General features: G+C 33.2%; 1 protein-coding gene across 1 annotated transcript; it reads left to right on the top strand.

Moving 5' to 3' along the window:
* The first annotated feature begins 27383 nt into the window (after positions 1-27383).
* On the top strand, positions 27384-60716 carry LOC143228084 (uncharacterized). Its single transcript, XM_076459414.1, has 4 exons — positions 27384-27594; positions 52608-53425; positions 57864-58184; positions 59226-60716. The coding sequence occupies exons 1-4, from the start codon at positions 27562-27564 to the stop codon at positions 60262-60264; spliced, it is 2211 nt and encodes a 736-aa protein (XP_076315529.1). The 5' UTR covers positions 27384-27561; the 3' UTR covers positions 60265-60716.
* Positions 60717-60948: the final 232 nt, after the last annotated feature.

The following is a 60948-nucleotide window of genomic DNA, read 5'->3' on the forward strand; positions in this document are numbered from 1 at the left end:
ACAGAGTATCAGCTTCAAAAATCATTCAATTTGGGTTTGGCAGTTTTTAAATTTCGGAATTAAAGAAGTTTTTATTGTCATAGTTTTAATACCAATCGTATAATCCGTGCAAATAAAAAAGTCTGTATTTAAAAAGCATCCATATCGGTACGTTATTTGAGATCTAATAGTTGTTTTCAATAGTATAAGCCTTAACACGCAGTATATTATATTTGTAAACATGAGATACGCCTTTTAAAAACTGGTTTCAGCAGGAATACGCCAATTCTGGTGTATTATAATCTGACGTAACCTGAAACAACAGAACTGCAGTAAGTTGAGGGCATGTTTATTGGGTGGATTCAGGTTACTTGTTCCAGCCAAGTCTTCCCTACTTGTACAAGCAATTTATACCTCCAAATGACAATACTTAAACATTTTCTACATGTATAAAATATTCCCTTTTATTACTTTTATAGTCTGAACATGTCACTGAAGAAGGCGGTTATTACCGGAGTAACGTTTAGCTCTTGATTTTTAAACGTTTTCTCAACCCAATTTTTAAATCGGTATATTATTTGGTTTTGACACAGTTATATTTATTCTGTGCTAATCAAGAGTATCAAAATGATTTACTGACTTGCTGGTTAACTAGCAGTATATTTTAAAGCATCCATTACATGCTAAAACCAAAATGAACAATCGTATGGTTCAGATTAAAAACAAAATAACATCCTGAATTAAATAAATAGAGGTAAAATATCTAGATGTAAGGAAAAAAATTAAAAATATGGTGTAAAATTCAGTGAATCTTTAGGTCACATGAAAAAGTAATGTCTTTATAAGGTAATTTGACGAGTGTTTATTTACAGGAAAATAAGCACAACATTAAAACATTATCTTTAGTGCTAACTTCCATTTAACTCAGTTTCTCAAAACAGTTTTCAGATATTTAAAGCAATTCATTTTTTTTTACAGTTCACTTGTAGGATCCATGCCATTTTAAAATAGGTAGCACGAGTCCTTTAATACACTCTTTATCTAAAACGCTTATTATAAGTAACTTTTATCTTCACATTTTCGATACATTCACAATTTTACATTCCTTTAATCTCTTGTGTGCTTATTTTTGATCTATCTGTATCTTAAAAAAATAATCTTTAGATGTTTGCTCCCAAATATTAGAAATGTGATTTTTCATCAAATTCTCCTGTTTTGAACGAGCATAAGTTATTACTGTCTTCTTTGGAACTACATTCACGAAAATATGTAGCAGATCCACACTGGTTTATGCGCTGTTAAAAGTGAGGAAACATTTACATTCAAATCATTTTACCTATTTCCGTGGTTAGGGTGCTCGACTCGTAATCTGAGGGTCACAGGTTCGAAAGTCCGTCACATCAAACATGCTCGCCCTTTCAGCTGTGGGGACATTATAATATGACGGTCAATCTCATTATTAAAATTATTAATATTTCCTGCAATGAGATGGTAGTTGTCTTTAATAAAACAGAAAAGTAAAAAAAAAATAAAATTAATAACTAAGATAAAGTTACAACCAGACCGTTTATATAATAATCACAGAATAACAAAACTTAATAAGTTTAGGTAAATAATAATAATTATTAGGAAAATAAAATCATCCTCATTTGAAAAAATACTAATAAATTGTGATCCCTGCCTGGTCAAAATGATGTTAGACAGTAAGTGCTTACTACGTTTGACTGATATTAACTACCCACATGCTGCATTGTTCGTATATGATAGTTAACATCATACGACACTAGAATAAAAGGATTATTTTCTTTAGGTGTTAGAGATGACTGTTATATACTTTACACACAAATATATATCATTTTCAATTAATACAAGTTATATATTTTAAATTTAAGCCTTAAGTTATAGATCTTAAACAGCTTTTACAATTTCACTTATATTTAATATATTTTAATGAAAACTGTTTGTTTTTAATTTCGCGCAAAAATGCACGAGAGCTATCTGCGCCAGCCGTCCCTAATTTAGCAGTGTAAGACTACAGGAAGGCAACTAGTCATCACCACCTATCGTCAACTCTTGGACTACTCTTTTATCAACGAATAGGGGGATTGACTGTCACATTATAACGCCCCCACTGCTGAAAGGGTATTTTTGGTGTGACTGGAATTCGAACCCAAGACCCTCAGATTACAAGTCAAGCGCCCTAACCAGCTGGCCATGCCGGGTCGTGAAAATTAAACTCTTTATACTGTGGGCCTTATAACTGTCAACCAAGTTTGTTTAGTTGTAATTTAGTACAAAGCTACACAATTGGCTATTTGTGCTCTGCTCACTACGGGTATCGAAACCCGGTTTCCAGCGCTATGAGTCCGCGTACATACTACTGGGCGGAGCGATTGTTAACTGAGGTAGTAATTTGTGTTTAAACGTTTTTATCTCTCAAAAGCCCATCAGTGTATAAACTATTTCAAAGAAGGCTCATCTATGTTAAAAAATTCAGAAGAAAATTAACTGTTTAGAAAGTTTGCTCTGAGCACTATCTGGTTCATAAAACACAAGTATATAAATTAACTGTTTAGAAAGTTTGCTCTGGGCACTATCTGGCTCATAAAACACAAGTATATAAATGTATTTTTCTGCTTTATTTACTTCAGATAAATGTTTCAACTAACTTACTTAAAATGTATCTCCGGTGAATCAGCGGTAAGTCAGTGGACTTATTATGCTCAAAATTAGGTTTCGATACCCACAATGGACAGAGAACAAACAACCCACTGTGTATCTTCGTGTTTTACAATAAAACAAACAAATTTTAAAACATTTAAAACTGTTATTATTCCTGTTTTTAACGAAACCTTCCACACTATTTTTTTTCAGAATTTATAACGAACCGTGTTTAAAATGTTATTTATATTTTCTTGTAAGACTGAAATTTTCCAAATTGTTAAGACCCTACCTAGAAGAAGCATTAATATTATGAGCCACTGCGACTCTCCCAAAGATGTCTTTCTAAAAGCAAATCATAAGTGATAAATGTATACAGAACAAGATACTGTTAAATTATTAAATCATAGCACTTTTCTAACACTTTTTGTTTTCTCTACTAATAGTAATGATGTCATTACAAATTGATTGTAATCAGTTTTTTATAGATATCAGGTATGAAAACTGAAAATATTTTACACACTAGAACTTGAATTATCACTGACAGTTGAGATTTTAAGATAGACAACATTACAGTAACATCCGTAATTTATTCTTTTCACTACATAGAAATGGAAGCAAAGAACGATCTTCCATCCTTGTCACAGACTAAGGTTGGCCCTGCAAGTTCGAAGGACAACACTAAGTTTGCGAATCCTGAGTTGTTATTCTAATGATTTATAGTAAAAACAAAACAAAAAAACAACAACCCAAAATCTGCGCAATGTACGGTGTGCAGGACTTTTGAACTTAGTATTATTGTCCAGCATCTAGAGTTTGTCAGGTCGCATGTTACTGTACGTTTTTTAACGTTTTTCACGCAGCTATAACTAAATATCTACAAAGCTCTGAACTTTTAGAAGCTGGCCTGTAGTTATGGTTCGATGAACCCAAACTGATTCTGTTTTGCAAACAAGTAACTTGGACTTGAATTCTTTAGTACCTTTCAAGTTGTTCCTGATAAACAAGTTAGCACATTGTTTCATACGAGAAGCCATTTAAACGAAATAATAAAAAAAGTTTCAAATCGCTTTCAAGCATGAAATGAAAAAGCGGCCGAAGGTCTTTTACTCATTTTATTTTTCTTTCTCTTTTTTGTGAAGTCGATTTAACGCAACAAACATAATCTTCAGTCTATTCCAGAAGACACTAATTCAAATATAAAAAATTATTTCCGAACGAAAAAACGTTTCAGTGACACTGATTGTATGACTAACAGTGATATAAGAAGTTGGTGGTTTTAATTATTGTGGCTATACTGCAAACTATATAATTTACTAAAGATTGTAAATTTGTTTATTTTTGAATTTTGTGCAAAGTTACACGAGAGCTATCTGCGCTAGCCGTTCCTAATTTAGCAGTGTAAGTATAGAGGGAAGGCAGCCAGTCATCACCATCTACCGCCAATTCTTGGACTACTCTTTTACCAACGAATAGTAGGATCGATCGAAGCATTAGAACGACCACATGGCTAAAAGGGCGAGCATGATTGGTGTGACAGGGATTCAAACCAGAGACCCACAGATTACGAGTCGAGCATCCTAGCTACCTGGCCATGCCGGGCCTATTTACTGAAGATGTTAACTACGAATGTAAAATTCAAATTATTTACAGATCTATCATCTGTAGCTGATTACGAGTCAAGCGCTTTAACCACCTGATCATGCCGGGCCGAAACGAAAAATAAGGGTGAGACATTTGAACCCTACCAATGAAAATATTAAGAGGTGGAAGTATGCTCCTTTTATTTTATGTCCTTTTAATGCTTATAAAAGGCATATCTGTAAAATAAAATATTTCACAGATTATTGTTCTGAACATCTTTTATGCTCTGATAATTTTAGAATGCCATGTGTAACACATTTAAATAAACAGAATCCAGTGGAGGTATGACGTAGGTGAAGCACACTTGAAGAGAATAGTTGTATATCTTTGTTCTTGTTATGTGTAATTTGCTTTTAATGTTTCCTGAACCACATAGCATGAGATAATATCAAACGTACTATAATTTATTTGTATTATTTTGTATTCGCATTAATAAAGGGAATATCTCGTTTTTATTTTAATTTCATAATACAGTATATCTAAAATGAAAACCCTTTACGAATCCGGAGCTAAAGCAGCCAGAAGTTAAAGTCAACGAAGATGAAAGTACTAATAATTTTATGAATCGACACGATACTTATTCATCGTCATAGCAAACAAAAATAAGAGTTCAGAATGTTTAAAGGGATATGTTACCTTTTTGGTGCAGTTGTCCGTTTTAAGCCAACCAGGAGCTTGGGGAATATGAGAATAATAAAAAAAAAACAGATTGAAAGCAAGAATGAATTCTTGACATTTAAAGAGGCTTATAGAAGCGTTACCCATGGTTCATCCAATGTCACAAGGGGAAAACACTTTATATTTTCTACTGCTGCTGAAGCAGTGGTGGAAATCTATCAACTCTGTATAAAAAATAAAAAAAGAATCCTAAAATGCATTCACAAAAAAGAGGCAAAGGTAAAAATACAAAACTTCGATTTGCAGAACAAGATGAAAGTGATTTTTACAGAGACACTAAAAAGAATAACGTGACAAAAATCCACTAATTGTCACGGTCCAAATGAACGCGCACATACAGAAAGAAACAGTTAACCATGACTAGCTGCCTTACCTCTAGTCTTACACTGCTAAATGAGGGACAGCTAGCACAGATAGCCCTCGTGTAGCTCTGCGTAAACTTACAAAACAAACAAACAAACATTGGAGTCATAGATTATCATCAGTCTCATAACAGAAGGTACACGATGAACACATGTGATGGTAGCGAGCTGAAAAGCTAATATCATTTTGAAGCCAAAAAAAAACGTAAGTATTTTTGTTCATTGATATCACTTTTCGGCCTTAATCTTATAAACAAAGAATGCAAATCGTTTTGTTTGCGTGTCTGCTGTGCGGTCAATTCCCGCTGTTGGCTAAGTTTTTAATTTTTGTAATGATCTATTTCTGCAGACAGTTGCGTGCTCCAAACTTTCATGGACTAATAAAGGCATTTAAAGCAGAGCAGCATTAACTGTGGCTGGCGCACTTGTGACAATCCGGATCGTCAATTTAACTCTCTTTTTTGATAAATATTTACACCGACTAAATACAGACTAGATCAACTTGACCAACTTCGTAAACACCGTACAAAATTAAAAATAGTCAAAATTACCAAAACATTAAGAAATAAAACTACTGCTTTGAAAAAAAAGTGATAATGTTAGATATTACTTTTAATAGTGTTTTGGTATAAAATTCTTCGAAACTTTGTTTCAACAAGTGCTATCTCTGATTTGTTTACTACTTTAAAGGCCATTAGTTTGCCAAAGGAATATGTACGTTTACTATGTGAAGAATTGGATAGAATCGAAATACAAGCTCATACTTTTTCGCATATAGTAGAATAATAGTTTTTAGTTAGATTTCTAGAGAACGAAAGCTAGCAAATTATGAGACTTCTGAAATGAAATTAGTTTATCTGGAACTCAGAAATGTCACATATAAAATTTTATACCAGTAGTTGACAAGTTACAAATGGGTTTGAAAACTGGCTTGATGCCTATAAAGTTGCAGAAATGAAGTTTGGTTTTCTATCTATTTTCAAAACTTCGAATGAGACTAAAATTCTTGCTGCTGCTAAAAGATTGAGAGACATATATCCTCCAGGTCTAGTCAGCTTTTTCTTTTCCAATGAAATGGTACAGTTTGTGAAATTTGTAATAATGAAACACTATCCACCCAATAAAGCATCTGAGCAATCAGGAAAACAAACTTGAATCTGTTTTTACTAATGTTGACGTGCCATTAAGAATATACTTATGTCTACCAGCCATGATTTGCAGTACAGAGAGAGCTTTTTATAAATGACTAGAGTAAAAAATGAAATGCATGCTTCGATGTTAAATGAACGTTTAAATGCCCTTTCTTTGCTCATGAATAGAAGGGACATTGCTTAAGCACATAGACTATTAAGATGTAATTATAGATTTTTGTTTGCATCAAAGCAAGGTATAAACGATTTCCGGGTAATGTTGCAATAACTATGTTGTTTTTTACGCACCTAATTCATTCTTAATTGTGATGTTGTACAAGTAAATAATTATTATAATAATCGTTAAATTTTAATACATCATCCTTAAAAGTTAGATACATAATATTTTAATAATTAGTTCATATTCTCTAATTAACTCAATATGTATTACTCATAATTCACTTCAAATTTGCTTCTACCCAGTTTAAGAGCCGTGAAAAAAGTGCACCAGGGCTTCAAACTACGATAATACGGGCTTGATTTACAGTACCACAAAATATGGTATGTTTACCTGATAGTTCGGCTCACCATACGTTCCGGTTTGAGGGGTCTGTCCCGCTGTCCTGTCCGATTTACTAATTTGTTCTGGTTGACACTGAATTGTCTCGGAATGTCCCGGTTTTTGATGAAAAGGCATAAACTCCAAAAAGGATAAACAGACAACAAATATTATTTAAGTTTTTATTTTATTAGTTGATGGGTAGAGGGAGCTATAATGCTGTATCATGCAAATTTTCAAAGGTATTGCATTAGATCAGGGGTTCTTAACCAGGGGTGCCCGCACCCCTAGGGGGTGCGAAGATGATTCCCAAGAAGTGTGAGGATGCCCATGAATAATTAAAGCAAATCTATATTTTTACATAAGAGTATGCTTTATATTTTTATATTTAAGTTTCCAGGGGGTGCGAGAAATGATTACTGATTTGAAAGGGGTGCAAACACTGAAAAAGGTTAAGAACCACTGCATTAGATGAAGTTCACAGACAGTTGATACGGTACTTGTACAAGTATAATGTTCATCGGTGGGCTGCTACTGGGGTTACGGGCGTAACGGCAGCATATCCAAAACTTTCTTTGAGCAAGTGTTTGTGCTTTGTGATTGGTTTATTTATTACAGTATTTATTATATTGGTCATATGGTACATGCTGAATTATTTTTTGTTCTTTTATTTTAGAAATTGATCCTAGTCATAATGCCCAAAGCTGGTAAGAGAAAGTGCACATTCAACAGTGAACTGCAAAAAGAATATCCATTCTTGAAAAAAATTTTTAGCAAGGAGGACAGAGTCAAATGTTTGCAGTGTTCATCTGAGTTCTCTGTTTCACATGGTGGCCGCTCAAACATAAAAGACCATTTAAAAAGTGTTAAACATGCAGCTAGTCTTTAAGTAGCTGCTCAAAGTTCAAGAGTTGATGTGTTCTTAAAAAAACTGTGCCTGAAGAGAGTGGCTTGTTAATAGCTGCCAAAGAAGCAGCCTTTGCTTATGACAGTGCTGTCCATAACATAAGCTTTAAAACAATTGATTGCTCTTCCAAACTGATAGCAAAGTTATTTGAACCAAAGTTCAGTTCTGCCACAAAGAAGAATAAGGTTATTATTTTGAATGCAATTGTTCCTTTAGCAGCAGAGGAATTGAAGAAAGACTTAATGGAGGTCCAATTCGTTTCACTTACAGCAGATGCTTCAAACCAAAAAGATACCAAAATTATACCTGTCATGGTGCGATATATTTTGCCAGAGGAACGAGTGAAAGTAAAACTTTTAGACTTTCATTCAGTTCCTGGAGTGACATCGGAAATTTTGACGAATTGCTTTGTGTCCACTTTAAAAAACACGACTTATCAAAAGAATTGTTGCTTATTGTGGTGACAAATGCAATACAAATTTTGGAGGTGTAAAGACAAAGGTAAAAAACAATGCATATAGTCGATTGAAGAAGGAACTTGGCAAAAATATTGTACATACCTGTACAAAATTTACAAGTATTTCTATATTTACACTGTGCATGTTACACACCTAAAAGAATACTGTGAGTTTGTAGAAATTGAGTACAAGAAGGTTCTCCAATATGGAAATATGTGATTTCTGTCTTTGTTACAAGCTATTAAGGGAATTCTCCAGATTTATGAAGGACTGAAGTCATACTTTTGTTCACAAGAACAGTGCCAATTGTTGATAAAAAGATCTTTTGAGAGTAAATGTGGAGAAATGTATCTATGTTTTTTTCATTGACAACTAAGCTTGTTCAACAAGGTGATTTTAACCATGGAGAAAGCAACTGCAAGTGATATTGTTGCAGAACTTAAGTTGAAAACCAACCTGAAAGAAAGACAAGATAATAACTTTATTCCCCTTGGTGCAAAAAACATTCTCAGTGTACTAGAGGAAGAGGGAGGATGCCAGGTAGACTTGATTAGGAAGGAATTTACCAGTTTTTATGATTGCTGCCTGTCTTATATTGGGCTGGGAAAACAGTTTTGGTGGTGGAGAATACTTTGTTTGGATAAGAAACAGTGTTTTCGTGTGGCCTGATATAAAAGCAGCTGCTGAAAAAATTAATGAGATGTTTGGAAATGTTGCAGTAGATTTTGATGATCTGTTTGATGAATTGTTCTTGCTAAATCCTTCTGATCATCAGAATGTGATGAGTGGAAAGCAAAAGAAATAGGTTGTGAAGAAAAATGGGTAGAACTTTTCAACCACTTCAAAGATCAAAGTATTTCTGTACCTAATCTCAGACAAGTTATGGGGTACATTTTTTGTTTACCTGGCATGTCTGCCCCCTGTTGGAAGAATATTTTCAGTGATGAATAGCATTTAGTCTCAAGAAAGAGGTCTAAAGAATGAATCAACAGTAAAAGGACTGTTGTATTATAAATTCAATATTGACTTGAGGTGCAGTGAATTCTTTGAAAAAATAAAAACTATTAAAGATTTTTTGAAGAAAGTTCATTCAAGTGAAAAATATGAAAGGTCACAAAAAAGTGTTCAGTGAAAAATTAAGAAATGTTGATGTTCCTTACCTTGCTGAATTTAAATAAATGTTAGAGATATAAACTACCAGTATTCATTTTCTTTTTGTGGCAGTATTAAAGCTTAAGGGGAGTTAGGTTATGAAAGCACTTTTTTGTTATACCAGTGCTAATAGCTAAAATAAAAATTGAAAACTGTCCCAGTTTGAGGCTTGGAAATTATGGTAAGCTTACAGATAGTTAAGTACAACAAAAATACATGTATTATTCTTTGTGTATGTGTGAGAATATATTACTACAAGTATAAAAGAAATGGAAATAAGAAACAAACAATTTTTTTCTAGAATATGTGATCTCAACTGCATCACACTTCAGTAAAAAATGAAGGAAAAATATCATCAGTAAATTTTGTGATTGACATTTAGATGAAAAATGTGAAATCTTCTTGTCTTTCTGTCCAGTCCTAAAGAGAGGTGTAGAAAATGTTATAGTAAGGCTTTAACTAACTCATAAAAGCCTCACAGCAATAGAGATATCCTTACTTGGAGGATCATATTGCATGATGTAAAGTCAGTAGGTAATTATTAAATTGTTTATACATTCTCAACAGTACATAAGTTATAATACTTTATAGCTATTTATAAATATAAGAACAATATTGGAAATCATGCATAATTAACATCCCACATACCTCTCAATTTATCCAGGTCATATGATGCAAAATCACTTGTATCGAATCTTTCCAAACAAAGCTACAAAATTTTGAAAGTTTTGCACCTCAAAACGATTTTCATTTGACAAACGAAATATGACAATATTATTCTTGCTTTACCTGTTAAATATCTTCAACTAAATTGTGTGGCTCATTAAGTGTAATTAATAATGATGTCCAAATTTTCTCTTCCCCCACAAGTGGCTCAGGAGTAAGTCTGAAGGTTTACTGTGCTGAAACACCTGGTTTAGAAATCCTGTGGTGGACATAGCATAGATGGCCCACTGTGAAGCTTTCTCCTTGACTTCAAGAGAAAAAACAAGCAAATTGAAACTAAAGTATGTAATTAATAGAATATGGTTTGTTTTGTATATTCTTTTAATACTGTTGTGCTAATTACAAAAAGTGAAAGTTTAAATTTAGCTGATATACCCAAACTGTTTGCTAACAGTGTATTATTTCATACACTACCACTTTTATTCCATTTTAAAAGGTAATGATTTAAATTTGTTTATTTTTTGAGGATGCCTGAATTTTCTAAGGATAATTAAATGTGAAGGGTTTCAACATGGTGTTCTCTTTTTATAATTCTTTAAAACTGTACAGTATTTCATTTATTGTGATTTTAATGTACAAAATTTTCATTATGATTAAATATTAACATAATAGCCACTGTGCTAGAACAAACTATTTCAGTGTGAATTCTGCACATGATCATTATTGAGTGGGACTACATATACATGTGTTACTGCTCTTTTGTTTTCATTTTGCTTGTAAAACTACTATTATATTGAATTGTTTAATGTAGGATATGTAGGTTTTTGCAAAATGCTTGAAATTTATTATACCTGTATATTCAGAGTTGCAAAAATACATTCAGATGAATAAAATGTAATGTTTCCAAATTTGTTCTGTAATTCAGAGGAGTTACTTATAATCAGCAGTTTGTTAATGTGAAAGTTGTATTATGAAAATAAGGATGCTCACAGAATTAATTAGCAGTTTGCAATTTCAATATGAATAAAGTATGTTGTGTATTAATTAGTTATTGTGTGAAAAGTTTTGGCTAATTCAACCACATAAGATTGAATTCATTATAGTAGTAAAGTTTTCCCCTGCATCTCTTTTGAACTTTTTTTTTTATATACTATCAAATTTGTGTTTTCCAAAAAAGTTAATTTGTGTTGTCATAAGAAAAGAAACTATTTAAAAATTAGTATTTTGTGATATGTTTGCTTTTGTTGGCTACAGAAATAGGCAGTGTTTGCACTTGCAACCAGATTACTTTTTTTTTATTAAAGTTTTCTGAAATACTTGTATGATTTTTTATTTATTTTTATTTTTTTCTGAAGGATTATGATCAAGCTCAGGCCAAGTTTTGTTGAAACTCCAGTTGAAGTTTGTGAGGAATGAGACTCTAAAGGCTTAAGAAATCTAGAAGAGTTAAAAGCTTCACGTTTTTCCAGTGCTATAATAGCCACATATCTACTTGTACAATGACATACTACTTCATCAGGTGCTAACCTAATGGTGGGTTGAACCATCTTTTGTCCATATTACAACCATGACACCACTTGTCATAGAATGCACAAGGTGTTGGAAGGTGTCCTGAGAATTTTCCCCATTCAGTTATTACTATTGTACACAGTTCATAGAGCAAGGTAGAATAGTGGTAGTAGATGTGCCTTTCGTTTTCAATTAGATTGTAATTCAGAGATTGTGATGGATGTGGGAAATGACTGAAACCTCAGTCATGTTCCTGAAACCATACGTGCACAATTTAGCCACAGCAGGTGAAAGTATTATTGCCTTGGAAGTAGCATTTCCTATCAGAGTACACCTGAAACATTACTAAATGATCTTGATTTAAAAAAAAAAAAAGCCCAGTTTGCTGTGACATTCATTATATCTTCTAAAGGGATTAAGAGTATGCCAGGAAAATAAGTCCCAAACTATGACTTCACCACTACTAGTCCTAGACAATTGTGAACAATCAAGAGACGTTTGTATGAAAGAATGCACAATTCATGACCTTTGAAAATTAAATTAGTGTTTTCTTATTTTGTCCAAATCTTAGGAAACAGTTGAATGGCTCAGTGTACCAGGATTTTTTTTTTTTTTTTAGGGGATGGGCAGTTGACCCCTGCTAATATACCTATGAGTATTGTAAGTGTTGATGTAAATAGTTTAACTAGTATTTAAAAGTAAGATCTGTGTAACAATATGTACAAAATAAACATCATGTATGTATAGTGTGTGTTTACATAATTCAAAACTGATTCAACTCATGAAAAATCAAGTCGACCTGTTTTGATAATCAAAACTGAGCATATAAGGTACATAAGACAGTGTTCAAATTGTCACAGTTATTTAAAAAACCATGCGAGAGAAATTATTGAATTCTTTATTTTATCAAACAGTTATGATATAGTTGATATATTGCTTCACATATGAGAATTTTCACTGTTTAAATGTTTAAAGTCAGTAAGTAATATGTAAATAAAGATAAGTTGTAGTTTTATTTATGACTATTTGAATAATTTGTAGGTAAATTATGGGTAGAAATCTAAAACTGTGAAACAGTTTATTGTTTTATAATAGTCATTTGTCATTAAACCATATTATTAAATTACAAGTGTTTATGATAGAAAAAGATATTTGAGTGTTGAGATCAAAATAAATTTACTGTTTTTATTATTAATGTTAATTGTTTATTTTTACTTATAACAAGCCTTTGACTATGATACTGTTCCAGTCTTCATGAGATGTACATAAAATTGCATTTATTAAGCAAGGATTGTTGTAATATTGGAAGTGTTTGCATAAATATTGTTAAATTTTGTTTTAAACTTATAATTGTGGATTACAAATGTGAAAATAACACTGATAATAGTATACTTACAAATAAACAAACCATCGTGTTTCTTCTCACCTATATGGGCTTCCTTGGTTTCATAAGGGTTAAGTTCAACTTTGTCTAAGGGTGTTTTATATATATTTCAATGTACCTCTCAGTTTCAGAATATAAGTCATACACACTGCCACCGTTGACATGCAACACACCATCCTTCATTAAGAATTATTTGTATTTAAAAAAAACAAACGATGTTCAGAAAAAAAAATTTTTTGTGAACTCCAGTGTAATATTTGTATTTACAAAAGTCATAACCTTTGAAGTTATCATGGAGGAATATGAAAATGAAATTTCCTTATGTCACACACACCTTTTTGGGACCTTTCTCTTGTATTTTTGTAAGAAAATTGCTTTCAATATGTCATACTTTGAATACTGCTGTTGGAACTTGGTACCTTAATGTTATTGCAGGGGTGGTAATGGGCTTTCCACTTTCATCCATTATATATCAAACTTGTAAGAAAATATTTTAAAAGGATGATCTAAAACTTGTTGAAGACACAGGACTTCAAATTTCCTTTCCTGGATATTTTCACAATCAAACATTAATCATGACAGAAAATTAAGTGGCTCACAGACAGCCACATGTTGCTGGTTTTCTTCATGTTAACTACACTCATTCAAATGTTGCAGCATTTAGTTGCACAAATTTTTTTTGTCCTAAACATTTTTAGGAATTTCTCTATTTGTTTAAAAATAATTTCTAAACATATTTACTGTTCTTCTCAGTTGTAGTACTTCTATTTCTGTATATTTTTAACTTTGAAAAGCACAGTATTTTGTTTGTTTTTAATCTATGTTCGCTTTGTGTGTGAAAGTCCAGGGTACATGATCAATCATTAAATGTTTTATTGTATTGCATGCTTCCATAGAAGAAAAAGAGAAACCATATGACTCCTCAGCTTTTGCACTAAGAAGGTAAATGGCATACAATCTCGATTAAGAAAGTCAGAGGTTTATGGATATACATGAAGTGGAAGATGTGCTGTAGACAATTTGGTGCAATTAATATAGGCTATCTACATGTAAAGGTAAGTAGGTACTAGATAACAGGCAGTGTGATATATGTGTAATGCTACATCTTTCTTCTGAACACCTGAGTAACTTTGTAACTTCTATTATCAATATCTTCACTACTTGATATGTCATGCATTATAATTTATTTCAGATCGGTCTCCAGTTTATTATATTGCATACATTAGATATTACTATTTCAAATAACTGAAAATATGAATTTTGATGTTAATTAAATGTCAATATGTATCAAGTGTATGGTATCTGCTAACAAGATTGAAACACAATTTTTAACACAAATATATTTTAATATATAAACAAAAATACGATTTTTAATATTGGTTGTTACTAATAGTTATTACAAGTGATTGTTTATACACAAGAGTATTACAAACTTACAAACAATACTAAGTCTTCAATCTGGTCTAGAATTTAATATTTTATCAATAATCCAGGTTCATGATGAGCATATTAATTGACTTAATTATTGTTACACCTTGCCTAAGCTAACAATGTCTTTTCTTGGATAGTCTTACACCAGGTACAAGCTAACTTCTTCCAGCAAAGATATTTAATGTCCTCATAGAAATAATATCTGAAGTAAATCACTAAAGTTGAACAGTTTGTAATAGTTGACATCTATAAACATTGCTGGTCCAAATCTGTAATTTTCCAATTGATAAGCATGAACCACAATATTATCTTTCAAGGACTATAACACACTCATACTGACTGTAGCTGTCCAATGATAATCTTCTCCATCTCTCGGATAGCTGCTTTTTATAGGAATCATGAGTCTCTCTAGAACATTCACCAAACATTGCTTGGAGCAATACTGTCAATCACTAGTATTACATACACACCTAGAATATTGTTGATCCTTATGCATAAAAACATTCTGCAAATTTTGAGACTTGTGCAATACACAGTCAAGAATATATGTCACATGCAAAAAACTATACAGAAACAAGCATAGGCAGCAAAATAAATGTACAATAGTAAATATGTTGCAGGTAATATATCATTTACTTGCAATACCTGACTATTATTTGAAAGTTGACATATTAAGTACAATAAAAGTTACTAGAACTCCACAAATTTTAAAAATAAAACTTCTTCATTTATATATTAAAGTAAAAGTACCAGCATGCAGTCAGTACAGGATTACTGCATAGGTCATACACCTTAAGCTGGTCACTCAAATAAAAAAAATTATGGTTTACAAAACTAGCAGAATAGAGGAAAAAGTGAATTATTATTATTATTATTTTTTTTTTTTTGTTATTATTATTCCTAAATACTACCTGGACCTAAGGTCTCAATAAACCTCAATCTGGCCCTGCCCACGGTAGTTTCTCAAATTCATAAGTATAAACATTCATATTTCATTTAAGTCTGGTTTTTTAATATTGGTAAAAGGTTTTCAGGGTTCTAGGTTTAGTCTTCTTTTGAGCAAGTAGAATACTATAAAAAATTTTGTCAATATGACGTTACTTAACACTGCTCGAGTTTAAGGTTTTTACCACCATCACTAAAGATATATTTGCAGAGCCTTCCAGTAGAAAATTCAACATAATATACTGTTGTTACATTTAAACTCATGAGAGCATGATATCATAACCTGACAGATTTCGCTGTATTAGTCTACATGTTGAGAAAAAAATTAAAATTAGGAATCTGTAATCCAAATTTAAGAATATAAAAAAGTGTTAAAGGAAAACAAGAAACATAAAATGGGATTTGTAAGCAACCTAAACTATATTAACACATTTCCAACCATATATTAGAACATCAAGTCTACTGAATAGACATTAAAAAAAAATTAAATTGGATATTGCAATCATGTTTTATGGTCACTTAACATAGCTATCATGGGGAGATATAAAAGTAACAATTATACTTACAGTATAACAGTAATCTTTGTATTAATATTACCAAATGAGAAATGTTCTGAAAATCATAAATATTAGTTGATTTTGAGATGTACAATTGTATGTAAAGTGAGAACAAAATAAAACTAAAAGCATGGTTTGTCAGCAATTATAGTTTAGAAGTATATGAAGTGAGATTGGTTTGAAAGTATAATTAGTTATTTTCTCCCTTAAATGTTTTATAAAAAAATTGACTGGATGTGATGAGTTTTGTTTTTATTCCAGCAGAACTTTAAGCCAAAGTTAAAGGAACAGGAGTACAGCCAGCATTGTTTATATTTATATTATGGGTCTGAAATAATTTTGCTTTTACTTCTGACCAAAAAACAACATGAAAAGCAACTGTTTTAGCAATTTTATTTGCTAAACTTTCAGCATTTCTGTAATAGTTTTGTGAAAAACTTTCATAAACAATTTTGCTGCTTGTAAATACTATATGAACTGTATTTAAACATAAACAAAGTACATGATATTCAATTTTGTATCTCAGAATGACTGGTATGGGTATTAACACTTTTATTGATAAGGAGAGAACAACGTTACAACCTTCCTAGGTTATCTTCAGGTTAAGAAGATGACCCAGATAGGTCATAACATTGTTCACTTCTTATCAATAAAAGTGTTAATACCCGTACCAGCTGTTCTGAAATACATTTTGACTTCAAGTTGGTTTCTTGTCATCAAGAATGTTCAGTTTTGGTTTTTTTCATGCACTAATTTATCTTTTTATGTTAGAGATGAGCATGGCCATTGGTTAGCACACCAGACTGAATATGAGGCTCATGTCCTATTAACACACACACAAAATTGGGGAAGTATGTTTTTATTAAAGGAATGATGGTCAAATTTCACTGTTTGGTCAGACAAGAATAGGTGAAGAATTGGCAGTTGATGGTGTTGGTTAGTTGCTTTCCTTTCAGTCTATCACTTCAAAATTATGGATGGCTACTGCAAATAATACATACCTAGTTTTGTTTGAAATTCAACAAAACAAACAAGTTTTTATTTTAATTGATCAATATTTATCTTTAACAAGTAAAGTTTTTCTTTTGTTTTTTCAAGTAATTTGTATTATTTTAACATATCAATTGTATGCTAAATGTTTTAACTATTGGGTTAATATAATCTTTGATTCTTAGAGCACTTTATACTGACATTTAACAGTTTATTTTACTTTTTATAACTAAGCTGACATTCTCAATACAAAATTAATAGGCTTGTTCTTATAGTGGTATAGTTCAAATGCTTTTAAAGTAACCTTTTTATCACACCTATTTTAAATAAAATACTTGAACTTCTTATCAGAGCATAATCTTTCATCACTATTCTTCAGATTTTAAATCCTGAATTATCTTGCTTGTAGTAAGATTTTAGCAGACCAAGTATCAGATTATGACACCAAACTTTTCTTCATACAGTCTTGTAGTAAATTTATCTTAAAATGTATTTAATGCAAAGTGTAAATAGGAAGAAACAATTATTTCCTATCAATATTTCTTCTTATATATTTAATTGCCTATAGTAGTTTCCAAATGAAGTTCATAATTGCACAACATCATTGACCATAATTGTGTTTAATATCATGTTTCATTCAACTGCTCTTCATCAGATTTAGCACCAAAGATGTTTCATTCTTGAATTTGTATTTAATTGTATCAGATTACAAATCTGGGTACTTGTTTTAAAGCAGTAATATACACAAGATAATAATTTAAGTGGTTATGTTGCTGTGTTTGTTTCAAGTAGCTTTCATTTGACTCTTGTGGCAGAAGGTAACAATATCATATTAACTAAGTTTTTAAGCTTTTCTTTTGCAGAGTATTACACATTGCCACTGACCTTTCAGGTAAGGCCTGGCATGTCCAGAGGGTTAAGGCACTCAGTTCATAATCTGAGGGTTGTGGGTTTGAAATCCTGTTGCACCAAACATGCTCGTCCTTTCAGCCATGGGGACATTATAATGTTACAGTCAACCCCACTATTCGTTGGGAAAATAGTAACCCAAGAATTGGTGGTGGGTGATGATGACTAGCTGCATTCCCTTTACTCTTACACTACTAAGTTAGGGATGGCTAGTGCAGGTAGTCCTTGTGTAGCTTTGCACAACTTAAAAAAACAAACAAACCTCTCAGGTAATTTTGGAAAAAAAAAATGTATATTAACTTTGTAAGCTGATAGTGTGATTGTTGAAAACAGTGGGGTAACCATATGTTAGCCAGCTTAGTTGCCATTGAATGTAAACAACTACAGTTATTGAAGGGGTAACTATAATAACTCCAAGAGTCAAATGGATGTTTTTTTGTTTTTTTTCTTGTTGTACATGCATATATGTTCAGGAAATGTCTTGCTTTGAGATACTATAACACTGTTTGGACAGGCATCTTTGTTGCAAATGTATGCCTGCTTATGAAGTTTCTTGTCTCTAGGTGCCATAATAACACCATCTAAACTGGATGTTTTCTTTGTTTTAAATGTATACATACTAAAAATGTTCTTGTAATAACACCACATAAGTTGGAAGGATATTATCTTTGCTGTACATAAGTTTGCATATTGAAAAAGTTTGTTTTATGTTTTTCTGTAAAAACATTGTATGTGTGTGCATGCTTAGGAAGCTTAGTGTTAAGCTGCTTTAATAACACAACACAAGTTAAATCAATTTCCATTTCTTTGAAATGTATGGTGTTTGTTCCTCTTCAGCTAACTTAGTATTGCCACAATTGTATAGTAGTTTTCTGTTCTATATGATGCATGTGGTTATTTTATTACTTTAGAGGCATTAATACACACATACAGAACTAAATGAATAACTAAAATGACATTTTTCATTCACAGAATTGAATTAAGGGTATTTATTGAAGCTAACTGTGTACAAGAGGCATTTTATTTAAAATATATATCTGTGTGTGTGTGTGTGTGTGTGTGTGTGTGTGTTTGGGTTATGAACTTAAAAGAATGTAAGGGTAGATGCTATGATAAATAACACAAAAATTCTAACTTGTGTAAAAGTAAAAATGTGTGATAGTTTATTTATAACATTATTACAGAATTTATTATAACCTTATTGAAAGTTTTGTAAAAGCATTAAGAATTACATATCTGTATTTTTAAAACATTGTGTGATGGTCAGATTGACATTATAGAAGGAGGTACTGGTCAAAGCAGTTAGTGGCAGGAGGGGTGTTTTCTCTTACCTACTTTCAACACCAAGCTCTTAATGCTCATGATTAATTAACACTATTTAATAAATGGTTCTTGGTTGTAAAAATATCTTACAAACCAAAGTTTAAACGTTACAGATCAAAGTAGGAAATTGGTTTAACTCAAAAAATGGCTCTTCATATCAGTCTTATGGTGGTTGTTGGAGTAGAAACCTACTTTGATTTGCACAATACCCCCTGTTACCATATGAAATATTCGTTTGTAGAGATTCAGGTTCTTAAAGTTACTGATTTATTCTTCAATTTTAACAGCAAAATTTGCTATAAAAATCCTTAAAATTCTATAATTATTTGCATTTCTGCCTGGAACATTGTAAATTGAAGCAAATAAGAATTTCTTTAAGGGAATAATGGTGGTTTTCTTATTTTCACATGGTGGAGAACAAATTTCTTCAGCTGTATGTGAAAATGTCTAAATAGTTATGTTTTAACATTAATGTGTTGTGTGTTCTTTGTACTAGTTTTTATTCAAGCAAGATATTACTATGCATGGATTTATGTCTTGTTATAATGGTAAATCTCACTGCTGTATTGGCTTAACAAGTGAGGCCTATTTTGATACTCTCTAATAATCACAGTGAAAATAAATGCAATCACAAGTTTACTATACATATATCACAATAAAAAGAATACCTTGAAAAATAAAAAATGAAATTTGATTTCTTGTTAGTGGAAATTATATGGGATTTGGTTACCAAGACTTATTATTTCACTACTTTATAAACATATGGACCCTACTTGCCCGATCCCACATGGCTTCCACTGTTGTGACTTCCCTTCTCCTTTGAAATTTGTATTGTTTGAGAGAGCTGGTTTCCTTCTAACTCAATTTTAACTCTCAGTCTGTATCACATCCACTTGGGAGTCTTTCTCAATTTGTATGTTGGGAAGGCTCAGCCTATTCCTTTATATTTTTGAAACACAGACTATCAGACACCAAGGCACTTGTCTCCCTAATTTTCTGCTTGAGGGGATCTGTCTCTTTTGAAGACACTTTCTTGAGTCACTTGTTATTTCTGCATGTGTCCACACCTTCAATGGATCCTAGCTAATCATTGCAAGCATATCCAGAGATTCACCTTTCACCTTTAAATATTGTGAAGACTTACGTGGTCTCAAATGACCCTTGACATCCTTCTCCCTCGTATGAACTTGTATCTCTTTGGAGTTTCCAGGGCTTTGGAATGAGTATGAGAGCTTATAATGCTCACAAATGAAGATTTTCATACATGTGGTGAGCATTGCATAAGTGACACATTATGTAGATTTGTGACTGATTATACCCACACCTACAAATAAAAATTGTTAACCAATACCTTATTTCACTTGGGTGCATTTCAGAACACTTGTTCCATTTATTGAGTTTTGTTCCCAGAGGAGTGGTTTCTCTACATTTACATCCTTTAGATGTTGACTGCTCAGCAGGCTTGCCATCATCTTCTAGTTAATCTGTTGGATCTTGTTATCACAATCTATTCAAACACCTCTTCCCCCCCCTCACACTCTTTGTGAAGCACTTGATTTTTTTTCCTGATTTTTTTTTTGTGTGCCCACGACTAGCATGTTCAGTTTTGTTCCATGTCTATGGACATGAAGACAAATCAACTATCTGGTATGTTCATTCTTTGGTATTTTTAGCAGATTGTCTCTCACTATGGATAACCCTTTAGCACCTAGTTTTATTCTTTTAGTTTTCACTTTCAGACTCTGAAGCTCACAAAGAGAAAGCTTGTGATGTGGACTGACCTCTTTTTATATGCTTCAGGCATATTTTCTTTTCCTCCTTGCTTCAAAAGCCATTACTCACTTTTTGGCTTGAATGGCCTCATGCACTATTCATCATATGAACATATTAATCTTCTATCTTATTGATCCTTTTTTCCCAGAATTACTTTCAGAGGGTGACTGGATGTTTTTATTCTCATCTTATCTTTTCCTTTCTCTTTTTTGCCCAGAATAGTAATTCAAGTTGGTCATCTCATTCATCTTGTACAAACAGCTTGTTGTCTTGCACATACTGAGTGGATACACCCCTCAATTGGAAGGAGGATTGACATATAACCTGGAAGTTGAGTACAGGTCATCTCACTATATTATGAACCAAACTGTATAATTCTTGTGTTCTCATATGGATGGAGGTCTGGGATATTTTTGTCCTGCAACTGTTTCTCTTGGTAAGTTTATTTTATCAGTGTTTTTGCAATAGGGGATGACATGACTTATTACTGTTTCTTAGACTATCATGCTATTTGGCCTTTGGGATTATGAAAATCCACCAGCAACTTCAATGTTGCATAATCTGTCAAAGTAAAAACTTTTGTCCATACAGATAATGATGGACTTATGACTTGAATAATACTCAGCAGAACATTACAAATTGTATAATACCTTCTTTCTGCAAAATTGATTGCTCTGCTGTAGCAGTAAATCACATGTTCTTCATGTTGTACTTACACTAATACTGCTATATAAATAGATCTTCAAGAGATAGGCAAGTTAGTATCGAATTAGTGATGTAAATCTTTTTAACTCGTCTTTTTACCGGATGACAAAAAAAGTTTCTGTTGTACCATGCTGTGGCCTGCTCTGCAACTTAAAATTAGATAACAAAATGGAGTTCTGTCCCTTTCAAATCCCTATTTAATTACTGTTAATGCACTGGTAGCATTTAAAAGAAATTTCTAATCGGCGACAAATGTTCACTATTTTACTAATTAGTCAGCAAAAGCACAAACGTACCGAATAACAGTACTCGATCAGTTTTCTCTTGATCAACAACTGCTCGATTTTTCTACTATTGAACACGTCACTGCATTCTCAGTCATCGAACTAATTATTACTCATCACTGGAATTTATAACTAATGTGCCAATATAAATATTAGTTTAGTTTCTCAATAATTAATTCATCATCACGATTGTCAGATCCCTCTAGCAAGCATTTAAAAGTTGAAAGTATAGGTTACGACGTAATGCTAATACGTAAACAGTGATAGAGGTATAATAATTAATGTCATACCTGATGTTTTGTCCACACACCAGTTTTCTAATTTTATTTTTCTGCTGTAAAATAACAATTAGATAAACTTACATTAATGCATTATCACGACAACGGTATCGATACCCGTGGTGGGCAGAACATATATAGCTCATTGTGTTGCTTTGTATTTAACTTTAAAAAAACAAAACAACGGAAAGGAATGTTGTACGCGGCAACATGAGTTTTACTCCAAGTCATTGTAAAACTTGCTGTTTTTTTGGAAATTATACAAACTTTAATTATTTTCTAAAGTATACATAAATAAATGGTTAATAATTGGTATTTCAAAACCTTTTAGGTATTGTTGCTGGGTTTTAAAATCCTAATTTAAATATACCTAAACTTTGATACCGGAACGTGCGATAATTGGCACGTCTTTATTTACTAAACTGGACAAATAAAAGTGTCTCTTATGGAATTACTACTTTACTTAATTGTTCATTGTGTTTACAAAGAAACTGGCGAATTTAAGGTTGTATGGGTCCAGGGGCTAATAATTTTTGTGAGTCATACATCCCATGTAATTTTAGATATAATAAAATTATCAATGGCTCGCATTAAGACCATGTGTCCTGGGGCTGAACTCCCTCTAGCTCCTACCTAAGTACGCTACTGCAAAGAAAACAAATTGGTCAACCGTATTACTCGCTAAGTTTATTTATTTATTTTTAAATTTCGCACAAAGCTACTCGAGGGCTATCTGTGCTAGCCGTCCCTAATTTAGCAGTGTAAGACTAGAGGGAAGGCAGCTAGTCATCACCACCCACCGCAAACTCTTGGGCTACTCTTTTACCAACTAATAGTGGGATTGATCGTAACATTATAACGCCCCCACGGCTGAAAGGGCGAGCATGTTTGGCGCTACGGGGATGCGAACCCGCGACCCTCACATTACGAGTCGCACGCCTTAACACGCTTAGCCAAGCCGGGCTTACTCGCTAAGAAACCGTCAAATTAACTTGCAGTTTCTTTACAGGGACGTGTTGTCATCATGGACAAGGTTGGCAGGGTAGGTGAAGTAGATCCGAGTTAAACTAAGCATGCAAAACGAAATACTTCAGAATTTTACTTTGTTTTTTTCTCGATGTAGTCACGCGAACAACAAGAACGAAGATTAAAGAGATTTGTCAAGGTAGAACAAACAGGAGGACCTGCTGTGTTTTCATTACACATCTCGTTTCATATCTGTTGATTGTACTTTCGCTTCCGGTATTGTAAACTTTTGTAGCTTACCTATCCTAATTTACGTAATTAAAATAAATGTTAACCACTTAGTACTAGGTGAGATGTAATAAACGAAAGCTAAAAAAAGAGAAATGGAAGATAGCTATTGCTAGTAGTGTTGTTTTATTTTTGAATAAACTTGCACAATACAAAATAGCTGGCTATGTATGCTATTTTCGTATTTGCATCAAATCTTAAAATCTATCGTTATAAGTAAGGCCCATCTCTTGTCGATGAGCCACGGGGGAACTCACTTGGTCAATGTATAATCATTTGTGGAGAAAGTGTATACGTAACTGTACACATACTGAAATCTGAAAAAAACATTTTGTCAAAACTACTATTTCTGGGTAAAAGATAATTATAAAATAATAATGTTAATGTCAGTTATTGGTTAACTGTGTATATGGTAGTATAAAAAGTTCTGGTAATGTAAAAAAAAAAAAAAAAAAGAGCCTGGCCATCAGTGCGATTAGAACAGAAAGATGTAATGGCAGTCCATATATATTACATATTATAAACGACTTTAATTCGACAACTGATGTATTTCATTCAGAGAAAATTTGTGTCCTTAATGAATCTGTTCTTCTATACAGTTTTCTTTTTTAGTTATTTATTTATTACTTCATTTTTTTATATTTTAGTTGAAATTTCTTAAGAATATTGTTAAATTATTTTTGATGAAATTGATACGATTCAATTTATTAAAAAAGTAAAATACACAAAAAAAATTCCGAAAATACAAAGGTTCAGTAATAATTTGTTAACCAAGTTTTATTATGATTACCTTGTTTGTCAAATTTTATTCATTACATTAGTTAAAATGATCACTAAAGTCGCAGGAAGAAATTTTTGTATGGCTTTATTTGTAACAAATCTTTACACAAAACGACACAAACACTATTTTTAACAGCTGCAGCGATGGACTAGAGAGAAGGTATCCATGCAGCAGTTCTCCTGCTACTTCTTGAGATTTGACCGTCACTCTTTTAACACATCCACGGCAATGGCTGCGAACCGTGAATTCTTAGATTCACAGTCCGAAACACTAACCACTACCCTACCCATTCCCCCCCCCCCCCCGACCTTCTGTATGGGCGTGAAACACTGTAGAGGGACAAAGAACCCGAGTAGAAAAGCGTTTATATGGGAAGATAACGCATCATCAAACAGACGAAAATGTATCAGTTAAGTAGTGATTTTGTTCAAAGAAATGCACGCTGTTATAAATACATGGGCTTAATCGATATCGTTGTGTGCCTTTTCTTTTTTGTCTTTTACGTCACATGATTAAGACGAATATGTAACTTACTAGCTAGAAGTTTTTGAAATTTGGGAATCGATTTGAATGATATAAAACGGGTGAGGTGTTTTTTAAGTGTATTTTATTAATCACAATAAATCAGTATTTACACAGCATTTATTTAATGTTGATGCTGCTAAGATGTTCTGATTTATTCAGGAAACATGCTATTAAGACAATAAAATATACATGTAGCCCATTTCATCGCTCATTAAACAGTTCTCAATCGAGTTGCCTTGGTTATGGGAAATTCTACCTCACTTCACTATCTTTCAACAGCATAAAAATATATAGAAGTTGATTAATTACTGAGTTAATTAGCTTGTTTGTCTATTACTTCAATTTCGCGAATATTGAGTTTGTTTTGACAAAGTAATAGAGAAACGATAAATATCGTAGTTAAGAAAAATTAGTAAGTGATTATTTAGTATCATACATTTTATTAAGCTTGTGTGATACCAATAGTAATTCTACATGTAATTCACTTTCAATACTGTAATTGTGATTTGGAAGAAAATAACAAAATAACAAACAGAGACCCTTACTAGCATTGAGCTCAACAAATCACTTATGAAAAATAGAATCTGTTTCTCCACAAATACTATAATTAGCACTCACTTTGCAATTTCCAACGAATCCGGGGTGTTAATTTGGGGCAATAGAGTATATGAAGTTAGGTTTATCTTTAATTTGTTAAATAGGTAATACAACTACAGTAAAGAAATATGTTGTCGTTATCATAATTTAGTGAACTGGATTTTGTATTACTTTTACCGGATAATAAAAAAAATTTCGTAAAATAACTTAATACGTTAGGTATTACTATTTCGAATAGCCGAAACTTTGAATTATAATTTAGAAGTTAATTGAATGTTAATATGTATCAAATTTATGATATTGGCCAACAAGATTGATACAATTTTCTTTCTGTACACAAGTATATTTTAGTATACAAACGAAAATACAGTTCATAATAGCGGTTAACAAAAATAATTCATTTACAAAAGTTTTACAAATTTACAAACAATGCTGAGCCATTTCTCTTGTCTGGAACAATATTTTATTAACAGTTTTACAATGAGAGAATTAATTATGTGTGGATACACTGTTACACTTTACAACGAAGAAAATATCTGATGTTTTTTTACAAATGGTAACGTCCGAAGTTAATTCACTGAACTTAAACGTTTTTTAATGTTCAAAATCTATAAAAGTTCCTGGCCAAATATCTAGTTTTCCGACTAATAAGCGTTTATTCAGAATTATAGCTTCCGAGGTTGCCTATCTGCAGCAAATCGACAATATTAAACTGTCACTTGGCGTATAACTTTATAAACTTTAGGTGAGGTTCTCGAAAGTTCAATTTGTCCAACAATACTGGTATTTCCTTACGTTTATACGTTACTGATTCTTACACTCGAGAATCTTCTACAGATTTAGAGAATGGACAGGAATTTCGCAACATATATTTAACATTATTAGCTACATGTATTTCTAAGTATATATTTAACTAAAATAAACATTAATATTAAAATATACATTAGTAAATCCGTTACAAACACTAACAAATATAATACATTAAACTGAAAAAAATGTCACCTCTCCAAAAATCGCGGAACTATCTTTTCTAAGTTTTTTTCTTTTACAATAACTAGTACAGCCATGATCTAAAATTAAAAATGTATTACCCAAACAATGTTTATATCTACTTATTATGCATAAATAAAGAAAACAACTAACGCTGCAATTTGTCAGGCAAGTCATCGAAAATTTTACAAACGTGGGGTCGAATCTTCGCCAATGTATTTCAAAGAAAATCAGTACAGATTTTCTAGGTATTTTATTACAAAGGATATACGCTGTATAAGTAATTATAACAAACAACTTGATGGTATCGCAGTCTTGAAATTAGTTTGTTTCCCTTGACATGAATCAGTTGCAGCTGGTCTTTGACTCTTTGGGAAGTTTTTTTTATGAATTTTAAATATATTACACTTTGAAGATGTCTTAGTAATAATCTTTCTTTCATTGAATCCCGTTTTAAACGTCACAGACAATGTTAGTTTCACACTACGATATCTCGTAGTTTACGAAAAGTTATTTTATTTGTTTGTAATTTAGCACAGAGCTGCACAATGGGTTATCTGTGCTCTACCTACCGCTAGTATCGAAACTCGTTTTTTAGCGTTATAATCCTTGCATTTATTGCTGTGCAACCATGGATGGAAGGTAAGATTGTCTGAGACAGGATGATAAGCAACCAATGTTTTCCCTATAGTGTTAAAAATATTATCTGAGAAAGCTGTCGTAGGCACAAAACTTTCCTGTTAACCAGAGCGAGGAGAAGGATAAGGTAACGTTCTTTCTCCAGGCAAATGGCTGGCATTGACCCTTACACTGGTACTTACTTCCCGGTCGATCACTATCACGATATCGTCGTGCATGTACGATTTTTTTAACGTTACGGCAGTCAGGTCACGGGTCATGTTACCAGTATATGTTTGTATTGTTTTTAACGGCGGTGGAGAGGAAACATTCACGACAGAACAGAATATTCATCAAAGTGACAGTCGTGGTTTGTGAGACGATCTGCGAGACCTTAGAATCTGTAGTATGATGATGTCATGACTAGAAACCAGACGCGTGTAATTTTTACGTCATTTCATTGTACCCTCTGAATTCGAGATAGTTTTGCGAACACTGTATTTAAAGAGAAAATGAAAGTTAATACAAAATGGACCTTAGTTAAGGTAAGTGTAAATTCCGATCAAAAGTAAATAACACTTACAGTGAATAACCTCATTTTCAATCCATAGTCAGAAGCATTTGCTATAAGTTTTACTTCCCAGCCATGTTATATACAGTAAGATTTATAAATGCGATAGTTCAGAATTTTATACCTTTCTTCTTGTGGATTAAATTTTTTTACAGAATGTGGAGAATTGTTTACAAGTGAAATTATTTTTACATGACGTCAGACAACATCACATGTTGCGAAGGGCATTTCGAACTTCGATATGATCGTGAAAACGTGAAATGCTAATTCTCCGGCTTTTTGAAAGTGCTACGTTGATACACTCTAAGTATAAACAAACGATTATGAACTCTAAATTTACGATTTCAAAAACTGCTGTATATACAGGTGCGAATGGACAAGTATATATTGATTATGCCATAATGGTACGTGCACCATTGATAAGTCACGTGTTATAAGGAAGTTTAAGGTTATTATATTTAACAAAAATATATATATTGTAAAAAGTAAACTTCAACATTTAGGTAGCCATTAGTGTCACATTTGAGTCATTTTAACTTCCACCAATTGGAGACGAAAAATAATCTGTCATTGTAGTGGTGTAGGTATGAGTTGGAAAGTAAGGATGCTTAGCTAGACATGCAGTTAATGTAAGAATAATATAATTTACAGTTGCTATAGAAATCAGATATGTGAATGTGAAGGTACACCAGCTGTCTAAGCACCTTCGGTTCTGACGCATCTGCATTGTACTGAGAATAATCGATAAATTTACCTTTCACTGATTTACTCCGATCAAAGTATTTTTCTGATTTGTTTGTGACATCTTTGGTATGAACCGTCTGTATCCTAACTGCTCCAACTTTCTTTTATGTTCTACCGTTTGCCATTATCTTGCATCCGCTTGTGTCTTTTTAACCTATCGGCAACTGTTGACTTCTATCACTGCTGAGTAAACGCCGCTAGAGTTATTTTATAAAACTCCTAAACGGCAGACATCTCATGGTTATGGTAACACGCAACAGCAGTTATTTACTGTAGCCAACTATCAATATATATATATTTTTCTGTTTCATGGAACCCGGCACGTCAGTTTTCGAATGAGTAATTAGCACATCGATATTATAGATTGCAATTAGACAATTCTGTGTTAATTAATGGAACATGTTGTGAGACAAAGAAATGAACTTTATTCCAATGTATAAGACGTCTTCCATAAAGGAAGATGTTTACTGCATTACAATTGTTTTGATCAAGAGTTTTATCATTTCACTTCCTTCACAGATTTGATGCATTTCATATTGCCTGTTACTTTTTTGTTTGTTTTAAAGATGGCCTTCTCTATAACTATACATGTTTATAGTATAATTTTGAAATGCATTCCCGATTTATCTTTAAAATATTTTTTAATAACAGAGTGGTATCACTTGTGTTATGTTCGAAATATACTTAGAACTAGTTACTTGGAGCAAATTTCCTTCACGATAATTTGAATAAGAAGAGAATTCGAATAATTCACTATTTTGTTTGTTTTGCTGAATTTCTGTGTCAAGCTCTCCAGGATTATCTGCATTCGCCATTCCATTTTTAACGCGACTTAGTAGAGGGAAGTCAGCTGCAACACTACAACAAAACTGGTGGGCTATTCTTTATCATCGAATAGTGGAATAGATCGCCACATTATGACGCTAAAATGCAAGGTTCTAGAAATTTCAGTTGGCCCAACAACTATGCTAGTGCTTTCGTAAAACATATAGAAGATTTTCGATTGTAAGAATTAATACTACAAATTTAGGGAATAGACAGGAATTTCGTAATACACATTTAACAATACAAGTTGCATGCAGTTCTAAATATATATGCGTATAGATATTTAACTAAAACAGACATCGATATTAAATATATAATAGTAAATCCATTACAGGTTGTGAAGTAATAAATTATTTCCGAAAATCGCATTTTAATTTAACATTTTAGAATAAAACGTGACACCTTTCAATAATGAAAAAAAAATATCGTTTCTAAGGTTTTGCCCCAAATGTCTGCGGAATTACAACGCTAGAAACAAGATTTCGATACTCGTGATGGGCAGAGGACAGAGAGCCCATTGTGTAGCTTTGTGCTAAACTTCAAACAAACACAAACTGTTTTTATTGACATTCGTACAAACATGTTAAGGATTTCACACTTGCTCAGATTTTCTTTAATTTTTTAGAAAATAAAGTTAAAAATTCTAGTTTTTTTACATCTCACCTCAGTAGGAGCAACAGTGTATTTGAATAAAATATATTTGACCTAACTCTTTTAGTGTACCCATGGCCCCAAAGTGCGAGGCATATTTTTTCGGCAACGGAACGCAAATAATGAACCATTAGAGTCATAGTTCAGACAAACTTACTGCTAGGCTGTGCCATTTTGTTTAAACGCAAAGCTGCATAATATGCCATGGTTCTTCAAACCAATAGTTACCCGGGGCTCCACGAGGAAATTTTAGAATGTTAACACTATAAAATTGAATCAGAATACGCTGTACAAAAGTAAAAAAAAAATGTCTTTAATGTAATACGTTTATCGCATATTGGACTTTTTAATATATTATTTTGTCTAACGCCAGACGATTTTATTTATCTTATGGGAAGTTCTTGCGGTAAAAATGTTAATACAATCTCAATTAGCTTCGACAGTGGCACAAAAGGTTGCTAGTAGATATGGCACCATCTCAAGATCGCATGCGTCATTGGAGATGCAAGATAGCCTAATAATTTTCGTATGAAACATCAGTCAACCCTGGCTAGTGATGCCAACTGTATTTTAAAAGCCAAATCTGGATTAGCTGCTAAATCTCGAACAAAATGAAACATGACGTCATAGCTGAAACTTGTCCAAATTTGAAACATTGTGATGCAATTAGATGCAGTATCAACTTTTTCAATTTCAGTGTATACTTATATAAAGTATAATTATATTTACGACAATTATAATTTGTAATTGATAGGTTACATTTGTTGTAGTTTAATTATACAAACTTGGTGCCAATGACATCTATGACGTCATGTTTCAATTTGTTTGAGATTTAGATGCACGTGAAACCTCGCTTAATATTTTATTTGGCTAAAAATTCCTGTTATAAAACAAAAAATGTAAAAATAATAAGTTTTCTTTTCCTTTAGAAAAAATACATTGTTCCAGCGGCATAGCCTTTCTTATATATATCTTCATATCTGACTTCGTTATGGTAACACTGATCTTAGTTAGGTCAGCATGTCATTGTATGACGATAAAACTCAAGTGCTTGAACGAGTTTTCATTAAGAAACTCTTCTATATCCGGGAAAATACTTTTGAAGTGTCAAAGATATAAGAATACGTTCTTAGACAAATTAATAATCACTTGTCACCCTTATAATGGATAAGTGGCTGAACAACAGTAACAAATCTGATACGAGTAAAAATCTTCCTAGGCCTAATACGAATTCATCGACTGTTATCGTCATGCACAAGCACTTCAACGCAGGATGATGTAAGAAGTACAGAAACAAGAAAGAAAAGAAAGTATGATGAAAGTTTTATTGACTATGGTTTTACATAAATAGGTAATGAAGATGGTTCTAATGGGTTGTGAGTTGAATGTGGAACAGTATTTAGTAACAGTAATGTTAAAACGGCATCTAGAAATCAAATACTCCCAATTAAAAATCCAACTTCCAAGTATTTCAGAAGAAAGTGTTTGCACTTAAATGCAAGGAAAGCTACATTTCGTTCGTTCGTACATCTGGACAACAAAAGTGCTCTTATTGCTTCATATCGTGTTAGTTACCGTACTGCAAAAACAGGTGAAACTCAGGTGAAGATTTGGTAGAGTGCACGACTGACGAGAAATTTCTTAAAAACATTAACTCTGTGCCCCTTTCTAACAACTCGGTTTCTCGAAGAATCAAGGATATGTCAACAAATTGCTTAGCGGAGTTAAAAAGGCGAGTGAAACCGGATCCAACTTTTTCGTTTTAAATTGATGAATCAACAGATGTCGCAGGTTATGCGATGTTGCTTGTGTTTGTCCGCTATATTCACGAAGCTAGTTTTGAAAAAGACACTGATTTGCAAACCTTTGCCTACTCAAACAACAGACGAAGAAATATTTAAAATAATCGATTTATTTGTGGAAGAAAATGAAATCCAATGGCAGCTTTACTCAAGTATTTGCACTGATGGGGCTGCAGCTATAATTGGAAAATTCTCAGGCGCTGTAGCACTCATAAAAAAGAAAAACCTGGACATCGAGAGTTTCCACTGCTGTCTTCATCGTCATGCACTTGCAATGAAATGAATGCCAGAATACTTAAAAGACGTGTTAGGTGATGTTATAAAAATAGTTAATTTTCATAAAATTAACACCACTCAAGATGAGGATCTTCAGTTTACTCTGAGAATATGGGAATTTTGCATAAAAAATTGTTGCTTCATATTGAAGTCCGATGGTTTTCTCGAGGAAAAGTGCTTGCTCGGTTTTATGAACTGCGTAAGGAGATATGTTTATTTTTATCTAAATGCCATTTTGAATTGGCATACAAACTAAGAGACTAATGCTGGATACAGAAAGTGGTTTACCTTTCGGACGTATTTTTGCCTATCTAAATGAAATGAATGCTACAATGCATGGTACCAGGGAAACGTACTTCAAAGGTCAGAGGTCAATGGAGTGCTTCGACATAAGCTAAAACTTTGGGGTGAATGTATATTTATTGAAGAACTTGATTGCTTCGAAAATCTCAGTATTTTTTTACTTGTGAATGAAATTTCCTCAAGTGAAGATGCAAAAGTTTCAATCTTGCAGTACATATCTGATTTGTGTATAACTACTGGGGAGTACTTCTCCTCTAATTAGAAAAATTACTGTAGATTCAAAATCTCTTTGTTGACTCTGCAAGCACCAAAGAGAAAGAACAGCTTATAGAAATTTCAATTGATTACACCTTAAAAACAAAATATCAGCAGGAAGAATTTACAGAATTTTGGATTCAAATGGCCGTAGAATACTCTGAAATAAGTAATGGAACTTTGAAAATTTTGATGCGTTTTCCAACAATATATGTTTGTGAGCAAACATTTTCACTGTATACAGCTACAAAGACCAAATTTAGAAACAGGATAAATGTTGAAGATGATTTGCGCTTACAGGTAACAACCATAACTCTAAATATTGAACTACTTTGTGAACAAAAACAAGTCCATCCGAGCCACTAATAAATAAATAAGTACACTGTACTTTTACTGATATAAATTTTGCAAGCAGAAATGTTTGAATAAGTAAGTAGAAGTAAAAATTTCTCATTAAATGTGTGTGTTTTTCTTATATCAAAGCCACATCGAGCTATCTGCTGAGCCCATCGAGGGGAATCGAACCCCTGATTTTAGCGTTGTAAATCCGTAGACATACCGCTGTACTAGCGGGGGGATGCTTTTATTACCTTCTGATATTTTAAATAAATTTATATTCTAAAAGCTTGAACTAAAGATTATCTGGTGCTAGTGACCGATTATTTCTATTTTTGGTGTATTTTTTTTATTAAGGCTCCGTGAAGATCTGCAGGTCTAAAAAGTGTTGGAACCCTGTAATAGGCTATCCGCGTTGTTGTTTCTATCTTAGGAATCAAATCTTAATTTTAGCGTTGTGTGATCGAAGATTACCGCTGAGCGTGGCCTCGTTGTAAGCATTGTAATGTTTCTTTACTTTACAGTTGAAATAAAGTGTGGTTGTAAGAGATATCCAGGTGAAGTAATTTTCTGATCTGTTGTTAGTATATCGACTGATAACTTATTAAACAAAAACTAAAAATTACGTTTCTATTTGTTACAGCTATACAAAACTAAAAAAGCTTACTATCTGTGTTTCTAAGACTAGAGGGAAGGCAGCTTTGTTTGACAGCTATACATCGAAACAAGAAGGAAAGTTCTGTCTTTATACCCATAAACTAGGCTTAAGTGCAGAGTTTACGTGTGTAATATTATAGAGGTCTGAATTTTAAAATGCCTCGTCTTTATTCTTATTAAGCTTGACAAGCCGGTACAGTTGCCTTTAAACATAATACTAAACCCTGACAAAGCCTCATGGAATTTATTCAAGAATACTTCAGACAAGCATATCAACTAAGATCGTTGTTCTGAAGTACATAAGATATTTAATTTAGATTCTTTCTTACTGAAGCGATAACGCTTCGTTTCTTGGCAGATTAAACAACAGCAACAAAAAATTGTTCTTTTTCTTTTTTATATACTTCGAGAGGTTGGTAAAATCCAACAACAAGATACTGCCTATTTTTAGAACATGTTCATCACCATCTCACAGAAGCAGTAGAAGTAGTGGCACCAATAATAAAAACAAAGATGTCGCGTTAATTTGATTTTAATAAAAATGCTTTTAACCCCAAAAGTTGATAATCGATGCATTTCGAGTAGTAAACGCGTAAAATATAACCTGAAAACTTCTTTCTATATCTTTACTTATTGTATAGGTTAAAGTATTAATTTTGAAATAGACACTTCTGTAACAAAAAATAAGGTGGAAAGTTTTATCTCTGTTCATTATAATTTATATAAAATATTTTTCTAGCATTTATTTATTTTTGTTAAAGTATCTCGAATTTTTTATTCATTTGCAGTTCATGCTAGGTTGAATTATTACGTATGGTTGTAAATATTTTTATTACCAGTAAGAGAATTAATTGAGATAAGGCTTAGATAAAAACAAATTTAACATAAAAATATCTTCCAAAAATACTCCCAAAATATTTTTTAACTAAAATTATTTTTAAATTTGTGTCTGAGTTTGACACGTTAATTAAGAGTAGCTGCTTAATACACTTAAACAATTCAGGTTATATTTGTAAAGTCAGTAAAGCACGCAATGAGATAGAAGCTCCAAATCTCCGGTTGGTGTCTTGAAAAATCAGAATAGAAATTTGATCGATATCAGACAGAAACTTCGAAAATTCTCGCGCCTATGGGCTCAAACTCCAGATCTCCTAAGCACCAGCGACGCCTCGGAATTAGGATACACGTAAAGAGAATGAACTGTAAGATAATATATGTAAACACACGTAGATACATTGCTTGGTACTACTTGACAAAATTTTAAGTAATTTATTCAGCAGTATCCATATCCGAGAATCAATAGGGACAGTACCCGTATGCGAAAATTAATAATGGTAAAACTGTAACCAATATAATGTAGTATAGTTGTTCTTTTGAATTAATTTATGAAACTAATTCAAAGTACAGTCCATATAAACTATAATGATTACTGCTTATAAAGTACAAGCGCAGTAATAAGCATAGATCCAAATACTTCACGAAAGCACATTGACGGTTTCAACTCTTAATCTTAAAAACGAAACAAGCTTCGGTACTACACTCGATTTATAACACAGCTTGGAATGTGTTCGAAAATTTTGATGTGAATTTAGAATTTTATAAGCATATATATCTTCTAGCTAACAAACACATTTAAAAAAAATCCTTACAACACTGCCCCACTCCTGGATTGTGAAGTCCCTTCAATAATTCTATTGCAAAAATAACAAAACCATACACTAAGTTGTCCATTTACAAAGTCCTATTTTTGTAGTAATATCTTTAGGCCTATGGTTTATAAATGGGATGATGTCTCACCTCTTGTTGTCACTGCCTTTAACTTCTGAGGAAGTTTTCCTAAGATGGCGGGTGAATTAACTGTTGTTTATAACATAATTTTCTTCAGTACAGAATACGGCTCCTCCCGGCACCTGCTTAACATAGGAATTTATCCTTTCTTGCAAGAGATATGCTAAATAATGTGTACCTTGTTTTTCCTTATTTTGACGATTTACACTGGTCAATATCCATTCTTAAGATACAGTTTTGAGAATAATATTGATTTAGATAGAGCATCCAAAGTAGGATCAATCCTCAGCAATAAGTTAGGCATCCTGCTTCTAAATTTCATTCTCCTTCTGGTAGTTTATGCAGAACCTTTCAGATCCACTCTCCTTTACAAATGTGATAAATGATACCCATACACTGTTACTTATTTCCACCATTCATTATTCTTTCATGACTTCTATTTATTTGAAAGCTTTAGTCTGCTTTCCAAGTGGGAGTTATTTGAGCAGATCTCGTCGAGTGTGTTCTAAACACACAGTTTTAAATATATTCCTGCCACGTAATAAAAGATATAATAAATCAACAACATTTTCGATGGTGGTTCACTGTTTGTTTTTTCCATCCATTGCATTCTTCTTCACAGATGACTATTTCTGGTGTTGTTTGTAATAGAAGCACAACCTGTGTGCCCCACATCTTCACCATACCTTTCATATTTGACTACAATGTTATGGTTTGGTATATTTATGACCGTAATGATAGCATTTTTATTCTTCAAGTCAACAAGAGTTCTACCAACTCTCAATCCATCATTACATTCTGGAGCATTTGGTTCCCAGAGTAATGGTAACTTCTACTTTTTCTCCTCTTGAAGTTCATGTTGTTCGTATTGTATCTTCTTCTTTCTTCAAATCTGGAGACAATTTTCCGTTTTTCATTACCATATCAGATCGAATGTTTATAGTTGTAGTATATGGCATTCCAAGCTGGAATTCCTGAGCCAGTGCAGAAAAAAGTATAGCTGATTTAATCTTCGTACTTAATAATTCTGTTACTGTTGCTTATTTTTTACCTCAATGATGATCTTTCCTTCTTTGTTGGTGTCTTTCTTCAACTCTGACTTCAGTTATTTAGCCATTACAACTTTGACATACTTCTCCAATCTTATTATTATAATCTCTGTGTAACTCCTCAAATAGTTCCATTGATCTTATCTTCAATTACATTAAATTTTTTCAACTCTTCTTTAAACATACGTTTTTTCCTTTTAATTCCTCTTTTAAATTCACGTCTCTTATCTCTTGATGTTTTATTATCTCTCTTTCTTCTTGATCTTCTTTAATTTGTTTGCCTCTACCCTCCTGATTTAATTTCCGTAGTTTCAACATCTCAAGTAACGATTCATTCCCATTCTTTAATTTCATGATCTCGTCTTCAACATTTTAAGTTCTCAAGTATAATCAAAGTTCAGTTCTATTTTCACCATAATAATATCTATCTTCTGGTACTAGTGTTTTATCATTGTTCTTTGGTTGGCAAATTATTTTGAATTATGTAGTGAAAATGGTGAAAGTAAATCGAAGTTTAATCTAAGCAAAATATTAAAAAAAATATATTTTATTTCCTCCTTTCATGTTCCGGTAAACTGGAACGCTTGCACATTGTCGTTAACTGTTGGTGACTTTAGTTACAAATTAGTGTAACGAACGTAAAAACAAATCAATTTTTACAAAGTGACTTAAAAACCACGACAACAAACACATATCCAAATACTTCACGAAAACATACTGACTAATTCAATTCTCTGTCTAAAAATTTAGAGAGTTCTTATGACTATTTCGTATTATTTGTAATCTAACTTTAAATGTACGAGAAATACTTGGCTTCAGAGTTCAAGATCCTCAATTGTTTTTTACTCAAAATAACTCTAACAAGAGAATATCCTCAATAGCTGTGGAATTTGAAATTATTTTAGGCAGTATCCAATGTGTGTGTGTGAGTTAATAACTCTTTTTTTTATTATTTATTGGGTTTCTATAAGTGAGAGAGAAGAAGCTAAAAATACCGAATAAACATGAAGCTAGACAAATAATGGATTTTGTTTCTAAAAATCATTCCATTATAAATTTTAATTTAGAGCTGTATTAATTAAAATTGTATTCCAAATTTGTCTTTTGTTTGGTGTAAATAACTGGTTTAAAAATGTTATTCTTTGTACCAAAACTTATCACTTTGTTTGCGCCTAGGCTAAGGCTCATGTTTGCAAAATACAAAATTTATTCTTTTTTTATAAAATGCAACAAAATATCACGTTAAACTACTGTTTTTTTACTATACTTTTAGTCAGCCCATTATCGGTTTTATGTTAGAATCTCGTAAAAACAAAAATTTCAACCAATATCTTGTTTGTCTCAAGTTACTTCTTAAAAGATTTTTCGCTGAATAGGAGAACTTTTCAACTGTGTATTTTCATCATATTTGTTGTCCTTTGTAGGTTTTATGCATCGACAGCTTAAATGGAATGACGCGAGAGCAAGAGACACAGTAACTCATTGAAATAAATAAATGAACAAACGATTTCACGTTTAAATCGTAATCGCTATTTTTTTTACTCAAAATAACTCTAACAAGAGAATATCCTCAATAGCTGTGGAATTTGAAATTATTTTAGGCAGGATGAGAATACGAGTAAGTTAATCTATAAGACCTTGGGCATAGGCAAATACATCAATCTAAAGGGTTTGACCTCTTGAGTTCAAAACTGTAATTATATCTCAAATTAGTCAAGACATGATATAGCTATAAACGAAAAGTTTGCACTTGAAAAACAAATTACAATAACAAACAAACTGGGAGCCATTCTATAGGCCATTATGTCATGGTTGAAAATAAAACAATTCTTCCTCGATCTTCTGAGTTCTTAAATTTAAATTAAGCCTTACCTGTTTAGTTTTGTCTTATATTGAAATTTACTTCAGTTTCCATGGCTTCTGTACTTCTTTATAGTAAATCTACACTTCCATTTCTTATAGTTATAGGCCTGGCATGGTCTAGTGATTAGAGTATGCTACTCGCAATCTGTGGGTCGCGGGCTCGAATACTCGTCACCGAACACGCTTATCCTTTCAGCTGTGGGGCGTTATAATGTTACTATCCACTCCAATATTCGTCGACAAGAGTAATCTAAGAGTTACTCTAGTCTACCGCTGCTAAATTAAGGCGGTTAGTGCAGATGGCTCTTTATAATTTTTCGAGAAATTTAAAATCAAACTTATAGTTACAAGTTTATATAATAAAATGATTATGTGCCCTGCAATATGGAACCATGTTGTGACTTCTAATTAGGTGGCTGAAATGGCTAAAGTTATAATTTACTGTATCAGCATATATATATTTAACATGTAAGCATGACAAAATAATATATCAACGTACAGTTAGTAAGTAAACTTGTCAATATAATAATTTGACGTCTAAATTTCCACGTTTCTGCTGTATATTGTTTTATTTGTTGACTGTGTGTAATTTATTAAATTGTGCCTCTTCGGCGCCCCTAATCTTCATTTAAACAAACCTCTCGAGGTGAATTCCTGTACGTGTTAAGAGGACCTCTCAGAGAAGGTTCTGTACTTTCAGTTTACCTCCTCTGGAATCTAAACATCTACCCACGTGCTTGCCGTGCGTGGCGACCTGTGAATGGGAATGAAAGGATCCTGGTGGTTGATGGGTCCAACTCCAACAAACCACTTTGACCTTCAATCCCTGCAGACAAAGGGCCTTGGGATGTACCCCATGGACAATCTGCTGGTCCACTTAGGCTAGGGTCATCGGAGTACCAATGTTGGACGTTCCCTGTAGTTGCTGCAGTTCCCTTGTTTGGCCTTGTAATTCATCTCCTCTCAGGCTACATGTTGGGTGGGGTCAGTGGGCACTGAAATGTAGCATCTTTATTATGGATACCCCATTTATGAAAAAATAAAATGAAAAAGTGAAAAAAATAGATTATCGGAAAACGACCACACATGGACGACTCTGTTGTACAGTCAGATTTTGTACCTTAATTTCTAACTATTCATTCCTTATCCAAGAAATCTTTATAGCAAGTGTCCATCTTTTTTATTCAAAAGAGACTAGAGGGACTTGCTTGCTTCCCTAAGTCAGTAAAGTCATCTCACATAAAAATAAAATATATTTTCAAATGGTACATATAATAGAGAAAACAGTCCAGTTTGCTCACCAGTTTAGATAAAAAGGATGAGCTTGAGTTTTGGATTAAGTTCATTCTTAGCTTAACTGTTGACACAGCAACTTCGAAATCTCCCTTTACGTAGAACTAGATAAAAATAAATATGATTACTATTACAGCAAAAAACGCTGACTTACACGAGTATGTTGATGTGAAAGGCAAAAGCACATCCACTGTTGGTTTTAGCAGGTCAGGATATTATTTGCGAATTAGCATCGAGAAGTTCCAAACAAGTTTTGACTTTAATTTTACCTATAAGCACTTGTTGAGCTGCCTTTGGTAGGCGAGAAATTATGCTGTCATTAAATGGATTCTGGATCCAATCGGGTTCTCCCCGTTGATTTTTGAAATTAATCTACAATTTGACACTGAAGGTTTTCGAGATGAATAGAAACAAATCTACGAATAAGACAACGATTTAACTAATTTTCTTCTCTTCCGCTGGTACAGCGGTAAGTCTACGGATTTATAACGCTAAAATCAGGGGTTCAATTTCCCTCGATCGATTCAGCAGATAGCTCGATGTGACCTTGCCATTAGAAAACACACACAGATATTTTTTTTCCAATAATTCATTCAGACAAGGAAACATTTCACAGTTTTCATTCTTAAACTGTTTATCTTTTCCACCTCACAAGAATTTTGCGAAAGGCAGGCACTTTGTCACTCAGTTGCAAAATATTGCTATATCGAGTATAATGTGACAAGTTAAGGTTGTCGAATTTATCGAAAATATCAGCCAAGTAGCACTGTACCAGAAGCCACTTTTAATCCATAAAAAGTCCTACAAGTGTTGTTTTGTAGTTCGTTTAGAGGTGTGTGTTATCCATCTATATGCATTGCAACAGTGTCATGTGATAAAAGGATAGATTTGAGATCCTCACCATGATAATTCCTTGCACGACTTGTCCCATTTGTGTGCCAGAAGGAAAAAACTAATGTGTTTTCTGTATTGTGTGGCTTTATATTTTTCCCAATGAAATAAGTTGTTCTATAGAATATTTTAAAGCTCTTGATGGACAAGTAATTTGGCCTTGTCAATTGTTTCACATGTCTCTTAAATGATGGTTTTATTCACTTGTACAGGGTGTTTTGTTTCTGAATGCTTTGAGTGTTTACTTGGCTTTATTCTCTCATTAGCTAAAATTTGCGAACAAATAACTCACTGTGGTTATTCTTTGGTAAGAACAACTCTGTAACTGAAACCAACTTTGAACTAGTCTTCCTGATACTTACATGCATATTTGTCCCCCTCTGGTACAGCGGTCAGTCTACGGATTTACAACGCTAAAATTAGGGGTTCGATTCCCCTCAGTGGGCTCAGCAGATGACCCGATATGGCTTTGCTCTAAGAAAGCAACAACAACACCCACACACACACATAGATTTGGGTTTGATATTCAGTTTATCCACACAAGCAGTAAAAACGGTTTATTTTTATTAAGCACAAACCTACAAAATGGGATATATATTCTCTGCCTACTACATGTATCGAAACCCAATTTTTAGTGTCGTAAGCCTGAAGATTCATCGCTGAAAATGATAACGTGCTTGGTGCACCCACCAATTTGTTGTTGTTCATCATCACCATCATTTAACGATTTCTTCTGTTGACATCTGAGCCGTCATTCAAAACACGTGACCGTTGCTTACCGATATGTGACATCCACTCAACCATGTTTTTGACAAATTAATTAATGTATTAAAACGTCCAGAACTTTAGCGAAAAGACAGGAAATAGTATACCTCTTTAGTTAACTTTTGTAGATTTTATTTTCAGAGAATAACAATATTCTTTGTAATTTATTATTAATGGGTAAGGTATTTTGAGTATATAATCGTTAATTTTGGATTAATTAGCTTAGTTTGTGTAGTTGTATATCATAGTGTTGATGCTAAGCTTAACTTGCGTTTGTTTGCATTGTTATTATAGAAATGAGCCTCCACCAGGCTGAGAATAGTGTCGGACTGCAGAGCTCATGTTAAGTGGTGCGCGTAAAAGAAATTGCACTTAACACTTTGGGCTGTGAATACGTTATAGTAGTAGCCCAATAGTTGGTGGTGGGTGATGTTTACTAGTTGCCTCCATTTATTCCATAACTTCAAAATTAGGGACAGCTAGTTCAAATTGCCATTGTGTTACTTGTGCAAAACCCAACAAAACGAACGATTTCTACTTTGTAACAAAGCCCAAGAGTTGGCGGTGGGTGGTGATGACTAGCTGCCTTCCCTCTAGTCTTACACTGCTAAATTAGGGACGGCTAACATAGATAGCCCTCGAGTAGCTTTGTGCGAAATTCCAAAACAAACAAACAAACAAACTTTGTAACACAAGCACAGTACCCTCTTATTTACAAAGGGAAATTATAAAAACTAAATAACAATAACAAAGAACATTATGATAATAATAACAGTTCATGTTAATAAACATCAAATAAACAACATATGTTGTTGTCAATCGGTTACTTTCCTATGGTCAGCAATTTGAAATTGAGAACGGCGCTATAGTACTTCTAGTACACAGAGCTGTGATAGTATTCCCTAACTCCCGAATTCATGGTTATTTAATAGCGCCACCATGCGAATAATTATCTAATTACATAATGGGCATAATATCTTGTTCCTCACATACTGTTAGTGATGGAACGAGAAGCAGACTTAAAATATTTAATTAAATGTATTGATAAAGTTATCACTTGATCTTATTATGCTACCATATGTATTATTTAAAAAGTTATAAGTGTAGAACTTAGAAACATTTCGTTGAAGAACACATTAAAAATAATTTTGTCCTGTACCTGTGGTTTTAACATGAGAATGTGGTTTGTTTGTTTTTAACATCGCGCAAAGCTACACGAGGGCTATCTGCGCTAGTCGTCCCTAATTTTGTTGTATAAGATTAGTGGGAAGGCAGCTAGTCATCATTACCCACCGCCAATTCTTGGCCTACTCTTTTACCAACGAATAGTGGGATTGACCGTAATTTTATAAAGCTTTCACGGCTAAAATAGCGAACACGTTTGGTGTGAGAGGGATTTGAACTAGCGACCTTCAGATTACGAGTCAAATGCCTTAACCACCTGGCCATGATTAGGATCTGGCTTACCATAATTAAAACGCGTAACTTTAGTTTTACATAACGTACTGAATAGATGATTATTCAATAAGGAAACATGAAGTGTTTATAATTCAGAACATATGTTTTAACAGGTTTTAATATGTTTTAATGAATTTTTACCTAAAAATTCATTGTGTAATAATAAAATTTGTGTATTTTTAAATTCAAAATTGGTTTCACATTTTTCTTTAAATTAGTTAATTCTATTGGTGTTTCTTTTTCCTTAAGGATATATATCTTAATACAATGATTTAAAATGTAAATACATGTACAGTGAAGAACGTTTTCCATTAAAATTGATTTTTTTTCAGAATTGATAAAAAATAAATGTATGTGTCAAAAGTGAAGAAATAACTAAAATATTCTTTACCGAAAAATTGACATTGAAATAGTTAATTTAATAATCGTAAACAGAGCAGTCAAATTTAAGTGTATCATTAAACGCAAAAATTGAAATAAAACATTATTCCAATGAAAAGCTGCAAAAATTGGAAAATAGTTGCTACTTTTCCCAGAAGATGGCAATAAATACATAATGAGAGAAAAAAACTAATCAACACATTTGTTTTTAAGAGATAGAAATCTTAGTATCTAATCATTTTGTGTTTTTGTTTTTGAATTTTTGGGCAAAGCTACACGAGGGCTATCTGCGCAAGCCGTCCCTAATTTAGCAGTGTAAGACTAGTGGGAAGGCAGCTAGTTATCATCACTCACCGCCATCTCTTGAGCTACTCTTTTACCAACAAATAGTGGGATTGATCGTGACTTTATAATGCCCCCACAGCTGAAAGGGCGAGCATGTTTGGTGTGACGGGGATTCGAACCGTTTTGTGTCTTAAATATGATCGATAGCATATCATCACAGTGATTACAATATTTTAAACCATACGTATACTGCAAAAACTGAATGAAAAATAGTAGCAATGATATCAAACTAATATGTAGAACAATGTAAGTTATAATCCTGCAAAGTATGATTTCCAAGATAACATGTTTACAGTCAAAGATCAAATATTTATGAGGGTAATAGGACATAGCAATGTATGAATTAGTTATAGCAGAATGTCGCAAATTACAGTACAGGTTGAATGTATATATTATTATACGTTAATGTACACATAGTACAGAAGTGAAATTAATAATAGAGTATCCAATACAAGCTGCTTATAGAGCAGAGGCATTATTTGATATCTTTTTCACCAATTTACTTCTGTTTAGTACATTACTCATCCCATGATAACAAGCTGTTGTCTGGTTTTATACTAGAAACGAATTGAAAATACCTGTACACGCGTACTTATTGTGGATGTGAGTAATGGAATCACGTTTCTTTCTTCTTTTAGTGAAAGTTGATATTTTTGGTAATGGGCCATACATTTTCTTCTTTGCAAAAACGGCTGTCAATACACACAACCACACACATACACAAATATAAAATACAATGATATGTGGAACTTCATAAGCGTTTTAAGTTTTATCGTATCTACGAACGATAGCTGTATGGAATAGCCGCAAGGCACCAATAAATTTAACATGCTGTTATTGTCTCATCTTTTTTTCATGCATCACCACTGCTTTACTTAACCACACTTGTATTCCGATATTTGAAGACCCTTCTCGTATCTTTTGTACTCGTGATAATCAGCTAAAAAAAAAGGTTGAAAAAATATTGTTAAAATTATATCTCGTGGAAAAATTCTTGTTGTAAAAGGTCCTTGGATTACAAATACCTTAACCTTCACCTTTGACTCTGGTTAAATATTTTATACTTTTCAAACACCACTAAAATGAAAAAAATGGCGCCTAAATTTATTATTTGAAATAAAAAAGAAGCTTTATTATTCATTGTTTTTTTAAAGCAATGACAGACGTTACCAGGAGAAGTCACTACTTTTATACTACGGTTGAATTGCTGAAGTTAACGTAATGGTATGGTAATTATTGTTACATGCAAAATAGTTAAAATGACAACTATTCATTCACTTTGATCCCCAGTGGCACAGCGGCATGTCTGCGGACTCACAATGTTAGAAACCGGGTTTCGATACATGTAGTAGGTAGATCACAAATTGCACATTAGCTTAATTAATTACAAACAAATAAATCGTTCACTTTGAATTCAACGAGATAGTACATTTTTCCATAGGTGCGTCCTGGAAAGTTCAATACTTTACCTGGGACACTTGATTGTCATTTTGTTTTCTTTTGTGCTCCGTAGAATGTGAGTATTTGTATACGAAAGATTTTCACAATTACATGTCAAGTCAGAAGGCCAGATGGTTAAAGCACTCGAATCTTAATCCGAGGGGCGCGGGTTCGAATTCCCGTCACACCAAACATGCTCGCCCTTTCAGCCGTGAGGACGTTATAATGTGATGGTGAATCCCACTATTCGTTGGTAAAAGAGTAGTCCAAGAGTTGGCGGTGGGTCGTGATGTCTAGCTACCTTCCCTCTAGTTTTACATTGCTAAATTAGGGACGGCTTGCGCAGATAGCCCTCGTGTAACTTTGCGCTAATTTTGAAAACAAACACACCAAAACTACTCTCAGCATTATACAGCTGCTCTATAATGTCATTCGCATTCTCTTACAATTCGGCGAAACAACTATTTCGTTTGTAATTTACACAAATATACATGCGTTGAATTAGAATCACCACATTCCTGGAATGAGGTATTTAACCGTTTTTTTATCTTTTTCTACATAAAGTGTAACATTAATAAAAATAAAAGATAATCTTAAAACTGCATGGAAAATGCGGTCAATACAATAGTTAGCGAGCAGGACTGTAAATTTGAGGTTCTGTGATTCACGTCTCGTTGCCACCAAAACGGGCTCTTTAATATGAAGCCTTGAGCGCCTGGTAACAGTAACGGTAAAATCCTATTATGCGAGTATAGTAGCCTAGGAGTTGGCAATCATTGCTGTTAAGTAGCTCCCTTCCTTCTAAACTATCAATGAAATATTAGGGTTGGTACCTCTATTTGTAGCTTTACAGCATAAAGTTCAATTAAACTGGATCCAAAGGACAGACGACGTGCGTAACTACTGCACGTGCTTAACCAGCGGCAGTGTTATGTGTATAATGTGATTATACATTAAATTTAAAAGGTGACATCTCTGAAATAAAAAAGAATCGAGAGTTACGTTATTACGAAACGTTAAAATGTTTTTTTTATGCATATGTTTAGACTATTTGCCCTAATGTATCTACTTCTAACACTAATCTAACAATTTTTTAAATGCAAAACTACATACATAATGAGCTATCTGCGCTTTAATCCACGAGTTGCTCGAAATTCAAGATTTGCCTGGTATAGCATGGTTGTTAAAGTATTTCACTCGCAATCTGAGGGGTGCTGACTTAAATTCCATCCCAAAACATGCCTGCTTTCCCTGTCAGTTGTGGAAGCATGTACTAGATGTGATGGTCGGTCCTACTCCTTCTATTCATTAATAAAGAGTAATCCAAGAGCTGGCAGTGGATAGTGTTGACTAGATGCCTTTCGAGTAGTCCAGCATTTTACAATTATGGACAAATAACGCAGATAAACCTCAAATAAATAACTTTGCGCGTAATTCAAAATCGAACAAACAAATTTAAAATTTGTAAAATTTAGTTTACCCTTTTATGATGCGCCCTTATCGGTATTCCGACAATTTATATATAAAATAATAATATGTATGTATTTGCGAGTCTATACCTTTAAATTATTAAATGCTTGATTTGAAATTCTCTAATATAATGATATATCAGAGTCAGTTACGAATTACAATTGAACACATTATTTTTATTTCAAATATCCAACGTGCCATTAATTATCATTACAGAACACCAAAATTAAACATTGTTTGGAAAATTAATTAAACTTGAACGCATTTCTAAAATATTGTCATGTCATTAGTTAATGTGCCTATTTCACGTGTTATTTTATGAGAATGAACAGATGTTTCAATGTATTTTGCAAGTTTATTCCTTCTAAACAGACACTTCACATTTGATAAATTTTAGTTTCGATTATCTCTTCAACAAAAGGCAGTGTTGCTAAATAATTTTAGGATATTGTTACCTGCTGCGCTGGCAGACGGAAGAACAGCTTGTCAGAGTTGTTCAAATGTCGAAAAGCAAACAGACATTGATAAAGTAGTTGTTAAATCTGGTACGACCAGGTCTGTAATGGGAACTTTGTGGACATGTTGTCAGATAACGTGGCTGACGTTATGTAAGGATGAATACACGATGTAATGACAGCTATCCTTAGGGCAACGTTACTGGAAATTGCCAGCTCATTGTCACTGGACTGAATGTTTATTTCTGGACAGTAACTGGAGTGATTCTAAGTAATTAAATGGAAGAGATCAAATATTGCGTGTCTCTTCATCGAAAATTGTTACGCTATCTTCATATCTTAATTATTATATTTGCATAGCTAATTTGTCCTTTTTCTGTTGAGATCATCAAAACAAATAATAACACCTGACTCGTTTAACATTTACACGTATGAATCAATATTTCGCGTTCTGATCAACAATCGTCAAATTATTGTGCGGATAGCCAGCGATTAAAAAGATGAGTGTTACGCATGGGATATTCAAGGCACAGACAGGAAACGAAGGTCGATAATATTTGGTCGGAAGGTGAGACATGTTTGATAAACACAGGTAATGGTGAAAGACGCAAGTTGAACAAGCCTTCAAACACTGATGCCCCCAGCGGCACAGTAGTATGTCTGCGGACTTAGAACGCTTGAACCCAGGTTTCGATACCCTTGGTGGTCAGAGCACAGATAGCCCATTGTATAGCTCTGTGCTTAACTTCAAACAACAATGATCAAACGCTAGTGTTCACAGTACGTAAACAGTATACAAAAGTTTTACATAAAAAATTAAGAAATATACATATATAGGTCTGACTAGTTAACCTAGTCAAAACATCTAGTTATTAAACGTTGTGTTCGTAGGTGAATCGCCAGCCAACAAGTTGAAAAGGTCAACCTTCAGAATAGTGTATTAATATATATATATGTCTGTATTTATATGTATAATATATATGTAGTTAGACAGAGACAGTCTAGAAAGTCTAGAACAGTGACAGTTAGAAAGTTATGACATTTCTATACATTTTAGGTTTCTGTCAACCAACACTATAGTTCAAAAATAATTTAGAAACCTGAATTTAGAAACCTTAAAAATGTAAAAGGTTTCATATTTTCTCTGTACCCAGCTTGCCACTGATGTTGAATTGTTAAAAGGACTGAAAAAAATACGTTACATGTATCTACAGTAATTGTATATATATATACACACAACTCTTAAATTTGTTAGCAAATAATCGAAGCTAAAATAATAACATCAGGTCATAATGGACAATCTAAAATTAAATAAATCAGTTAAGCAAAAGTTTAGAAAAGGAATCTTTAAACGACTGAAATTAATAAACAATGAAAATCGGAGAACCTGTTCAGTGTAAGTATACACAGGATTTGTCTGGCTCCTTAGTGAAGAAAGGTGTTATGAAGTTTGCTGTAGGAAGGTGGTTTATCGTTATCTTTTACACTGGTCTATTTTTACAGGTTCGATAAGGACAGGAAACCTTGAACTCGTGATCAAGATAAAATACTTCTTTCCATTTCAGGAGATATTCTTACTCTCTGTCTAGTGATGTAAATAACAAATGTATGAGCTAATATTTGGGGTTTTATATCCGTTCACAAGTCATTCAGCCAGAAAGAAAGAAACGGTAATCGGCAGTCATAATTGGTTAGGAACCACATTTATGACATCGCTATCACTAAAGACACACACTAGCGTAGCTAGATAGGTAATATGTAACTTCTCTCACAAAGAAACTCTGGCGTTACGGTGTTGTCCTACTGTAATATAATGCTATCAGCTAGACAACCACCTCATGAAACAGTCTTTCAACGCTACCTGTACCCACATTCTACCTTATAGTTGCGCTAGTTAGGCTGTCTGTTCAGACTATACTGTACATCAAAATTTATTAGTTTATGTGTGAAGATCCACTATATAACTCAGTATAGGAGTATAGCCATACATCATAGAAGCATTGTCTCACCATAACCACATCTATTAGTCAACGCACTGTAATACACAACGTAAAGTATATATTAAAAGAAGTATTACAAAAATACTGTTTAACTTTGAGGACGTTTTACATCATAGAGGAAAATGGTATTTAAGAATACGCTTATCCTATACAAGATGCACCTTCAGGTACAAATGAAAATGTGTGAAATAAAAAGAAAACTAATTCCCATATTAACACCTGAGTTTGAAATTTTCAACGTCGCAAACAAAAATAGGATGAACAATATCTTAAGATTTGTCAGCCATGCTGCCAAGTAAATGATAAATGAAACGTACCATCCCTAATCATTTTATATGCTATTTAAATGAAGTACTGTACAATAATCAAATAAAATACGAAATAAACCTGTAACAGCCATGTTTAGTTACTCTTGTCTATGAACTACATTTAAAAATAGACTCTAAGTATAATTTGACATGTAATAAACTATGTGTCAAATATAATTATGCTACCGATATGCATTTATATATATATGTGTGTGTGTGTGTGTGTGTATGTGATGAAACATAAATGAGAAAAACATAAGGGGATCATACTCACAAAATTAAGTCAGGAATTTGCTCATGTGATGATTGCCAAATCTCCTGTATTTTTTGCTTTGAGACTATTCTCATTGGCAGAGTCTCAGAAGGCAATGTCGTGGCTTCCTTTCGACGTCATAATGGTGAGGTAGTCATCCAATTTAGATATGCCTTCTTTACTGGTTATTGCCATCCATCAGTTTATGTAGCAAATTCACGCCGTCCATCACGGCTTGAAAAGTTTTCCATGTCATAGTTCATTTAACTGTCCATACTGTTTTCTTGTATAGGTTCCATTTCTAGATGTAACTAGCAGGTGGTCGCCTATTACATCTTGGCTTCAACTTGAAGTAATTCAGCAAATGACAGGATTCTAGCTGAGTGAAATAGCGCCTGACATGTTTTGTACAGCTGGAGTCTTCTGGAGGTGACCAGACGAACGTTCTTCCACGAAGTGTGATTTAAACTGAACCAGCTGTGGTCAGATATATGCTGTAATAGAATTTTATTCATTTAATACGTCAAGTATACTTTTAAATCTGCGTCAATTTCAGCTTTATTCAGTGTTATTTTGGTTGAAAATTTGGTTGCGAATTTAATTTCTTAGAATTTTCTTTTTATTAGCTAATTGTTAAACAGTGAGTGTCAAATCGTTTTGTTAGACCATTAAACAGTTACAAAATGGTCTACTGGTCGTCTTTGCAGAGCCGAGGGTGTCGTGTTTAGCTTTACATATATGTGTATATCGTTGTTATGCTAAACCCATCTACAGTTTTGTCGCTACCAGAACCAAACTAAGCAGGCAGACTTGGATCACTCGGGTGTCATTATTTATGTGGCGTAATCTTCCTTGGAGTAGCTACAGAAGTAATCGGGAGCTTGATTGGTACATTAGGGCCTCCATGAATCGTGATAGAACGCAGGTGTTTTTTTGCTAGTCCCCTAAAATGATCGAATCTACTGAAATTACGATTGAAAGTTTTAGCTGTTTGGTGTGGACAATAAGTATTTCTAGTCAGTGTATTATAGTCACGATTATTTATTTAGTTTACTTTTAATGGGAAGTTCTTTATTAAAAGAATCATTCTTTGGAAGTTAATCATCATACGTATTTAATCACAACTTTCAAACACTAAAAATAGCAACGTAAAGAAATTGAATCAATTGTATTTCGTTCTTTAATTAACTAAATAATATAGAAAGGACATCACTGTAAACGTCTCAAATGTATCTGCTAATATATAAAACAATTGTTGTTGATGTTAAGAGAAATAAAGCTGGTCAAAAACATTTGTTAAACTGTATACCAGGTGAAAATTTTCAACCTGTTTGCTGGCAACAACAGAATCGATCATACAATGAAAATATCTCATTGTGGCAAATATGCAGTCCAACGGAATTAGCTTTGGATATTAATCGATTACAGTATAAGTTCATATCACTTACTTTATATTTTGCAACTTAAACTTTTTAAGCAATTCGTTTAAACTCATTTTAAGAACTTTTTGAATTTTGATATTCAATACAAGAGATCAAAGGCTTAAATACATTTTCAAAATTTATACATTTTTGCTTGTTTAGTTAAACCAAAGGGGAATTTACTCGACAAACATCGTTGTAGAGGCGATAGGACAAAAAATACACGTAATTCACAAGATTTGTATAATAACACTTCACAGTAAGCATTCAGGTCACTTTCATACATTTCACATGTGTTACACATTTTGTTATTTCCTGTTTGTTTTTCTTGCATGAAAACTCACACAGCCACGCTAATCCTGTTCGAAGTGTATAGTTTTAACATGAGGCGTGTTATGTGCCACATAACCAGACTTCAGTGTTTGTGTTTCATGTACGTAACATCTTGTAACTAAGTTTACTAAGTCAGCAGCTTTCAAGAGATGATATATCTTTCAAAAATACCTTACTTTCTTCTATCAATTTGTCACAAGATATGACCTCTGTTCATCAGTTTTTGTTTTTTTTCATAGTTATGTATACTATCGTAGCAAATCGGTTATATTTTATAAAATTTTAATGCTAATTTAGCTTTGACTTCAATTTCACGGTTTTATTATTGTTTTTTGTGATTTGCAGACTGCTGATTGAGTATACATTATTTTAAAAGACAATATATCTGAACACGAGCTGGTAATATAAATACCAGGTGTTTAATCCCTTCTCAATAAGTTAGGTAGTATGCATATATCACTGTTACCAGTCAACTGAAGATAACGCGAAATTAGACGTCTTTAAGTCACAAAATTCTGCGAGTAATCGAACGTCACGAAAACGTGCATGGTGTGCAATTCTGACTTCTACCTTACTTCTATAGGAATTTTAGCTGGTTTCTACTTGAACGAGTTTCCTGGTTACTCAAGTGTTTCCAGAAGATCCGTTGCATGACAAAAGAAAAAGCCAAACGGATGAGAACACCGTCTTTCTAGTACACTGAATTTTTGAAACTGTTTTATTTTTGTTATTTATTTTGTAATGCAATTTGTTAAAAATACAGCCTCGTCTTCAGATATTATTTCCATATACGATGATTGTGTAAATATGACAAAAATGGAAAAAGAAGGAATACATGTACAACGCTTCTTTTCGAGATTTCCGTTTTCAAAGTTTATTTGATGATTTTAGAAATATGAAATTAAAAACTTCATAGGTTTCAAGGAAAGGGTCAAACATTTTCAAATCTAGAGTTAAAGAACATTGTGATAACCTTTTGAAAAAGATAAAGCGTTTTAGAAACAAAATTACCATTGAGAAATTCAGGCGGTGTTCCCTAAAATGTTGTTTCAAATAAGTGTTTTTTTTTTGTCAAAAACTAATTGAAATGCAATGTAATTTAATTAAACTTAATTTTAGTTATTTTCAGATTGGGAGATTTAGTACCGTACATCCTACGTATGTGTGAAAAAATAACAATTTGTTTATAGTTAAGTCAGACGTGTATCAAAAGCCAGTTTTTAGGGTTGTAAGTCTATAGACATACTGCTGTGCCACTGGAGGGTTAACAAGAACAGAGACATTTTAACACTTTTAGAATACTTATTTATATGGACATGGTTGGTAATGTTCTTATTTTTAACAAAAAATGAACATTTAAAACTTTTCCCAACAAAGTACTGTTCATACTAGGATATCTGAAAAACACAGAGAAAGCATTATTAAGTTTTTGACCAGTTTCAAAGCTCAATAATTAATGTAAGTTTAAGGATTTTCCACACTAAACTTCGAAGTTCGATCACACCATAGTAGCCAAATTGTAAAAAAATATTAAAATTGCATTTTGTAGCTGCAGAAGGTCATTATGATTTGATATTAAACAAAATCCTTTGTGATTTTAATTCTTTGTTGATTTTTACCTCTAGGCCATACTTTGTACTCTTCTTAGTGCAAATTCGATATCTATGAGTGATGAGGAGGAGGTCTTGGTAAAAGGTTTCAACTCTACATTTGCTGTGAAATATGTAGATTTGTCAAATAATAGTAATGATGAATCTGTAAACACGACCACGATTTATGAACCATTGAATGGTTTGCCCAACACGACATTTCAGAAACAACAAAATGCTACAGATGAAAAAAGTCCAATTGCATCACTTGTTCCTCTAGCTTTGGCAGTTATACTTCATCAACTTAATGCAACTCCAGAAATATCAACAGGTAGGGCCCATGCTTCCCAGAGGCGTCTCTTCGGAATGCCCAACTTTAATCAAAATAATCACAACATTCACACAAATCAACCAATAGGAACTTTGGACTTCAAAGATGTTGTTAGAGTAAGGAGACCTCAAATTTTTATGAAAGCCGATTCAGCGCAATATCCTTTCACTGATCTAATAGATTCATATCAAAGTTTACCTAAACGAGATTACGCATCAGTTAGGCCTGACATACCTAATAATAGGTATGCAGGTCCGTTTCATAGTTATAACCAGAAAGGTGATTTCCTAAACACAAGACTTCCACCGCCAGTGATTAAACAATTTAACCAACCAGATAATAATGTTGCCAAAACTAAACAAAGTGAACATCAAGAACTTTCTCCGCCGGTGCCATCTCGTGAAAATCAGAAACCGAGCGTTGCACCATTAGAATCAAGATTAAGTGTTAGTTCCGTACAGTTAGCTCCCCGGTGCGATCGTTTCACCAGAGACATCTGCCTCGATGACTTTGAATATCCTTCGTAAGTGATATTTACTATTGTAAGCTGTATTTTCATTGTTCTAATTTAGATATCTGTTATATATAGTGCAAGACATTAAGATCAAGTAAGTTTATAGAAGTAGTTCAAAATTACCTTGATTATTCGTGAAGTACGTTAATAAAAGTAGCTCCAAAATACGTAGGATATTCGTGAATGTTTATGATCAAGAGACACTGTGAAATATCTAAAAATAAGAATATATTATATTTACGTGAATCAATGACGCATTAATATAGTGTAGTTTTCAATTTATTCATTCACTGAAATTATAGTGAAGTATTCAGATCAGTGTTACACATCGTGTATATTCAGTTGTTGATCAATTAGCCTTGAAACTGTACAAGCAAGTTTACTTGTACCTTAATAGTTGAATCATTGGCGAGTGAATTTCTATTAAAAGTGAAAACGTTGTATGGTGAACTTACACCTGCAACTGTGTATCAGTGATAGCAGTCCGTTAGTTAAGAGAGAAATGAACTAATTTGTTATCGTATTATTTTCATCAAGTAATGAAAAGAGTCGCAAGAGGATAAAGTGATAGAGCAAGCTTCGATATTATGTTCCAAGTATATATATTTAGTTTCAAGAAAGGTTTCCTTAATAGGAAATTACTTAAAGTAAACTTAAAATAGCCCATAGATATATAAAATATGATGTGTGTCTTAATTAACTATACTTAATTTTTTTATCCTTTCCTTGTTAAGATTCTCTTTGAATGTGTGAAAAAACACTAGGCGTATTTCGAATAAAATGCTACAAAATGTTCGTCATTCGTTAAAGAATAACTTAGATTCTGTAAACTGCAAATGGTAAAAATATTTCCTGCAATACGTAAAAATTTGCTGAAAGTTTAAAATTGTTTAATTATTCACTAATGATACTAAAAATAAGATAATTTATTCAATATTGTATTGACTTTTGATTCTGTCATTTTTGTTTTAGTAGACTAAATTACATTAGATCTTTCTACATGTTGTATTTCAAAATTTCTTTTGTAATTTCCATCACGTTATTTTCGTTGATTTTGAAATAAGTTTCAAACAAGAAAAGTTTATTCTCTCTGTCATGTCTCCCGTACACTACTTCTACTTAAAATAATGCCTTAGCCGATTCGAGGATGGCGTCAATTGGAAAGGGGTTTGGTTTGGTTTGAATTTCACACAAAGCTACACGAGAGCTACCTGCGCTAGCCGTACCTAATTTTGCAGTGTAAGACTAGAGGGAAGGCAGCTAGTCATCATCACCCACCGCCAACTCTTGGACTACTCTTTTACCAACGAATAGTGGGATTGATCGTAACATTATAACGCCCCCACGGCTGTAAGAGCAAACATGTTTGGTGTGATGGGGATTCGAACCTGCGACCCTCAGATTACGAGTCGAATGTCTTATCCATCTGATCATGCCGGGCCTGGAAAAGGGGGAGAGTAAATGCCTCACCCAAGCTTTTTTGTTTTTTAAAAAATGGGCGGGTTTGGATTTGTAATTAAACCTAAATCTATATTATCGGTTATCTGTGTTCTGTCCACCACGAATATCGAAACCATGTTTCAGGCATCCCGCTGTACTACTGGGGCAAGGAGCGGGGCTTTGAGAAACGAATCTTCTAGTTAATAAGTTATGTTTATGAGAAATTATTAATATATCCAAAGTACGATGTTGAAGTTGTCAGTCTTGTCGTTTCTTATAACATTTTGGTTCTTCTGTTGTTGGGCCCAGCATGGCCAGGTGGTTAAGGCGCTCGATTAGTAATCTGAGGGTCTCGGGTTCGAATCTTTATCACAATAAACATGCTCGCCCTTTCAGCTGTGGGGTGGTAATAATGTGACGGTCAATCCAACTATTCGTTGGTAAAAGAGTAGCTCAAGAGTTGGCGGTGGGTGGTGATGATTAGCTGCCTTCCCTCTAGTCTTACACTGCTAAATTAGGTACGGCTAACGTAGACAGCCTTCGTGTAGCTTTGCGCAAAATTCTAAAAACAAACAAACAAACCTGTTATCACAATTGATGTACAAATTCTAAAACGTGCTATGCCATCAGTAGTTTGTGAATTTTGTAGAAATTAGTGTCCAATTTTGTTCCCGCCCTTCCACCACCAAGATTTTACGGAAATGGCACCCATGAATTCATGATGAAGATTCAGTTTAATTGAATACATTCTGTTGTATTTAAAAGTAGTTCTAACATTACATATTTTTATTTGCAGGCGCTCATAAGACTAACATCATCGGTAATGCAACTTCCCCTGTTATATCATACCTTTAGCGTAGTAAATTAATTATTTACACGTTTAAAATGAACAGTAATCTACGTAGGTAAACTTATAATTATAACGAACAAGATAAACTAGCTTATTGTAAGAAACGATACAAAATCAATGAATATTTTCACAGAGTGAATGTTGCAGAATAGGGCTTTTAAGTTGCATCAATAGCCTGGGACTAAAAGCCACTGAACTCCTTTGTTTTTCATTAAGTGTTTGACCTTGAAGAGTTCACATGGCAGGATTCCCGATAGTATTGAGCGTTCCTACTTCTTACAGCATCACCTACTTGTTCATAGACTTCAAGGATCTGGTTCATTGACGGTCACGTTTATTCACGCATGTGATGTCAACTTGAAAATATTTTTAGGGCAATAGCTACGCTATTGTGAATTATCCTGTTCACTAAGTGAGAGGTGAATTAACTGTCAAATCAAAATACCACATTAAACAATCAGCAAGAAAAACAAATCCAAAGTAGTTAGTTGTTTTAAAGAAACCTTATATCTATGTTTACGATGATTGTTTGTGTGCTGAAATATCTATAATTCTAATGCTTCATTAAAAATATTTTGAAAAAAACAACAACACCCAGTATATATCAAATAAACACAGCAAAGGTTTTGTTGCCCTTTTTCAGCGATACTGGTAATGTATACGTGTTATGTAGAGATTCCAAATATTGTGTACTTTTTAGTTTTATATATTGTAAATAACTGTTAGCGTGACTTTGTTGTAATTGGGAAAGGCGTCTTGCCTAGTTGTTAATATTTACGGACTGTGAATCCACTGATCTGAGTTCGTGTGTCTTCACCACAAAAACTCGCTCCGCACTTTGTACTTTGAATTATTTAAAGCTAATGTTGTTGTCTATGAGAAGACGTAATGATATTTTATTTTGTATGTAGTAGTAATTGCTGTAAAGTGGCTTCTCAAACTAAGGCCTGCAAACCTAATTGTGTAGTTTCTCACAATAAATAAAACAACATGGTAAGCCTTTTCTGTGTGTTCGTTTTGTGTTTAAAATGAAGAAATATTTCTAAGTAATCAGATCAACCTAGCTTACGTTGCGTGTAAAGATTATAACTGAACAATTAAGTTAATTAGACCGACGAAAGGATCAGAGTTTGGGCCCAATAGTTAAAATATCAAACCTGTTCGGTTCGAGACGTGAGTTGTTATAGGACTGACAGTCAATCCCGTTATTCGTTTATGAGTATCTCGCTTCAGGTCGATAATTGTCCTCTCTTTGTTGCACATTTCAAAATCAGGGACGCCAACTGGTGAACTGTAAACATCTCTTGTTTTCTTGGTAAATTTCATGAAAAACTACTCGAGGTTTATCTGACTAGTCGTCTCTAATTTTGAAGCGATACCCTAGAGGAAAGGAAGGTAGTCAACACCACTTACTGGCATCTTCTGGGTAACTGTAATTTAATAGTTTTTTTTTTTTTTAATTTCGCACAAAGCTACTCGAGGGCTATCTGTGCTAGCCGTCCTTAGTTTCGCAGTGTAAGACTAGAGGGAAGGCAGCTAGTCATCATCACCTACCGTCAACTCTTGGACTACTCTTTTACCAACGCATAGTGGGATTGACCATCACATAATAACGCCCCCATGGCTGAAAGGGCGAGTATGTTTGGCGCGACGGGGATGCGAACCCGCGACCCTCAGATTACGAGTCGCACGCCTTAACACGCTTAGCCATGCCGGGCCAATTTAATAATGGTATTTAACTGTTAATCTGTGGGTCATGACTTGTATGCGTGTGCGAAATTTGACTGTCACTCTGTTCATGTACCCACGGCTGCAACGTGTAAGTCGCGAATTATATGTAGAGGGGATGGAGTAACGAGGTGCAAACAATGGAACCTCGAATCGACATCTGATCACTAGGCTACTAGGCCACGCTTCGCTCGGTAACATCTAATCCGTCGTTTAGCATAAGGTGTTGCTCAGGTGAATAAACTGAATGAATAAAGTTTTTTATTTGGCTTGTGAATTGAGAGGTGTTTTATTCATATTATTATTTAATGAGATGATAACGTCCACTAAGGTGAGAATATGCAGTACCAACTACAGTGTGTATATGTATATAACTTGGAGCATTGTTTTTAAAATAGAATGTTCCTTCCTCTTTTGTTTTGTGCACAGATCAGCTATGTTGGATATTATTTTCCGAAAACGAGATCAATTTGATTATCTCTACGCTGAAGTGAAGGAGCGGGGAAATCAAGTGGATGGATTAAGTCGGAAGGATGAAGAAAAATATAACTATAAGCATTACTACGGAGCTCAGGACAGCTCGAACGCCAAGAATATAAACTCTCGAGATTACGGACCCGAGGGTGGATTCGTATGTCCTTCAGAAATAGTATATGCGAAACCAAAAAGAGCTCGAAATCCTCGCGGTGAATGGAAAGTGATTGTCAACGTTGGAGATTTTACTCAGACTGTACGCATGGAAAAATGCTTGTAAGTCAAACTTCTGTGCATTAATCTCTCTTAAGGCTTCGTTTTTCTTGTGTTTAAGTTGAACGCCCTAAGAAGTCGTGGAAATATGCTATTCTTCCAACAGTAGCGGTCTTAATAAAATTTCCCAGTTAATTCCACTGAGTGGCACTCCTTAAAGTTACATAAATGATATAGTTGGAAATTACTACCTGTTTTTTTTTTCTTTTTCAATTAAGGTTTTGTTATTTAATCAGAACTAAAAAATCTTATAATACAACCTAAATTTTATTTTATGGTAAGTAATGCCTGTGCAATTAAGAATAGAAAACACTTAGGTGGAACAAATAAGTACGTAATGGCTAACTTAATACAAACTTTATGGAAGTTTGATTCTTTTCTAAATCACCATGTAGTAACTTAAAAGTAAGCTAAGTGTATGAATATATTTGGATATTGCGCATAATTTCGTATTCTATATTATACAGTTGTTTATCTTCTATATTATTTGGGTTTCATTTCTTTGCATCAAGGGTAAAATAGAAAATATAATTTCTGTCGTAGAGACCTAATAAATTATTTCACCATTATAAGAGGCCTAACTATGTTTCTTTGGTTTTCTGATGTAAACTGTGCTGATGAGACTTGAATGGGTGAGAAACTTCAGTTCATAGTTGTGGGTAGAACAATCCAAAGAATACGTCACAGACTATATTTCTTTCTATTTTATCTATTATATAATAACTCATACTACCTTGTGTGATTTATTTTAAAGTTGTTTCTTTTTATAATTGAATTCTTTACATAACCTGGGTGTAAGCAGACCAATGCTTTAAGTTATTTTCTCAACCTTCTACTGGGCAAATTTTCTACCAATTTTGTACCTGTATGGCATAAAATATTGTTAAATGCGTGACAATTAATTCGTTTATATTGGTTATAAATATTATAATATTTATAATAAATTTCACTCAGTAAATATTAAACATAAATTTGTTTTATTTTAGATACTTGGAAACAAAGAAAATGTTTTGTTGTGATAAAACTTAGCTCTCTGTTTTTTAGGATGCCAGGCTCGAAATGCTCTTACGTTTCAAACCATTTTGTGTCAAATTGCTTGCAAATTTACAATTATCAACGACTAGTCGTTTTCGACAAAAAGAAGGGCTTATACACGGACATATTTAGAATTCCGAGCGGCTGCTCCTGTTATATTCGAGGCTACGCTGTTAACTTTCCTACTGAAAACGAGGTCGGTAAAGATGATGGCTTCAATATCTCATTTCCAGATAAGAACTCTTTTAGCAATACTCTTTGGTCTGTTCTCGCTGGATCACTAACTGGAAGCTCCTTTGGTGAAAATGATCAATTTGTAAACCAGGTTCACCAACAACTTTCTCTCTTACAACAACTAAAGAAGTATTCACAGTTCACGAACGGCGTTACCCCATCTGAAGTTCTCCAAGAACTTCTTCGTGAAGAGGACAATGATTTGAACTCGAAGGCACCAATGAGACATAGGTTACCTCAACCACAAAATATAAGATCAAACTTTCCTGTGCCTGTTAACCATCGGCCTGGAATATTCCACAAAAATTTAGAAAAGCCAGTTAGAAATCAAAGGCCTCCTCTCCTTTTCCGTGGTAGAAAACGGAATCGAAACAGACCTCGTCCATACGTACCTGGGACATCTCGTCATCCGGAAAATTATTTCACAGAAAATACGTTTCTAGAAGTTCCAAAAGATTTATCTTACACAGATTACATAAACGACAGACCCAATAAAGACCATCGAGATAAGACTCAAAATTTTAACGAATACTCGACGCCAGAAAAGGAAATCACTGGTTTTCGTCCCTTATTAAATCCTCCAGTTCCAAGGTCCTCAAGCGTACCTGATTTTTTAAATTCCGTACCATCAACTCCCGAGTTGATAGCGGCTCCAGAACTCCCATTTGATACGATGGCTGACAAAAGCGAAGTTGCAATTAAGTTGTCTGCAACAAGAGATGGAGATAATACATCAAGTCAAACAGGAAAGGAAGAAGAAAAGAAGATTAATTTTTCCTATCATCCGATTTTAGACTATATCTCTAGTGTCTGAGGTGAAATCTCTAGCTCTACCAGAAGACGCTACTAAAGTTTTAACAAACTCATTATACGGTTTAAACTAGGTACAACAGGTAGGCGTCGATAATGGTGACTTAGGTGATCAAATAAAATAGGTATAAAATAGTGCGGTCGACTTTTAATGCTTTTTTGTATTTGCGCTATTCACTGATAAAAAAAGGTGTTATAATCAACAAGGCTTAGCTCACGTTTCGTTAACGTAGCCTTGACGTGGTTAATTTATTTAAAAGGCACTTAACTTTTCATCTTCAGCACGTTTAATATTTGTAAAAAAGTATACTCAACTTACAGTATAATTAATTATATCTGTGTAGTTATTTGCATAGTTGTGATAAATATGTTTTGCTAAAGTGATATTTTTATATAAATAAATTGTTCAATAACTAATTTGAAAACGAGATTGTTCCTTTTAAAACATAAAAATCAATGAAGTAAATTTTTAAAGTTTCACGGGTGACTGATGCGAAACATTTGTTGATGTGTATAATACAAACATTCTGATCTGTATAAAGAAACTTAATTAATAAAACAATCAATACTATTTTCTGGTATTTCTGTACAAACGTAAGAAACTTTATGAACATTCCAAAAACTTCTGCTCGTTTTTAAAAGTAAAAATAAAACTACATATAAAATGAATTTTAAAAAACAAAAACTA

Source organism: Tachypleus tridentatus, chromosome 10 (genome assembly GCF_004210375.1).
Source record: "Tachypleus tridentatus isolate NWPU-2018 chromosome 10, ASM421037v1, whole genome shotgun sequence".
Taxonomy (NCBI): Eukaryota; Metazoa; Arthropoda; class Merostomata; order Xiphosura; family Limulidae; genus Tachypleus; species Tachypleus tridentatus.

Coding starts and splice junctions, on each gene's coding strand:
- LOC143228084 (XM_076459414.1), top strand. CDS start 27,562: ATGAAAGTTAATACAAAATGGACCTTAGTTAAG. Junction 53,426..57,863: donor GATGACTTTGAATATCCTTC/GTAAGTGATATT, acceptor TTTTGTGCACAG/ATCAGCTATGTTGGATATTA. Junction 58,185..59,225: donor GTACGCATGGAAAAATGCTT/GTAAGTCAAACT, acceptor TCTGTTTTTTAG/GATGCCAGGCTCGAAATGCT.